Source organism: Pyrgilauda ruficollis, unplaced genomic scaffold, assembly GCF_017590135.1.
Source record: "Pyrgilauda ruficollis isolate IOZ18807 unplaced genomic scaffold, ASM1759013v1 scaffold4, whole genome shotgun sequence".
Taxonomy (NCBI): domain Eukaryota; kingdom Metazoa; phylum Chordata; class Aves; order Passeriformes; family Passeridae; genus Pyrgilauda; species Pyrgilauda ruficollis.
In genome coordinates, this window is record NW_024525489.1 from 3,279,988 (window position 1) to 3,352,076 (window position 72,089).

Consider the following 72,089-nt stretch of genomic DNA (forward strand, 5'->3'; position numbering starts at 1 on the left):
AACCTCCCCACCCAAATTCCCAAACTCAAACAAACAAGTGAACAAAAAAGAATAATAAAAGAAAACAAACAAACAAACAAGCACACCCCCACCCCCCCCACCCCCTCCCCCAACCAAAAAGAACCTAAAACACTGTGAGTTTTCCTGGGATTGAGAGGAGTACCATTAATTACTGGTGTTTTGGATGGTTTCACTTGACTGTAAGTGATAATCACATGGCAATAATATTTACTGTTCTGTTCAGGAGCTTTCTAGTGACTTATCACAATTTGTGAATCTTCATAAGGCTTGCTCAAAAGACCCAGCCTTCAAAAGTAAGGAATTTTATTTTCCTTGGGATGAAGAAAGGGTAGAAAAAATGGTATTGGTTATTGTCCTTGTCTTTCAGATGGAGGAATTGAGGCATTGGGTAGTTTGTGTATTTGTCACACAGCACGGCAGGAATGAAAATCTGATAATTAGAGTGTAATGACTCCTTAACACCACAGAAAATCTTGGAGTACCTGACAGACTCTAAGAGCTCCAAATGTGATTGAGGATGATGAAGACCCTATTGCAGGGGACATTCAGGAGATGGCACTTAGGTCAGAAGCCGTCAGAGAGAAGCTGGGGAAATAAAGTGGCTAAAGGAACTGAAAAGAGCACTGAATCACCCTTCAGATGTATTAGTAATAATTAACCTGTTAGAAAGTCCAGTGAGAACTGATGATCAGAGTACAAAGGGAACAGAGGGCTGAGAAGCTGAAGAAATAGAAATCATTCACCAGCCAGAACCCTCTCCAGGACAGGACAAAGTGAAGAACACAAGCAGAGGATCTGCCTGATGCAGAACTGACTATAGGTTGAGTTTTTGAGAGGAATCAGCACTAACCAAGTGAGTTTTTAGTAAAAAGCTCAAATGAAATGGAAAAAGAAAATTACCTAGATAAATATTTGAAGAGAGTCAGAATGAATTTTATAACATTTAATTCAGGCTTACAGGCACATCTGGAGTTCTTGGAAAGAGTTGACAGATATGTGGAACAGGGGAGATTCAGTAGGTGCGTTTTATGACACCTCTAAAGGGGTTTCAGTAAATTCACTCAACAAATAATTATTTCAAGAAACTGAATAGTTATGAGTAGGGAAAATGCATATCTCTGATTAAAAGGTAGAAAAGAGAGTAAAGCTAAGCTATGAGCTCTCCCCTGAAGGGCAGGTGATCCACTGATGTTCCACAGGAATCTTTACTGGGACCTGCAGAGCTCAACACTTCCACAAATGATCTGGTAGGAGCGTGAGTAAAGTAGAAAGAAGGTTGATGATGGTGCAACATAGGACAGACAGGAGAAAGGCAGTTTCAGAAGACTACAAGGAAGACTTCATAGCATTTGGAAATTAAAATGGCAGATAAAATTCAATGTAATATACGGGACAAATCAGTCCTAGCATCATATATGAAGAATTGGACTTGAGTTGCTACTCAGGACGGAGATCTTGGGATTATGATAGGTTGTTGCATTGTGTGGGACTTGATGCTGGGCAGTCATCAAAACTTCAAACCTCTTTTCTGGAGTTCTTAGGAAAGGGACAGTGAACATAAGATCCCTCTGTATCAATCCGTGGCTTGACTACAACTTGAATACTACATGTAGTTACAGTTCTTTTATGTTAAAGAGTGAAGAAATGGTTAGGGAAAGGGTTTCTTTTGTCTTAGGAAAAACCACAATTTTCCCAGAAAAAAAAAAACCAGCTGGGTAAGAGGAATAATCAAGGATGTAAAATGGCTGCCAAAAAAGAAAAACAAAAAAACCCACCCCAGGCCTGCTTAGGCTAGGCCAAACAGAGTTACTGGGAACAGGGTCAAACAAGAAGCTTCTTCTAGGTGGTGATAGCCCTATGGAACTTGCTGCCAGAAGTTACTGCAGATGCTGGTACTGTAGATGAGAAACTTGTCAAAATATTTGACAGGAAGGGTACTACCTAAAGAATTCATGGAAAGCTTGTGTGACTCACCAGCTGAAAATAGTTGGTGTGGGAAAGCACCCAGGGGAAGCATACTCGCCCTGTTCTTATTCTTCCTTGGACAGCTGCTTTTGATCAGAGCTGTAGGAAGAGAGCTGGGCTGGGTGGGCCCTGGCAGCGAGCTGCTGGGGCTGCCCAGCTGGAATGCAGCAGCTACGTGCCGTGCTAACCTGGGCAGCAGAACGAGAGCCCAGCCGGCCCCGGATGAGCCACCTCAGACGCCAGCAGCAGCCCAAGCTGCGGCTGCACGGAGAGCTCATCCTCCGGCTGGCACCAACCAGCCTGAGCTGGGATTCTTGCTGTCATCGCTGGGATGTCCCCAGCTCTGAGCTGGCTGATATAAAATATTGCTATTCCTCACTGCTATTTGCTGCGTGGGCATTCCCACCAAGTGGGCATGGTTGTGCACAACTTATTGAGGTGGAGTCTACAAATATAAAGATGCTAAATTCTCAAAGCAGGAGAAGTATTCCAGCTTTAACTATCTTGGTTTGTTTCCATTTTCTATTTATTCATTTCATAGATCTAATAATTTTTTTCTGTCAGCTCTAGTACACTTACACTGGGGTCTGAAAATCATTAGGTTGGGGTTTTTTTTTGGTTAATAGATCACTGTCAGCAATAGTAAATATTTGCAGCCAGAGCTGATGCTGTATTAAGAATAGATTCCAGTGCATTCTCTTTTTAACTGTGATGGCTTTGAAGATCTAATAGCACTGAAAATTACCAAATAACTATTTTTATCCCTAGAGTCAGCAGTTCTGACTCAGAGTGTCCATTAAGGAAATGAATTTTAAACAACAGAATTCTTAAAAATTATTGTCACTCATTATCTTAACTACACTTAAAAAGGAATGGCATCTATTATAGAAATGAAAATACTCTATTGGTGCAATTACAAACTAATGAAGACTGTTACAAAGTAGTTATGTTAATTAATATCATTGCACATTTAATCCCGGGATGATTCTCAAGGTCTCCAGCTGGGGGCACTGGGCAAACACGGAAACCTGGCGATGCCCAGCGTGAGTGAGACTTGCACCTAGACCAGAACTGTGCTGGAGGGGAGGAGGCGGGGAAACCAAACCACCAAGGAAAATGGATGTGAGATACAGTCATCACCCTGGATTTGAGAATTTCCTAAGACCAAGTAGATTTTACTTTCAAAACTCTTTTGCTAGTGACAAACAGCAATGTATTTTATTTTCGTTACCCATAAATAATCCAGATTCTTTAGGAAAACCGTCCCTTTAAGCTTTTATTTTCATTATCCATGAATCATCCAGATTCTTTAGAAAAAATATCCCTTTAATCAATAACTTCAAATTCTAATGGACCCAGGTAGAAAAGTTATTGTAAATTTAAATTTGTTGCCATTCAGTTTCATTAAACATTTCCAGCCTTGTATAAATCATTGTCTCTAACTACCTTTAATATTGCTATTTATTCATTTATATCAGGGAAAGAGCTAGAAAATAAATAGAAGATGCTCCTTGTCAAAATACATTGTAAAGCCTAGCATGCTTTGAGGTCTACATGGGCCTGGAAAGAGAGATTTAGCATCTAGAACAAGACCTGAGGAGACGGTGTGCCATGTAATTGCTCAAGGAATACCAACTATGCTATTAGGAATATGTCAGAGACCAATGGTGGTTTCATGCTTTCCACTCATACCATTTAAAAAAAAAAAATTCAAAATACCAGTTCAGGAAATTGTAGCCTTAATTTTGTTGGCAAGGTTTTCTAAACCAGGCCAGGCAGATGATTTTTAAGTTATCCAATTTAGTGTACTGGGTGGGTATTCAAAAGCAGAGTTTGATAGCCGCTATAGGAGAATGCATGAAAGGGTGAATATACTTATGGGGACTGCACAACTGTAAATGGATGGACCAAGAAGGAAAGTAAACATTTGACATTGCCAAGCTCAGAGTAACCTAGATCTTCCTTCCAGATGATATTTTTAACTGGATTTTGCAACAGAGCAATGGATTTCCTGATCCCTGGAGCTCCTGGCCTACTATCTGGCCTCTGCATTACAAGTTATGACTGCTTGCAATGGACTGAAGCCAAAAGTTTTTGTCCACACCACCGGCTGTCAAAACAGAGGGACTTCTGTCTGGGTGTGTAGATACTCAGTTGTGGAAAAGCAGGAGAGAACATTTTGTTCATCTTTCCTCATGTTTCTCCCCAGACACACCAATACACAGACAGAGAAAAAAACCAAAGCCCTAATCATGCCATACTTCCTTAGTATCTTCCATGTAATTATAGAAAGCAATCTAGAAATATTAAGGCTTCAGAGTAGCAAAAGCATTAGGGAATCAGAAAGTTGAAAAGACTATCAGCTTGTTGGTTGCAAAGTTAGGAAAGGTTCAGGAGTTCTGTTTTCCAGTCCTTTAATCTGAGCTCTAGGCCACAAATAAGTAGTTAGCCTGGAATTCACAATCAACCCTGCAAAGACAAAATTTTGTTTACACCTTGACAAGCAGTGAACAGTACCAGTTTGACTTTATATGATGCTCATTGTTGCAAACTTGTAAAGAGTGTTTGCTTTTTAATATCTCAGTGTTGTTTCAAGAGAATGAAGCTCTTGGACCTTGACACGTAGAATTGATTAAATGACACGTGAATAAATATATATTAATTCTTTTTTATTAAAGTATCAAAACAAACTTCAGAATAGAAAACAAACTGCTTTTTAATGCATTTTAAGGGTTCTCCTGAATAAAGTATACTTTGAGAAAACTCATGCAACATACTGTGTAGCTGTTTAAACACTCTTTTCCGGGGCACAGTCAAGTGACCCTGAGTACCATCATTTCCAGAGCAGCGTGCCAGAGCACGCACACACACACACATACAAAAGCAGTACAGAGCAGCTATGACTGCACATGTAAAGAAATAAAAATAGATTATCTTCTGACAATAGTAGTGGTACATATTAACATTTGGCATGCCGAGTAAATAAGATTAAGCAACAAAAGCATGACGCCTGCGTCACCGGTGATATGGTTAAAAGCAACCATACAAATTCCCTAAGGAAGACACATGAATTCTGTCATTACAGTCTCTCTGGCAACACTTTATAACCAACTATGAGACAAACAGCCCTGTCTGCTTGTATTTGAGAGGCGAAAAGCAAAGCCAAGGTGTACGATCCTGGGGCGATGCCTTGGTTTTGTATTTCCACATTACCGGAGTCAAATAATCATTTGACAGGTTTATTGTACACACTCCATGTATATCTGTTGTCTGGTAAACACTGGCCCAATTACATGTAGAACTTGCCCTTTAAACCAGAGAAGTTGCCACAGAGGCTCCAAACTCTGCTTACAGGACATGAAAAAAACTCTCACTGAAGTCAATAGAACCTCCTTCCAATATACAGAAAGATCATGGATTCTTAAGAGAGAATTGGACTTAGAATGTCATCTTTGTAATACATTCACTTTTCAGATACATGAAGTACATACCTTTCACATGTGATATAGGACATTACAATATATCCAGACCTTAGGAAATGGTACTAAGTAGTTCTGTTGCAGAATATAACAATCATATGAGGACCAGGTACAAGATGTGATGGACTCATGCGAGACTTGCAGGGTAAGAAGCTCATGGCTGAGGTATCTTCAAGTTTAGCCTTTAGAACAAACACACAATTTCAACACTGCATAACTGGTGTAAAATATTATGCACTGTAAGCTCCACTTGTATTCTGCTTTGTTTAAATTGTGACATTGAACAGTCAGACACCACTGATAGAGGTACAGAATCTTGGAAGGTACAATATCTGCACCCAATCATTCAAGACACTCAATCCCTCATCTTCAAAAAAGATGAAGGATAAATGTTTTCAATAGTGGTGTCTCAAATACAACTGGTGAAGTTTAGGAATATATAATATTAAACACCAAGAGATAAAAGTAAAAAGACAGCGCAACACTTGTGTTTTCAGTTTTATCTTGCTCGCAGTATTTATTAGCTCTATTCATTGTAATATTAGTGATAAATAAGGATAATATTTTCTTTTACAAAAAAAATTGTAAGGGCATATTTTATAGAAATAAACAATCTGAGAATTTCACAGAAACATCAGAATTTCAACACTCATAGCTCAAACTGTTTTGTCCAGCAGCTCTTCTACTAGTTCAAAAACATCCAAAGTTAGTATTTAATAAAAAAATTAAACAATTATTCACTGCATCAAAATTCTTGCCTCCTTTAGATTCTAAGTAACATTTTTGATTGACTGTAGTTGTCACTCAAATGTAAAACAAAAGTAGCTACAATCATAATTTTTCCCTCTGAGTCACTTGGCAAAAGGAAGTAATCCTGACCAGGATGGAAAAATCTTTGCCAAGCTCTTATGCCTGTAAGAGCTATCTGCATGAGCAGACCCACTGAAATCCATGGAACCTCTACTGTGACTGAGGGGTAATAGCATGAATTAAGGCTTGTAGGATTAGATCCTAGATGAATTTAAAAAAATATTTCTTTTTTTCAATGTTCAGGAGTCTGGGATTCACTCCTGCAGTTCTTTACTTGAGCAAAACCTCTATTAATATCCCTGCACAGTTAGTTTCCTTTTTCCAATTCAGTGGGTTCAATTCACCAAGTCAGTAAGTGATGATACAAACTGCTCTTTAGCAATTCAAGGAAAAATTGTAGTCCCCAGGGGGTAGTATCTGGGGTGATAGCTCATAAAATACAAGCTAGGCTACCTAGATATTTTGCAAGAAACAATTCTTTGTCACACTTACTAGACCCTTCAAAGTCAGTCACTGAGATGAGTCACAGAAAAAACCCACATGAGTGTTGTGAAAAAAATGACAAAGCTTGGTTGAAACTACAGGGTTGTTTTTTTGGGTTTTTTTTGTTTTTGTGTGTGTGTGTGTGTGTGTGTGTGTTAGGTTAGAATGCAACATTACACATCAGTACATTCTGCCAGAAACCATCCTCTTGGAAATTCAAAAATACTCAGTCTTCTTTCCCTACCAGCGGCAAGGAAGAGCAGTGTCCATCCAGCACAGCTGTCTGTGCCCCGTGCATCGCTGGAAGTCATAGTGTTCTAGCACAAACCTCGTGAGTGCAGATACTGTATACTAGCAGAGCTAAAACTTCAGAAGCTGTTGTCTGTAGCTCCTAGGAACAGCAAGTATGACAGGTGCAAACCCTACATTGGAGGCAGAAGGCTCTTCAATTTGATTGAGACCAGATCTTCCAAGGGCAAGAATCGCTGCCAAGCCAAAATGATTCTTTCCACTCATGAAAGCAATCTGCCCTTCCTAAAGGCTCTTGACTAATAGAATCCTACACATTATATCAGACTCCCCCACGGATTCTGGTAGCTGTTAAAAACATTTTAAATATTTCCACGTTTGCCGTATCACTTAACCTTGCAATGTGCCTTCTTTGATCTGTTGAATAAAAAGATTTCTTTCATCTTCAGGTGTCCTTCCGTTCTGTGCACGGACTATACACGTGGGCCTGTGCAGATTGAGCATGTATATCAAATGCTGCTTCTCATTCTTCAGCTCCTCGATCTGGGCTTTCAACTCTGCATTGATGGTTTCCAGCTTCTCGGATTCCTAACACAAAGGATACACACAATTTTACACTGAGAAGTTCAAATAGTAAGTCGCTGGGTTTTTTTTCTTATAGTTGTTGTCTTTTATGGGTGGGAAAGCGTATGGCTGGCAGAGAAAGGAATCACATGTACTTAGTGTGCTGTAATGATGAAACTTTGTATGTTGTATCTAATTCTACATTCCACAACCAGTAATGGCCTGAAAACCAGATTGAGAGTTATCTCCTTTGGCCTCTAGAGAACATAATGAAAGTTGGAAAGTGAAACTCAAACTGGTATTCACTCATGGTGACAGATACCCAAAGCATTATAGCTATCTTCTGCAAAATTATTCTGAGCTTTTTGGGTCAAAAATTGACTGAAAATTATCTATGCTGCTTCGTAACTCCCTGGAACATCAGGTCACATATCTATAAACCCATGTTAAGCTAGCAAAATGCAAACATAGCTTTTTTTTCCCTGCCCCTAGACATAGGAATACACAGGCCTGTATACCTAGATACAGGCTTGGTGCCACTGAAATACAGTATTGTATCACAGCACAGGAGGTGAAGATGTAACTGGGCTCCTAGGACAGAGAATTCAAGCTACCATACCACTCTGTTCATAAAGAAGTCAGAAATTACTTGTAGGTACTTGCGTGCTCTCCACAGTGAATATTTTATGAAATGTGATTTTACTTCTTTTTGTGTTCAGTGTACACATTCATATTAACATTATCCCCATAGACAATATTGGTCACTGAAGCAGTAATCTCTTTTCTCTCCTACCATGCTTTCATTTTAGGCCAGTTTCAACCAGGTCTGGATTTAATATACGGCATGCTTATTTTTCATAACTAATGATTTCAAAGGTTTACAGAGTCTTGGGGGACATCTTTGTGATTTCCTACTGTGACAGTACCCTATGCTATCTGTTTGGATCCTGGCAGGATGACAGATTGCAAACAATTCTAGCCAGTCACTTACTTTTTGCAAACATTCTGTTTTTTCCTTCTTTTTGTTTCGGCACTTCGCTGCAGCAATTTTATTCCTCTCCCTTCTTCTCTTTTTTCTTTCATCCTCTTCAGGAGAAAACTGTCCCACAAAAACAGATACACACAATCCATAAGATGCTCTAAACAGAAGAACTGTATTTTGATAACTTCTGGATTTTTAAAATCAACATGGAGAGTGCTGTTAGTGCTCACATCCTGAGTTACATACAAATGTGATTCTGACTTTGTTTGCCATACAGTAGAAGGGTAGGAACTTCGTTAGAATTGTCAATGAAAACCTGACTGGAGCAGGGTTGTGTGTAATCTATACGATGGCTCACTTAAAATCAGTGGTACTCAAAAAACTTACTGAGTCTCCCCAGGCTCCCACACCACCATCTCTGCTCCATTTTCCAGGGAGGAAAAGGAGGAAGGGCACAGGGACCAGAATGGAGAATGTGTCATGCGTGAGGCAGCGAGAAGTGAGTGAATTAAAGGCAGCACCAAAAAGGGAATACTGTCACACTTCTTCGGTTTCCTGCGGCAGCTCAGACCAAGGTGTAACTATTTCCTTAACCAAAGCTATTTCTCCACTCTCAAAGAGCAATGTTTTTCATGGATGGCGTCATCTTTAAGCAAAAACATAGTGTGGACATAGCAGATCCATGTCTTAATCCCCACGGGTTCTGCTGGACTGTCCTCAGGGAAACAGAACTTTAGCAGTGACTTATTCCAAGTTCAGCCACCACTGGGCAGGGAAACCAGATTAGCACTTGCTCTAATCACTGTAAAATATTGTCTGTAGTCCATAACTGAAAATCAAATATCCAACTATGAGAAATACCAGAGGGTTTGCCCGAAGTACTCAACAGAGAGACAAGCAGCGGGTTTAAGAGGAAACAAGTATGGTATAGAGGGTTGTTTATAGTTAATGCAATTACTGGTCTTGTGGCAAAACTTTGTTAGAGAATTAATCATTCACACCAAAATTCGGTTTAAAGAGCCCTACCTCTGTTTTCAGCATTGATGTTTCAACTGGCCTTTCAGAAACAGTCACTGTGTCCAAAGTGGAAGACATCCTGTGGAACTGACGCTTGTTCTGAATGGCAAACCTCAGTTCCTCCTTCACCAGGGGGGTTAAATTTGTGAAATCATCAAACCCCAGTGACCCTGCAGGGGACAAAGTGGGAACAATTGCGGAGGCGCTGACTTCTAATGCAGATACCTGGCCTGAGTGTTGGACCATCATTTTGCTGAAAGATAAAAAGAGATAATATTGATAGTCTTTCAACAACTTTAGAAAGGCAAATAATATATCTTAGAGGTATATTTCCTACTGTGAATAATACTGTAGTTACATTGCTTCAGTCCCCATTCCTAGTCTACCCCAATCTCTCAACAGAGACAAGCAGTTAAGAATTTGGACACTCGAAAAACCTTCAACTTTATGTTAAGTCAAAGTTAGTATTTAAAAGTAAGAATAGTATCAGCACATGACAAATTTCTAGGTCTTTCTGAAACTTAATATTTAAAAAATTGTGTGCAAGTGTATATACTATTGTTAAGATTTAAAGTGGTAGAGTGTGGCAAATGAGAATCGAGTGAATAGGAAGAGAAAGAAAATAGGAACAAAAATCAGAAAGCCAATAAGTAGTATTATTATTTAAAGCATAGAAGGAGAGTATCTTCATCTTCAGAGCTATACCACCACAAATTCCAGCTTCAAATGGACAGAGCCTACCTTGCTCTCACCTACACTTAGCTCAATGACTTCTACTAGGAGCTGAAACTTGATAACCACAACAGAATCTGTCACAAAGTTATCACACTCAATTTTGTACATAGTTGTAGATTTGGCTATAAACTTCTGAAAAATAGTTAACAATAAGAGCTGGCACAAAGGCAAAAGCCTCTACATGCTCTGTGGCTCCACAGCAGAGGCTGAGTTGGAGGGATTGACTCATGAAAAATGTGAAGCCGTTTTTTTCATTCCTTTGCTCTTGTAAAATTCGAAACTGTCCTTATGTGCCCCCTATGAGAGGCTTGAAATTCTTAAATATTTATGGTTGGATCTTCTGCTGACATAAAACAGTGTGACTGAAGAGTCTTTAGGAGAATTATGCAAATGTAAACCCATGGAGAAACCTAATTTCTAGTAGATTTCTGCAGAAAACAAACCTATCCAACAGCCTCTTTTTACAGTTCTCTTTTTAGTCATTCTTATTATTTACTTTTAGCCAGTTTTGAAGGGAGAGAGACCCCATGTGCCCTGTGAAAACTGGTGGCCCCACTGAGGGAGAAAGAGGCAAAACTCAGCAGTCAGTCATCCAAGCACAGTTGGTTAGCTGATGCACACATCCCTGCAAGTCACATCCCATCTCTCACCCAGCAGAGGTGAGATAAGAGGTCTGGAAGAAAACTGAGCACCTTTTGTGTGGGACAAAAGGTGCAAATCCACAGGAAAACAGATTGTAATACCTCCTTGGTTCACAAAGTGACTTGTGTTAAATTGGATTTTACTGTGTTGGTTTTCCAGCTATCTTTGGTGTGTAGATTTTTGGTCTTGTTGTTGTTTTGGGTTTTTTTTTAATAGCAGTATGGATAACTACAGTATGCAATTATCTACTCTGGATTAGAACCACAATAATTACAGGAAAGTCAATTGTAATTAACTTAGTGCAGGTAAGCAAACAGCTGCCTCAGGGCAGCAGTGTGGGTAAGCTAAATTTCCACATGGTCCACCCAGAACTGCACAGGTCCCTGTACATTACTTCTGGAACCCAGCAAGAAATGTTTGGGGTCATGTGCCTTGAGAAGAAGACAGAATTTGCTCAGAGATATCTAAAAATACACTGTAAATCCACACTGGTGCAAATGAGAATAGAACCTGGTTCAGTGCTGTGAGGCAAACATAAAAATCAGAGGAGTGTGAATTGCCTGTTGCTGGAAAATATCAGGTCCAACTGCAGTCTTCCTCACCCAGTCACCACAGAAGAGCTGAACATTTCCCAGTCTCAGGGTGAAATCCTGACCCCAGTGAAATCAAAAGGACTTTTTCGGTTGACCTCAATGGGGCCAGGATTTCACCCGTGGTTATTCAAGATGGGGAAATTATTTGGAACAATTTGTTATTCAGAAAGACCTTGGGAAATTTATGTAATTCTCTTCAGAAAGCCCCTGCTCATGAGTCACATTTAAAGTACTGATACAGTTTAATCCTATAATCTCAGAAAGCTAGCAGTTACTCTTTTCCAGCAAGTCAGAAATGGCCTTATTAATTTTCAGCTGAATTATTATTATTATTTACCATTTACCAACATTCAACCATTCAACTAATTTAAACGGCTAATTCCAGATGACACTGAACCCCTTACCCCAGCAGAAATTTCAGTTATTTTCACTGACTCAGTGTCCTTGAATGCTGGTGATGGCTTCATTCAACAAAGTTAATTCTGTATAATTCAATCCAACCAGGAGTCTTAAATAACAGTAAAACTGTTTTTCCAGCCTCCAAGATAATTAGTTGGGCTAATAATTTTCAAGCTCTGCTGGTTTATTCAATTATTTTTCAGTTTAGGAGAACTTTTAATTAAGGTCAGCAGCAGCACCAGAGGAAACCAAGAATGTGCCTGAGAAGTTGTGTTAATTGTGGATTTCTAGTAGCTAGTGCTAGTAGTAAATGTACCACAAACACCACCAAAACCCTACTGTAATGGCTCCAGGTCCTCTCACCCACCTGTCACTAGTGTGTAAAACAGGAGTGGTCAGGTGCCCAGAGCAGGAGAAAGTGTCCTTGGCTGTAGGAACTTGCTGCTCTCCAGCCCAGACAGCTCATTGCCCTCCCAATCATCCTGAAATGCACCTCTAATTGCTCCAACAAGGTAGATGTTTTGCAGTTTCTGAGGAACAAATCAGTTTTCAGAAATGTTTTACAAATAGGAAAATTAGATTTTACTATATTAAAAAATATGCAACAAGTTGCTCTTCCTTGTCCCAATTTTTGTACAAATTGTCCCTCTGTCTATAAGCCATGCAGAGCACTATCTCATTTCCTCTGGGTTTGTGAAGGGTGGGGAAACAGTAGGAACAAGAGTATTAAGCCTCAGAGCATGATTCCATCGTGGCCTTTCTGATACAATCTCTGTTTACTGTGTTAGACCACGCACATGTTCTGCAGTTACTGCCACTGGAGGTGCTGAACAGTTCTCAGCCCTGCACTGATACCGGCACAGCTTGTTCCCAGGCTGAGTTAATGCTTCATTGCCTTAGCCTTACTTTTGGAATTCCCAACAGTTTTACCCTCCCAATTCAGGTAGGTTCAAACAACTCTATTCATTCGTTCTCCCTCTGCTTTTTGTTTGTTGTTTTGAAGATGATTTTTTTCATCTACAATGAGCTTTTACATCTCCTCTGCCAAGACTTTAAAATCCAAACAGGCTTCCTAGCTGTGCACTTCCATTATTTAAGGATATTCTTGTTTAATTTTAATATTGAAAGTGACTACTTTCAGTTTTTTCTTACTTAACAGCAGATGGCTGACTGTGCTTCTTGGTTTTATTTCTTCATACAAATTCCTTTTCCTCTGGTGCTGATGCAATAAACCTTGATAACCACTGAGGTTAATCTTAAACGGCATTAAGAGCAATTACAGTTCACAACCTCTGTGCACGCTAGCTGACCTTAAGCTTTCTGACATCCCACATCGCTCCCGAAGCATTTTCTGCTGCCTTTCATTTTCCCAAATGCTGTTACTAGGAGGAAAATCGATTTCCAACAGGAAACTCGTTCTCTGAAAGAAGTTGTCCGTTGTGTCACGCCTGATTTGCTCAGCAACAGTTCAGCAACTGATCTACCTCGCGCCGAGACACCGGGACAGAAAGGAGAGAGGATATCCCTGGCTGTCACGAGAAGTTCCCGGTCGGTTTACGGGAATATCAGAGATAACTCTACGCGCGGCAGTGCGGGTTTGTCATCGCCTGGGCTGTCCCGCCACAGCTCCCCCGTCCCTGTGCCCGCGGTGCCGCCGCCGGCTGCCCGCAGCGCCGGGCGCGGCCGCTCCGCTCGGGCATCCCGCGGCTCCCGGGGTGCCGGGGCCGTGTCCCCGCCGCGGCCGCCACCGCGCGGTGCCGGGAGGCGCTGCCGGCCCGGGGACAGCCGGGGCCGGGCGGGCTCCCCCGGCGCTCACATCTGGCGGCAGCCCGGGCAGGGGGTTCCCCCAGATGTGAGCGCCGGCACGGGGCCGGCGCCGCCGGGCGGGCGAGGGGCTCCGGCGGAGCTCGGTGGGGCCGGGGGCTCTCCCGGAGCTCGCGGCAGGCGGCGGCACCGCCGCGCCAGACTTCGCCCGGCGCGGCGAAACTTTTGCCGGCGGCGCGGCGCGGGTCCCCCGGCGGGCATCCATCCCTCCGCGGCGGGACAGCCTCCCCGGAGCTCAGCTCCCCGTCCCGCCGGCACGGACAGTCCCGACAGCTCCTCTCCTGCTCCCACCTACCTTTCTCCCTCCGCCGCCGCTCTCCCGGCAGGAGGGAAGGGGCTCCGCAGCCTCGCCGCGCTGCGGTCCGCGCTGCTCCGCCGCCTCCTGCGGGAGAGCAGCTCCCTCGGCTCCCCGCTCCTCTGCCGCTCGCCCGGGTTGCATCACCCCCCTTTTATAGCCGAGCGGGCAGCGCTGGTATTTACTCTGGCGGCGAGTCCCTGGCTGATGTCATGCTATTAATAGCCTCCCCGAAAGAGAGGGAGGAGGGAAGCGGGCCGTGGCGGTGATGCAAGGCTTCCCCGCCGGCACGGCACGGCACCGCACGGCGCGGAACGGCACGGAACGACACCGCCGAACCGAGCCGGGCCGGGCCGAGCAGCATCCCTCGGCACCCCGACAGACCCCTTCGCCTTCCCTCTTCACCACTCTCCCCTTTATTTATTTATTTTTTTTTTTATTGAGACTCCGAGAGTTTCTCTCTCCGGGCCATTTTGCTTCTGACAATAAATCAAAGTCCCTCTAGCGACAAAACAACAAAAACCAAAACAAAAAGAAAAAAAAAAAGGAAAGAAAAAAAAAAGAAAAAAAAAAAAAAGGTTGCAATTGTGTATTTTTCGAAAGGACTGAAAAGTGTGATCTTTCTCTAGAGGAAAAAAATTGTTCATGCCCCCCCGTTTCCACCATTCTCTCTCCTCCTCCCCCTGCTACTTTAGATGACAGTGAAAAGTTCATTTCACATAAAGAAGAAAGCTCCGTTTTTGACTCTGAGGAGGAAAGACCCGTTTAATTAAATTATAGAAAGCTAAAAATAGCCCTGTTTGGCGTTTTTGTTTATTTTGTTAGGGTATTTTTAAAAACTTTTTCTAAAACACAGCAGCATGCGATTTCCTTATGATCTCATGAAAAAACAGGGGATTCCTACAGCAGAGAGGGAAATACGGTTGTGGCTGTGGTAAAGGGGTTTTTGTTTAGTTCTTTTTTTCCCCTCTGATTTGTTAACAGACAGAAATTACCTACTAACAGCCTCCAAAGTGCTAGAAAATATAATGTTAAAAAAAACCCAAAAAACAAAAACAAAACACCAAAAAAACAATTTAGCTGGGGGAGACACAGAAAGCTTACAAAGACAGATGCATAGGATTATCCAGTACAATAATAATTCATATTTAATACATGCAAACTTGTTATTAAGCAAGTCTTCAAGTGTCGTACTTGACTTGGAAAGACCAGGACATTTCATGCTTGAGTATATTGTAACTAAACCAACAAAAATTGTATACCTTAATATATAAAATGTATATCCCAATCAAGTGCCCCAAATGGTTGATTGAATTTATAATGTTCAATATGCCAGTTTTGATAATAGGTAATAAGTCTTGAGTGGTGTATTCTGGGATATTTTAATTACTTGGAGCATTTTGTCAAGAATACAGATTAGTAGTAGAATAGTAGTTTACAGAATTAGTAGAATAGAGAAATAGTAGTTTGGAAGTCCCTCTGTATCTCCCTTCTCTGTGCACGTGGTTTTCTGGATGTATATGTGTGTGTGTATGTATATATATAAATAGATAGATGATATAGATTAGATATAGATATAGATATAGATATAGATAGATATCATATTGGCCACACAGTCTGGAGTAGTAAACTTGGGTTTTTTTAATGTCCAAGTGCAAGTAACTTTGCAAAATTAACACTCCTATTTCACATTTAGTTGCCTGCTCTTGAAAGAAAAGTACTGATGTGGTGGGAAAGGAAGGAGTCTGGAGCAGTGACGTGGGCTTCCCTCCTGTGGAAGGTGCAGTCGCACCCTGTTCTCTGCAAACAAAGAAGTGCATTTTGTGAGGGCAGCAGCAAACTCCTCTGACCTACCTGGCAGCTCTCCATTTACAGCTCCTGTGAGCTGCAAGCTTTTTTCTTTTTCACTCACCTATAGATAAATCATTTTTAGCTCTATCACAACATAGTTATTGCTGCATTTTTATTAATCTAGCTAAATCAATGTCAAATATAATGCTAGGCAAAAATTTTGTTCTTACAGCATCTAGAGCAAGCTTTTTGTTTCTTCTTGGTACAGTCTAATAAGTTCTTTTTACTTCAGAGGCATAATTTTATAATTCATGCTGTGCTCAAGGACAGCTGGCACCGTTTTTCTCAAGCCTAGAAGAAAAAAAAATCCTCTCAAGCAGAAGCCAAATGTGGAAAATTTCTTCCCAAAAGATAGTCGGTTGGAAAATTTTAAGCACTGTGGAAATGTGTTAGCAACATCGGGTTTAGTGGCCAAGAACAGGTGCCTGCTGCAATTATGACAGAAATTTAGCAACTGTCTGTCCTTATTTATTTAGGTAGCTGTATCACAAGTGGGAATGTATTTAGAGTAGTTTCAGCTAAACAGAGCAGTGTTGCAGAATAATGGGAAAAAAAGCAGCTCTCTCCTTCCATGTGGGTAGAAGTACCTTGGAAATACAAATGTTGTTGTGGATGGTCACTGACATCTACTTGTCTGCTACACAATGCTGGTCCCATTACTGCCCAGGGGCTGCAGCCAGCACTAAAATCTGACAGCAAACCAGTTGTGTTCATTCTTGAACTTCTCCTGAAGTGAGCCAGCTCCTCCCTGCAAAGCAAACAGAGAAATTGTTCCTGTGCGCATTTGAGATTAGGCCACTAAAACATGTCCTTGCTTGAAACTCTTCAGTGAAAAAAGAAAATGAAACCACAGTGAAAAATAAACCCAGCTCCACTGTGTCATATAGGTTTTATCCGGATCCCTTTTGAAACCAAAGTTAAATTAATCTCAGTTGGATCACACCCCAGTTAAAAAAAAAATAAATAAAAAATTTAAGACTATCAGGAAGTTAAAGTAACACCCAGTACAGCCACCAGATGCTCTGATGTTCTTGCCAGTTTAATTTTCCATCTCATAAAATATCTTTCATTTGCCTCCCCCTGAACATTTACTAGTCCTTTCCCAATCCATGTCTCTCTTTCCTCACAAACTGCAGATCCCCTGCAACAGCATTTTTTTTTGACAGAGGTAACATCCATGTTCTTAACTTCTGTTTCCCTTAAGCCAGGTACACAGCTGAGCACTCAGGCTGATGTGTACTGGGTTCTTTTCGCTCTGCAGAGAAATCAGGCTGAATACCACCCCACGGTGTGGTCCTTGCAGCCCTCCAGCAGTCTCCAGTGTGGAGAAAAGAATTCTTTCCTTTACCTCTTCCTGACCAAGTCCTGCCTCCATGTCCCTTGACACTACTTCACACACTGTGGATATTTGATTAAAATGAAAATATGGCTGTCAGAGCTACAGACACCATTATACAGAGGAACAGACCCCCAGTCTTATACTACTGCAGGACATCAGTCAGAGCAACACAAATAAAGTCTTCATGTCCCATCCAGATCCTGTGTTGGTTTCTGGTTACACAGTTTCATTAAACCTGTTCAGTCTGATGAAAATATAATGAGATGTAAATAAATGAAATGTGTAGTGATAACATGAGTAAAACCTGCCTCTCTGTGTGTTTTGTGGTTTGACTTGTTTAAAGTTTTGAAATTACCGTAACCCTGACAAGACAAATCTTTCCCTGCACAGCACATATAAGAGAAATAGGTTTCCATAATTCAGAGTTATCATGTGGTAAAATCTGCACAGAATCAGGTTTTCTGACTCTGCCTGAAATATTCCTCTCTACTTCCGTGATGGAAACTGACCTTCATCATAATTTTTGCTATGTGGCACCTTCAGGTCTGAATCTATGCGGCAGGACTACCCTGTTTACCAAAACATGTACTAATTTTGAGATCATTTTCCCATCTGACTGGACTAACACCAGGGTGAAACTCGGGACTAGTTTTTCCAGCATGTGGGTTGCTGCTGCTTGAACTACGGGAGCAGGCAGCAGCAGAAGTAGCATCAGCCACCTCCACCCAGACCAGAGTTTTTCAGCAGCTGTCTGGGGACTCTTTGAGCATCTGTGGGCTGCTTCCAAGGGTTTCTCCAAAAAGTGAATAAAAAACCTCCAAGCCTACAGTAGCAAGGACAAAATTCGCTCTGGAAGGATTGGATCTATATGGACCTAAAAGGTCCAAAAATTGGAGTTAAAAATCACAGGGTTAGAGAGCTGACTCTTACTGAGACTGTATGGGAAACCCTGCCACTCTCTTATATTCAATACCTCTCAAGCAGATGAGCAGATGAATACATGTCTTGTGGAGGGAAATAGGTGCTCTATTTTAACAGCTTTTATTCTTTAACACTGAAGACAAAATTATTTTACTCTTTGTTTTTCTCTCCACAGCTTACCTTTCTTTCCTTACTGCCTTCTCCATCACAATCCCTCTAAATCCATTTACTCTTCATTTATTCTCTCCTTTAAAAATCCCATTCCCTGCTCTCTTTTGCTTTGTTTCCATAAGTTACATTTCCCATTTCTTTAAAACAGCAGCTTCTGCTTTTCTTTTGCAACTTCCCTGTTTCTATTCTTCTCACTTCTCTCTTTTCCCTCCCTGTATCCCTGGATTTCATCATTCTACTTTTTTCTGTTCCTTTTTTCCTAGAAATTTTTTTTCTCATTGATCCTTCAGGTTCTGCCTGGAAGCTTCTTAAATTTAAGTGAGTAATTTTTAGTTTCTCTTTTGCTTGCTGTCATTTTCATTTTTGCTTCTCCCTTAATGAGGTGAAGGCACTGATAACAAAATTACCACTGGGTGCAACACGTACATTTCAGGATCAGATTCTGGGGCACAACGTTATCACGAATTTTCGTGCAACTTTACTAAATTAAAGTTCCAGAAAGTTGTCAGTCATTGTTATAGGCAGTGTTTCAGAAGTGTGGGGTAGAGGTGCAAGTTATACAAACATCCATTCTCTCTAAATGAGAGACAGCTCTGACACTCGCCCAGTCAAGTATATCTTTAGCTCCCTTTTGCTGAAGATTTTCAAGGCTTTTTTTTTTATTAGATGGACTTTGTGCACCAGCTGACAAGCTAGCCAAGCACAATAACCTGCAATTAAAATTTGTTCTCTTTGGATATGTCCAGGCAATAAACAACAAGAAAAATAAATCCCACATATGGAAGAATCACGTCTTAAACCAGACTGAACATAGCAAACTCACTGGCTTCACTGAACAAGCAAAATGATAGGTCAGGTATATTAACTGCCCTCAGGGAAGTGCAAATTGTATTTCCTCAAAGTGCCTTTATAGTGCCTTCCATTTAATGGCAAGGAAACTACTTGTTCACAGATCCTGCACTTCATCTCCCTCTCCTCATCCTTTACACCTTGTGAAAGCATCCCAGATTTTGTTTGAGATCAGTTACAGACTCATTCTGAACTTCATCAATGTCTTCACACATAAAAAAATGATCACTGATGAAAGTACTAAGACCTGATCCAACTGCTAATTACATCAATGGAAAGATTCCCATTGACTTCAATGAGAGACAAATTTAGCCCTCAGGGAGTATGAAAAATCAGCATTTAGTTACACTGGTTCTCAACATACAAAACTCTCCTCCTGAAGAAACTTGGAAGAAAGGCTAGGAATTATTTGTTGAAGGTGTATGCTTCCCTTGGGTGGACTAATGTAATTATGGTTTGTGACCTTGTTGTCTTCCCGGTGAACACCAAGGATGAGAGGAAGTAAGAGAGAGAATATATCTATTTTTACTGTGCTAAGTTACAAGAATTTTGGACACATTATGGAATTAATCATGCTGCTGCTCACAAATACAAACACACACACACACACACACACACACACACACACACACACACGCCCCCTATAAAATCCAGCTCTTCCTATTGATTGTCCTTGGAACTGTGCACACATATAAAGAATACTCTGGAATTTAATATAACTTATGACACTTTAAACAGCTCTTCTCATCTGTCTGGTAAATATGTAAATTACAATTTGTCATAGTAATTACAAATGAACAGTTTTAATTATTAAACATTGATTCCTACATAAACACCATTTCAAATAAAAACACTGTATGGCACAGATTGCAACCTACAGAACATTAAAACAAGACTGCCATGGCAGCTTTCACTGTGCTTATCATTTGTCCTCTCACCTACTTCACATGTGCCTTGCCATGAAAGGAGCACATGAATGATCATAACATTCATTCAGTCTCTTATCTTCCTTGCTTTATTTTTTTGGCTTTGACTGTACAGTAACTTGCCCAGATAATGAGAACAAAGTGTAAATAAAATTAAACCAATAGAGCTGCACACAGCTTTAAAATGAGTCTGCCCTGATTGCAACCACAAAAGCAACCCTGAACCCAAGCCCTGACTGCTCTGTGGGCAAGTAAGGCTGCTGCTGAGGCAACCTCAGCAACAGGGGAAGATGTGGGGTGCCACTACACCCACCTGGGTTTCCCAAGTGATGCCAGCCCAGTGGAGAATGCTACCCATAGTGGGGAAGGGTCTATCTTCTCTGTGACTCTTAGAAGCAGAATGGTTGCAGAGAGAGAAAAGCAGACTGCAGGATGCCCCTTGTCCAGGGCATGTCCTCATCACAGGGCTGAAAAGTCAGGCACCATCTGGTTTCCTGTCTAATCGGCTCGAAACTTCAGGACAGGAGAGCCTGAGCGAGAGACACGCAGAGTAAGAGTCCCCAAACAGCACAGATGATCAGTGTGTGCTTAGATCCTTTCTCCTCAGAATGAGTAGGCACAAGTTTCACCCCACACAGCCAGATGTGAGAACCTAACTCAGGTCTTTCTCTCCAGACTCAGTGTTCTTGCTGATGGGATTTTTAAAAAATTTGTTTTAAAAACCAAGCCCAAATTTATAAGGGAAGTTTGGGGCCATGAATGTCCTGATTCACAGCAATGCTCAACACCACGTTGCAGGTTAGATGGTTAAGTGGGGAAGAAATGGGAATTTATTTTCACCATGCACAGCCTCGTTCCGTGGAGCTGGGCTTTAGTCCTACACTGGAAATAACATCAGGATAGCTGGGAAATGAGAGGGCTCCTTCTTCACCATCTTTGTGAAGATAACCTGATGATCCTCCTTATCCCAGTCTGCTGAAATGGACAATATTTTATGCTTTAGGGTAAAGTAGCTGAGATTCCCAAATGGATATAATGGATAAGGCTGCTGTATTTTATTTTCATTTCTAATTTTAATTAGCACTCTTATAGGCCATTTTTTTCTTTCTTGATCCATTATTATCTGTTCTTACTACTGAATGTGTGCATGGCAGTAGTATTTAGCAGCCCCAGTAAAGATTCTCTGTGTGCTTTTATTACATATACAAGAGTTTTATTATATATACAAGAGTTTTATACTGAGCTCTAAAAATGATGACAATATTTCAATTGCCAAACAGAAGCCCAGATTCAGCACAACAATTAAATACATGGCTAAATATTCTCTGTCCAAAAGCCTTGCCTAACTTAAGGCTTGCTATTAACAACATCTCATATAAATATTATTTCTTATAATCAGATTTAATAAATATTTATATAAATAAATATTTTATATTTATAATATAAATTTATATTTAATAAATATTATTATTTCTGTGGAATTATATTATTCTAACACATTTGGGATGAGAGCACCTGGCAAGGTCTAATATTGTGGTCTCTTGTTAGAGGGACATTTTCTTAAATGTATGGGCTGATTGATTATTTAATTGCAGATCTTTGAAGAAGAATAATTACTATTATTTTTCTAAAAAACCAAATGTTTAGAATTTTGGTAGATGCTGATTTTTTTTTCCCACAAAGGGAAAGTGTAGTTCAATACTGTTTAAATTTATTGGTTTTTTTCCCTCATAAATTCAAAGCTGATCCAAGGAAAATATGCTCTACAATCCCATTTTGAAGAGATGTTCTGAAGGGGAAGGTAGTTTCCTTGTAAGTGAAGAAATATTTCTTGCCCTTGCATAAGCCAAGATGTTCTATGTTGTATCAGAAAAAAAATGTCAGATAAATCATCAGCTTCATGGCTGGAACAGAAAGTACAGATATGACAGAGTACCCAAAACAAGCCACAAATTCCCCACAGATATAAAGTGGCATAACTAATTTAATTTCATCACCCAAAGATTTTACTTGGGATGGTCTAGCTTGATATTTTTTGTTGATTATTTGTTTTGTGATTGAAGAATCTGTATGACGTAGAGAGAACATGTAATCTAGCAGGCAACACTCCAGTTCACGGGGTCTTTTTCTACAGGGGATTTGTGCTTTGTGCAAAAGTGGATGTTTAGGCTCCAAAATCCTCTCCAAAATTTCCTTAGTGGTCTGTGCAATCTCTTGATCTCAGGCTGTAAATCAGCCATGTGTTATGCAGCAAGTACTTGCAGGAAAAAGGCTCTCACTGCAAGTGTGAGGTGCACACTGATTTCTTTGCAGAGCAGGGGCATTAAACTTAGACTTAAGTTGCTGGGGGTTGGTTTACAATTATTCAAGGTCACTAATATAATATAATATAATATAATATAACATACTTATGTTTTATTATGTTATAAATAATGTAATATATAAATTCATTTTTCCATAAATGTTCCGCATACTTAAAATATACAAGCAGATGTGTAAGCATTTGTAGGTTTTGTAGGTTTCATCATCACCTTGAACGTATGTTCAAAGAGCGGCCCTTTTCTTGTTCTAAAATGCCTGTAGTGCATATTTTTACAAATAAATAAGGTGCTGTAAAAGCAGCATTCCTGGCCACAGTCCTGCTCCTCAGGATGTCCCAGAACATGAATGCAGCTTCTCCCCCTTCATGGGTGCTCCTTCCACAGGCTATTGGTAGGACAGACCTCTAATGGACCTTCTCTCTAAACTCATTCCTGACTAACAGAGGGACTTCAGCATCCTTTGGTTCCTGACAAAATCCATTAATTGAGTCTTAGTTGTGCCCTAGAGGGACTCTTACCAAACCCAGGGGGTTGTGATCACCCTTCTATGATCTACCCTAGCCAAGACCCATCCGTGTTTCTCCCAGTGTCTGCTGCATGCCTCCCAGAGCTCCACAGGGGCTTGGTGGGTGAAATTCAGCAAACACGGAAGATGAGATGAGATGACATGAGATGAGATAATCACCAACTTTTATCATCATGGTGACTGTTAGCACCATGACTGCCTACCAGCAGAGTCATCACCTATTTTTCAAATTTTTGGTCAATATTAGCATCTTTGCCCTCAACTCCCAGTTCCAATTCATTTTGTCCCCAGTTCCCTTTTCACTTCCTTATGTGAATTCCCAGACTCCAGCTCAGCTGCAGTTCACCTGCAACCATGAAAAGAGTTGAGCTTTGAGTCCAAGTTCTCAAAGACCTTTGGCTAACATCTATATACACTTATATGATAAGACATCTAAATATCCTGCAAGGTAGGAGAGATAAGCATTTTTTCTCGAGGCTACACTTCCTTCTACTATGGCCTGGATTATTTCAGACTTTACATGTATACCTTCTTCTCTCTATGATCTGTGAGGCCACATTTCCATCGATGTAAGCATGAAATCAGTGGCAGGGTTAGAGCAAGCCCTAATTATATTACAGTTTAATAGGGAAACAGATCATGTCAAGTGGGAGGTCAGCAGCATATTTTTGGAGCACATCTCAAAGTTCACCCAGTACACAGCCTTTCCTTATACTGGAATATTTATAGTTTGTTTGTTTTACACTGGAAATATTCCTTCTGTGAGCTCCTCCTAAGAGACTCCTCCTCTTCCTTTTCAAACTCTCTTGCGATGGAGTAGAATGTGAGCTTTAGAATGGACTAGCTGTAGTAACCCAAGGCAAGCAAATCCCGAGGTCCTTTACACAAAACCCTTTCCCAGGGCTATCAAACACCCTGGCACCCAGACCCCAGATGTGCTGCAATGAGCAGCCTTCACGTTCCTATGCACTCAAAGCTCCATTTCTGCATCGGTGCTCAAATACATCTGCTACCCAGTTAGGAGCCTTCCTCAGGACCATGTCCAGTGGGTTCCTGATATTAAATCTTTCCCTAGGTCCTCCAAAGTGCGTGTTTTCGGGTGGTGCCTATCCTATGCAGGGGGAGTGAGCAAGTGCATGGTGTAATCATGCCTTTCAAAGACCAGGTGCCTTTTCAGGCACTTGCTTTAAAGGTCTGAAAACAGGGCTATGTTTCTGCTCCTAAAAAATGCTTGTGTAAAATCTTGGAGCAGCCCTGGGAGCGAGAATCAGAAAGAAGAGTCCCCTCCCCCTTAACCAACTGTCCTCTCCCTATTTTCTGTATGTCTCAGCAAGGAACATGGAGGATGCTCCTGTCCCCATTTTGAGCCTGATAATTCAGGTAACCTCTCAGATCAATGGAAGTAAGAGATTAAACCTTGTCAAGCAGACATTGGAATTGTACTTGGCTTTTACATATCTCTAAAGGAAGCAGCAACACCTCAGTCCTTCCTTCTTGCAAGCACTTACAAGAGAGGCGTGATGCCTTGCTAAACTAAAAAGAAGTGGCCAAGGCACAGACAGGGATCTCAGGTTTGTGTCTCAAGAGGACAGAGATGCCTCCCTACAACACGAGGGGCAAGCGGTCCCGCACCTCCTGCTGGGGAGCCTGAGCTGCTCCCTGCACACCTTGCTGGCTGATTTGGGAGCCGCTTCAAGGGGTTGAAGTCTTCCAGCTGTGAATCAAGTCATGTAAGGCAGGGATGTAGAGTCAGGTATTGCTGTGAGTGGATGTTGGGTGGCTGAGGTTTTAGGGGAACTCTATTGGCTCCTGAGCCCCTCCAGTTAGTTTCCTCTACACAGTTAAGAACAGCAATTATTAACAAGGTGTGAGAAGCCAGTTTGTTTTCCACAGTGGTGATCCGAGTGCACCATGACCAGGGACAATTCCCTTTTATAAAGAGGTGGGGAAATGTTCAGAGAGCAGAAAGTCTCAATACTTTCACAACCATCTATTTTGAACCTGTAATGTGACAGAGCTATCATGTGAACATTTTAATGAGTAATTTAGCAAAGCTCAGTACCACTTGTAAACAAAATGCATATTTCCATACCAAAATAACATACTGTTCAGAGTTTTTCTGAAAGCATTAAACTCATGTTGACAGAAGAATGAAATGTACACATTAAAAAAAAGTTCATCTCTTCTTAGAAACATGCCACCTTATTCTAAAATAACCATATTAATCTCAGCTGATACCCAAAGTGTTAAAGTATCAATTTATCTTTCCTACTAGAAAAGACAGCCAGTCAGGCAGGTAATCACAGTGTTGGAGAGTTTCATTTTGTTGAGTAAAAATTTGTTTTATAAGCTACTTTGCCCATCAAATGACAGTAAGTCCCTTGACATAAATAACCACTGCAATTTTATTACATAAATGAGTGGTTACTGGTTTGGGTTTTCTTTTTACTCTAAACTAGTGAAAGAATTTGGAAATCCTGACCTGAAATGGTTTCACTTGTGCTTAATTTTAACTGTGCATGTAATCACAGTGAGTTTGGTACTACTCATATGCTTAAATTTAAGCGTGCGCATAGGTGTCAGTAGGATGGGGCTTTAATATAGCACAAAATCTAATGTCTGGTTTTTCAGTGTTAAAACTTGCACCTCAATAAATTTGTTTTTCCAAGAGAAGTTGTTCTGTGAAACAAATTATAAAAACAAATCTGTATATAACATAAATTTTAATGGAGACATATATTAATATATTTAACATTTCTAAGCATAACTATTACAATATATAATATTTCTAAAAAGTACTGAGTCACACAAGGGACCTGACATGTGACATCATAGAATAAAACCTTGGATAGAGGGTTACTGAGAGCCAGGTAAGAATGGGATGAAATTATTTTCATTGCTGTTGGCAACTGTTTTCTGCTGCTGCTTCAGAGTAACACATTATCAGTTATCACCAGAATAGTTATTTTCATTACAGAAACATTGGGCCTTGTTACAATGCCGATATACTCTGAAAAGTCATAAAAAATTATCAGTTAATTTTCTTATACTTTAGAAAATAAGCCAAGTCTTGATAGACCTGTTTACTTTCACATGCTCTATACAACCATAACAACTTTCTGTACTGAATAATTGTCTGTGAACTTATGTTTTGGGAGCTCAGCTTGAACAACTAGCTAACAACAACAAAATCCAACCAACCAGTAAGGGCAAGCAGTACTTGCAAGATGTTATCAGTTACTTCCAGAAAATGCCCCTTGGTGTGCTTATTTCACTCTGCTATTTTAAGTTAATTTGCAAAGCTTTGACAAGGAACAAAGGTTAAATACATGGAATTTGCACAGGTTGTATGTTCACCGCAAAATGCAAAATAAATGTTACAAATAAATGGTAGTTTCCCCAAGAAGAAAAAATGTGGGGCATGGGTACAGCTGCTCTGAACATCATTAAAATAAGACTATTCTTCTAGAGCCAAGTGGGAAAGAAAGAGGTAGAAATGCGGAGTATTGCAAAGGTGTTTCTGTAGTAGGGGACTCCAGGTAGGTACAGAGTTGAGCAGAACTGTGTTACAAACATCTCCTGTTGTGTTACTCTAAGGAATAACACCTGAAGTACAGGAACCTGCTCTGGTAATACTGCAATACATTTTAGCAACCTGAGCTGAGGGCTGAGCTTTGGTAGTTAGGGATATTGCTAATTAAAAGTGGCAAAACCAGATGAAAATCCAGTGGCACCACATGCTATAGAGGTGGAGGTTTGTAGTTATAAAACTGCAGTCCTGGATGCGTTTATAGCAAATCAGATTAAATTTAAGACTGCTAAATTTTGCTGTGAGAATTTATTTCTGTTGATAGGGCATGGCTTGTTAATGTTTTGTTTAGGTTCTGCTGGCTGATTTTATGAACATTGATAAATACATTCATGCTGGTCATTGTAGTAGCAGCTGGAATGCGATCTCCACCAAGCCATCCCTCAGTAAGTAATAGGTGGTCAAATTGAAGGAAACAGAATTAGAGTTTCCCCATTGTCAGGCAGCATGAAAACCATAGCAGAGAAAACAGAAAACCTCCAAGTCCTGACTCTCCTGGCAAATGGGGAATGTTGTAAGTACAAGGCACTGTGGCAAACTTTTCCTCCTCCAGCCTTCCTCAGCCATAAAATTTTTTTTGCCCATTTCTGGTCCTCATCCAGCTCTGAGAGTCAGTGACGATAATCAGAGCATGCCAAGCATCTGACCTCAGCAGATTTGTGAAATAAAGCATGCAGTGTGATGTGCAATTTTCTTCTGAATTCTTCAGATATGTCCCCTGGAATACATTCTTTCTGCTAACAGTTCTGCTATCAGCACTGTTTTCTGCATTTGACCCTCTCCCCTACTTGTATTACTGTGGCATTTTATAAGGAAGTTGTTAACGGGTTATTTTCCACTCTAGCACTCTAGCAAATTGTAGTGGGTTTGAGCTGGTATTTCAAAATTAGCTTTCCACCTTCACAGCTAATCCACATGGGACGTATGAAACCAGGGATGTTCTGGGTGCTCAGCACATTACTGAATTAGGCCTCATCAAAAGGATATGCAGCCAAACTTAACAAACATATAAACACAAACTTAACAAACATATAAATACAGAGTGACCCAGTTTCAATCAATCAAGAATCTACTCGTATGTAAACAAACAAACCAAGTCAGAAAAAATTAACCTTTTTCTCAAATTACTTTTAAAAATCCTGAGAAGTCAGTAATTTCTAAAAATTTCAGGAAACACTTGAAACAAGTCTTGACCGCTAAGATTTTTAGTTTTTTTCACATAACTAATACATTCTGTAGTTACTGTTTCTGCTATTTATCCAGAACATATTCATTGTAATTCTTCTCTGTACTTTTTATCACTAGCCTGCACAGATACTTTATTACAGAGAAAAGATATCTCATTGTGGTAACAGCACTCAATTTTGCCTTACTGATTTTCTTCTTTTGTGCTATTCCATACACATGGTTCAAAGCACTTGTGAGATGATCTCATTTTTTGTTGTTGTTGTTTCATTTTGATCTTGTTTTCCTGGCTGAGAGGATGTGTGTCACTTGTGTTTTGAAATGAACTCTGGTAAATACAGCCGCTTCTTGAAAAGATCACTGCTCCCCTTTGAGCACCACTCTGCCATAAATATGCAAGTGGGAAGAAAACTATGAAGAACTTGTTTTGTGAACTGCCCACGGGCTCACTCTTCTCCTCATCACAGCCCTGCTTCTGGATCCTTCCCCGCGGGGCACACGACACCTCCCAGCCCTGCGTGACACCGAGTGCCAAAGAAGGATAATTGTGTTATAAGACTTTTTAATTCCCCAACTTACTTCAGCTGTTATCAGCAGCTGGTTACTTCAGCTGGCTGATATGCCTCGGTGTCCTGTAAACATTCGGTCTAGTGCTGTGCATTACTCATAGTTGGAAAATCACTTTGACTCCTGTAGCATAATTATGTTAATGTCAAATGAGTCACAGGGAAACAGAAAACTTTTATCAGAGCTGCACCACAGTGCCAGTTTCTGAATGCTCCTGTTGGCATGACAGAAATAGGTTAGGGGATTTAGGGGTAAAAACAACTTTCATTTAAGAGTGATATGAAACTATGATAGTAATTACTCACAAGAAGCTTAAGTGACAACCAAACTTAGATTCACTGAAACATAAAATTGGTAAGAAAATAGCTTGCCTGATTACTTATAAGAACAAAAATGAAAAATACTGAATTTTTAAACAATTACTTTTTCAAAAAAACTCTGGATCTCTTTCACACATAAACACTTTTTCACATTCATTATTTAGTTTCAATGGCAGTGATTTATTTCAATTGACATCTTAATTAGATTGCATTTCAGAGCCAACCTCCTCTGATATTTTATTATTTTTACCTCTTTCTTGGTTTAGTTAATGCTAGCGATCAGCTAGAAAAAAAACCCCACAAAAATAACACCCTTTCAGCTCATGTTTGGATCATAATGCAAAAAGCCAAAGTCCTTCAACAAGCTAAAAGTTTTGTAACATATCTTGTCCCAGCTTAAAGCAGACAAACAGCCAATGAGAGCAGAATTTGTTCCAGAGTTTAAAGACAAGAAGACAAAACATCTGTGACACACAGGCTATCTCAGGGCTAAGCTACAGCATTTATTATTTTTTTTTTCTGGAACATACCAGTTCCTCTGGTATTTGCCTACCAGGATTTTACATGCTCAAACATATATCAATATTTACATGTGCCATCCTGATGAATAGGATATACCATCTGAATGTAAAGAGAAAACTTTCTTTTCACAGATGGCTGAAACATCATTCTCAGAACACAGGAGTTCAAGCATTCTGACAGGTTCCACTGTGCTATTCAACAAAAAGGCCCAAAAGTAAGCAAAAGCCAAAAGCTGAACTGAAAATCATAACCATATAATTTTAGTCAGGAAAAAAAATCACCTAAGGCAACGGAATAAAAATCTCTTATTGATAAGTATCCGCATTTCCATTAATGCTCTATTTGAGAGGGAGACAAGACTTACATTTCTCTGGGAGCTCCATCCCTCTGAGCATTTCCCCTTCATCTGCTGACTTCTCATCTCATGCCTTTTCTGAGTTCCCTCCACTTATCCTAGAAACTGTTAATAAATTAAATCTCACATGTCCTATAAGAAACCAACTGTTGTTACTAAATTGAGTGGGGAATAAAAGGTCATGCCATAGGTGACTAAGTACCCCCCAGATTTCCCTACGAGCCATGATCTAAATATGATGGTACAGCATCATCTCGACCTTAGAATGAGTGAGGGGCTTTATTTTGGAGCATATCCCCGACCCAGAGATAACCTACTATGGACAACACCCGTAGTTTGAAGCCCTCGGCTCCTGGCTGAGTTGAAATTGTGTTTTATTATGCAAAACAGTTCGTGCCTAACACATCACCAGAAAGCCTTTACTTGTAGTATTGGTTCTCTCGCGTTTCGCGTGGGAACGTACAGGAAATACAACAAGGCGTTCTTTCTTTGTAAACTAGCATCGTTTTATTTGCGATGCGCTCCGTGTTTTGCCCCACGGAGGCCACCAGACGCTGTCCGCGCGCTGCTGCTGCAGCTGCTGCTGCCACCCCGGGGCAGGACCCGGCGTTTCCCTTCTCCCCGTGCCCGCCGGGGGAAGCGCGGGAGCGGTGATGGAGAGAACCGCTCCGGACCACACGCAGGAGCATCACCGGGCCCGGGGCTGCGGGAGGCGCACGGCGCGGCCGCCCCGCGCCCCCCCGGCGCCGCAGCTGCGCCCGTCCGTCAGCGCCGCCCCCCGGGCGGGGCCGCACAGCGCTGCCCCTTTAAGGCAGCGCAGCCCCGCGCGCATTCCAGCGGCCGCGTCACCGTTCCGGGAAGCGGGTGGCGTCACCCCGCCATCCCTGCCTGCCTCCCGCCCGCCCTCCGTGCCGCTGTCCGTCCCGCGGCGGGGCGGGCCCGGGAACAAAGGCGGGATAAAAATAGAAGGTGAGCGAGCGCGGGGAGTGCCGTGCCCGCCGGGCGGGGCGGGGCCGCGCCCGCGTCGGCTGTGACGTCACGGCGCAGGCGCGCGCCTGCGCGGCTATTTATAGGCGCCGCCGGTGGGAAGCCGGCCGTGGTGACGTCATGCGGCGCCGGGCGTGTGGCGTCACGTCACGTGCGGGGCTCCGCGTTCCCCTCAGGACGGTGGGGATGGGGAGCGGCGCTCCGAGCCCTGCCCGTGCGCCCGCCTCGGGGCACGGCGGGCGGCAGCGCCCGGGGACTGGCGCCTCTTGAAACTGCGAGGGCGTTCAGTGCGTCCTGCCGGGGATTCGCCTTCACTTGGCACGAGCAAGCGAGCCGCTGCCAGACCTCCCCTAGCGGGGTGCTGAGTGAAAGGATAACTGTGTCGCGCTGCGAGCGAGGGCAAACAGCACCGCGTGCTGCTCTTGTCCGTGCTGTGCTCTCCCTGTAAAGAAAAGCAAAAGTGAAGAAAATCACCCCGGGGGATGGTTTCTGCGCCCGCTGGGACACGACATTCCCCACAATTAATTATTACATAAGTGCCGTGTCAAGGATGCCATTGATATTACGGTGGCTCTCTCAAGAACAGCAATGACAGCAGTAGCTTCTATCTAGAATGTTGAAAGGATGCTGCCTCATTTCTGTGCCGCTTGCCAAGTCGGTCTCTCAAGAGTAGCCCGAGGGTGTTCCGTAGCCTTTGTGGTCACGGACTCTGTGAAAGGCTGAAGCCTGGGATTGCTTACAGGCCTCTGCTGAAGCTGGCCTCGTCTTTTTTCTAAGAATCAGATAATGTCTAAGGGTACTAGGCCACATGTGTAAGCTTTTAATAGTAGTATTTGGTAGGCAAGGCTTACACACTCTTTACTACTGGAACTCTTTGTATTTCACTACTGGGTATTAAAAAGCTTCTGGGTCCTCTTTGATCCCTTCTGAATGGGGGTGGGGGATCGTGGTTTGTTGGTTTGGTTGGGTTTTTTTTTTGTGAAATTGTTCATAAAAGTCAGTGACTGTCAGTCTGTCTCCCAAAGCTGTTGCTTTCTGTAGACAGACCAGACTTCAAATAGGTCTCTAATTTGAGATGGCAGCTTCCCAGACTGTTCATGTTAAAGGAAAATGTGGTGGACCATGTGAAACAGGGAACTATATCATCAACAAGTGACTTCTGATGCACTAGTCACTGTGAGCATGTGAAAGATCTAGAAGAAGTTCACGAAGAGTTACACAATAAGCACCAAATAAAGGTCCTTGTAGAGGAGCTGTAAATTCGGTTGAAATTTCCAGAAGGCAAAACTGAGCCAAGTTCTGTCCCCATAGGGCTGATGCGTCTGCATCAGTGTGCTCTCACCCTTAAGTTTGGGTTTTTTTTAATTTGAAAAATAAGTGTTGAACTAAATATAGACTAAATTTATGTGAACTAAATCTAAACCAGGGATATTTTCATTCCAAAGTTTAACCAAATAGTTAATTTGCGATTCCCGAGTGATTTTGAGTAGGCTTAGCTGGAAAATTGAAGGAAGTAGAGGTTCAGCCCTTTTTGTGTGCCAGTGCACTGTTCAGTGCTAGCAGTCCTTCTTTTTCAGCCTTTCTTTGTGATACAGTGGCATCTGTTTGTGAAGGTTGAATGTGGCCTTTGGAGGGCTTTGTTATGCAGAGTAGTGATGTCTGGTGCAGTGCAAACCTGAGCCGAATTGTGCTGGTCCAGAGCATTCCAAGGGAGGATAGTGTGGTTATTAGAGAGTGGCTGTGTCTTTTATTAGATTGACTCATACAGAGGAAGAGAGAAGTGGGCAAGCTTTCAGGAACACAAGCCTTTCTCCTTCAGCTGCCTTAAAGAAATTCTGGAAAATGGTATCAGTAAATATGTGCTGTTCTTAAAATAGTGTTCTCCATCAAAACCCTGGATTACTCATTAGCTTCTAGAAATGTAATAGCTGCTAGTTTTCCACTAAGGTGTTCCTGGTTACATGCTGCTAGGGACACACCTGTCAAACAGAACTGTGTTTGGACCCATAAATGAGTAGTTGCACAGATAACTGCTTGAAGTGCAGCAAAGCAGCCCTGGGATATGTTGTCTGGAGATTACACTGCATCTCCCCTGAAGAGGGAATTTGCAATGCTTACTTCACTGTTTAGTCACCTGGATGACTGTATGCTGACAATAAAACAGGCTTCTGAATGAGCCACCAGAATATCATTGCAAAGCTTACTGTAATCTGAAGAGAAAATCTGTACTGACTGTACATCTCTGCAGTAGTGTACTAGCCTGTGCTAGAACCTCCCTGCAAAATAGTTAAATAATCTTCTTAACCTAGAAAAAAAAAAAAAAAAAGTCCTGTGATTTGAAGTGAACATTTCCTGGAATTTTCCATGTGCCCTTCATGGGTTTGAGATGGTGCCTCCTATTAGAAACAACCTTCCAGGAAGTCTGTGAGCACTGAGCAGTATCAGTCTGCGTCTGAGTCTTGCATAATAAATGCCCTCGACTGCAGAGCTGTGGATTCTACTCATTCTCATCCCAGAATGTGAGGGATTTGCTCAATGTACTGAGTGTCCTCATGGAGGTTATTGGGATGAACCTAAACAGCTACCAGGCAGGGAGTGGCTCCCACAGGCTGAAGGACAGAAATGGCCTGTTACCAGCTGGAGAATATAAAGTGGACTAATAGAGTACCTCCAAAACATAAGCTCAGAGCTTAACTTTTTTAACCCAGGTGACACTTTAAAACTGTGGTTTCAGCAGAAACATGAATTTGGCACCTAATTTTGTCTTCCTGTAAGCCCTTTGCTTTCTGACAGGTAATAATTAACAACTGTTCAACTTCCATGATGGCCCCTCTTCACTTCTAAGCGTCAGTTACCCTTTTATCTGAAAACATCTAGCTTTTCAGCATAATCAAGGCATTCTAATCCTTATGAGACTTATGAGGGTCCATATACATTTAACAGATTTATTATTATTTTTTAAAAGGCACATATATTTTCTGTGGCCTTCTATGTTTGGAAACCATTTTTCAGAGCAGACTAGAAGAAGTTTCTGGTGGAAGCTGGATTCCCTGACTCAACAGGGCTCTTTGTTTTCAAGGAATAGAAATAAAGAGGATCTCTTTTGAGTTTCCTTTAATTATAAGCCTGAGGGCAGAGGGAAAGGAGTAGTGATTTCTGTTTCTCAGTATGATGTTTGTGATTTAGTTCTGCCTGGAGGAGTTGCTGTTTTGTTGCTAAATGATAATTGTACCTTTCCTGTGGCTGTAGAGGAGATCTGGCAGTGTTGCACTCCTGGTTTGTGGGAGTTCTCCAAAAAGCTAATTAGGAGTTTCTTCTGTGACTTGAACATGCTACTCTCCTTCACAGTCCTGAGGATTTCCTTGTGGTATGATCCAGGGCTGAATGTCAAGTCGGTTCTTGCAGTCTGACTTTTTCATTCTGGAGGAAATGTGATGCATTTGAAATGTATTTGAGATCCCATTTTCTCATTAGATGGTTACGTTATGCAAGGTGGGGAATGGCAGTTACCCTTAGAGCTATTTATTACACTCGTGGCTCTGGAGCTAATGAGGGAAGATGGGAGTCAAGAAGGGACATGACAGAAGTTTTTGTAGAAGTGGGGATAACCTGGATGGTGAAGGTATATGAGAACATTGATGTTTAAAAAAGATTTTAAAAAGTGTGCGCAGTTCTGCTGTTACTTATGAGCAGCCCTTGATCAGGCATAGGCACTAAGTCAGTATCCTGTCACTTTCTTCCTCGGACTCTCCTGTGTTTCTAGCAGCACCAAAGTAAAGAGTTCATGGCTTTTTGAGAAATAAAGGAATTACTTTATCTCATTCCTTGGATGATAACTTCCTTTCTCTGAGGAAAGCAGAATTGTCAGTGATGATGATGACTCCTCTTTTCAGGTAGAAAAGAAAAGTAAGATGTGAGCAAGAAATTTAGGATATGTGCAGTCTGCCATGGGGTGTTTTAGGTAAGTTGTTCAATGCTTTCTGACAAAGACAAGGAGGTGTATCATGCCCATCAGGGCAACGTGGTGAGCATAATGTTAAAGCTGTTAATCATGTAAGTACCTGAGAGAATTAGAAATTGCACATTAAAGGTGTTGCCTGTTTCTTTTGACCATTGACTCCTTTCTGCAGAACAGCCACTGCAGCATCTTTATGAACTGAAACAAGGTAGCTTTTCACAGATTCTACTGTGGCCTAATAGTCTCACAAATGTATTTATTCTGTTTGTGGCATTTGTTACATGATTGAGAATTTGGATAACTTAGCAAAAAAGGTGCCTTTTTATTTCTTTCTTAAATCTTGGTAAGAGTTCAAGGTATTGAGCTCTATAAAATTTTCTGGTGGTTTACTGTGAGTTAATCAAAGTTTAATTCATATAATAAGGCCATTGTAGCTTTTTATGTAATATGAAACTCTTTTAAAAGTATGTTAATTTCTGATTGACGTTTTGTCACTTGACCTAGCCTGTGCTCAAGGTCAGTGAAGGATTGTTACCTGCTAATGTTTTTCATGACCGGATGAATTACAGAATTTATGAACTTTTTGTTGTTGCCACTGCTGAGTACCAACCTGAAAACCTACATTAAATATGGCTTTCAAAATTCAGAAATAGATTAAGCTCTTTTCTCTGTTCTCCCTTCTAATCCTTCCTGTCCTCACTCACCTCACTCTCCACCCTTAGATCAAAGTTTACAAGAGGGTAAAGTCAAAATGTTTCACGTAAATCTCCTTGCTGCAGCTCAGGCTCTTTGAAACTTTTGTTCTCTTCTGTTTGTTTTTTCCAAAACTTCTTGTTGCTTCCTCTGTATCCACTGGGTCTTTTTTTTTTTTTCCTTTCCTCTGGAGTGTTACTTGCCTTTATCTAGGACTGTCAGTGTACTGGAACTCTGGTGTTCAACTGTTATTTAAAAATGTGGATAACTTTGTTAAGTTCACAAAGAAACATCTGTGGTATACTGTAAATCACAATCAGAAATACATTTTGCAAAGCAGGCACAGTTGTGTAAAGAAGTTTAAAACAAGTGAAGACCTCATTGTTTTCCCCAAAGGCTCCTGTTTTTGTAACTGTTTAGGTTAGTAAATTCTTTGGAATTTGTATTTTGCCTTGGAATGCCTAAATAAATGTGAGATGTTGAAAATGAACTCAGTAGATCATGACTACCATTTTGAAACTTCCATAAACAACGGGGCACTGTGCACTGTGGAACGTTTCTCTAGTGAACACAATGCTTAGCAGAAATCCTAAATCTGTTGCTCATTCAGTTGAAAGTACAGCAGAGGCAAAACCAATGCATGAACACATCATGAACTTAAATAAACTTAAGTGTTATCAGAATTTGCCCTAGGAGAATTTAATCTTTAATTTTGTTGACTTTTCTGCATGTTTAGATCTTAATATTTTTTAATTGAATAGTTCTGAGATGGTGTCTTCTTTCTGCCCTACATTTAGCAGCAATGAAGGTAAGGTAAAGTTGTTTTGCAAGTGGGGCATGACCCTGTCCCTGTGGAGTTCAGTGACATTTCTTGCTAACTGAAGTGATGCACGACTGGGTGTGGACGTTTTTGGGTGGCAGAGTTTGCTCCTTCTTGGTTTCCTTTCTTCACACAGATTGATTGTTATGTCTGTGTTGTTGTAAAAACAAGGTGTTCTAAGGCTTTCTAATTAGCTTCTGTCTAATGTGGCATACTTTCTGGAACGGAGAGATTTCCTACAAAAGCTTGGTTCCTCCCAGTAACATCACTAAATTACTTTTGAAAAAGCATTTCTATGCTGCCACATGCCTAATTATAAGTTGATTTATTTAGGCTTTATATTAGATTTGTGTTACAAAAATGAAATTATTTTTAAGGATTGAGTTGCATACTGCTTGAATGTTACTCAAAATGCTACAAAGAACTTCCTTTGATTTAATTTTCATATAATCTATCATTTTATTAGCATTTTAGAAAGATTAATTGCAATAATTTGTTGTGGTAGCTTATGTCCTAAAAACTCTTTGTAATCTGGAAAAAAACCTGATTTTTTTTAACCTTTCTAGTACACTAAACAGAATACTTAAAACTAACCCTGATTTTGCTTTAACTTCTCTGATTCAGATTGTTTTTAATAGCTGTGGTTACAGTGTAGTACTCTTCTACCTCCTGGGTAGTTATGCTGTCTTTGCTGCAGTCTTTGTAAGGGCTTGAAAATGCAGATGAAGAAAGCCAGATTTTATTATTTTGCTTCTTGAGAACTGCTGCAGAGTTTTGTTGTTTCATGATTGCTGTTCTGTTGAAATGCTAAGTTATTTTGCACTGAGAAGAAATAGTTTTCAGCTGTTGAAAGTAAGAGTGCATCTGTAATAAGGGTTATTATGATTAATTTTTATGCTTGTTGTTGTTCTCTGAAAAATGTAATTTCAAATCTAAAAAGGCACAGGCTTGTTTACTTAATGATCTCTTAGAATATATTCCTGTGTCGCTGAGATCAGTGATAGCAAGATGAGGTAAGAATAGAATATTCAAGGTGAAATTTGGAAGTTCATTGAGAGTTTTAGCACTAGGGGATGATTTTCTGCACCAAATAAAGTAGAACTTATCACTTATTTCAAAATGAATTCGGGTGAGGCTGAATTTGCTAAAAAAGTCTGTTTTCACTTGACGTGGAATATGAGGATTATCTGTTGACATACGTATTTAAACCAAACTGGTGTCAATACAAACCAGATGTTTCTTGGGAACATTTTTATAGTACATTTGAACCATAAACTGAGGTGACACATTTTTTTAATCAGTGTTCCTGATTGTGCAGTGAGGAAATGTGTGTTCTAAGTGTCATTTTGCTATTTCTAAGTGGACAAGAATCTGCAATCTTATACAGCATGAAGTGCTGCAGTGAAAATCTAGATACAGAATAGAATGACCCTCTGTATAAAAGTAAATAAATCATGTTTTATTTAGTTCTTTAACACAGATAAGGACTCTTTTAAAATTACTTTCAGCAATCGTTTTAAAGGCTTGGTTAAATCTTGATTTCCATATCCATTCTCACTGAGCACACAAGAGGCTGTCAGCAAGTAGTGGTGACGTGTAACCAGCCATGATTCTAGGACTGAAAAACACATTAGTGTTGTGGAAGTGTTCCACACTTAGTTGCATTGATTCAGGAGTACCTTCATGTTATAAAATGTTCACTGTCCCATTAATTTCTTCCTGCAAACCCTCCAAGTGGAGAGAACCTGTGTCCCCAGTCTTAGTCTCTTCTCACCTTGTGAACGTGCTACACAAGGCCAGGGCAGAGGTGGGACATAATGGTATTGGAATGTGTTAAAAGCCATAAGTGTAGATTTATACAATTTCTAATAACAGCAGCAAGGAACGTTATTTGGAGTTGTTTTTACTTTTTTATTTCACACACATACGCACAGACACACACATACACACAGAGTCATTGTTTCTCAAAGATGAGCTTGGCAGTTTCTGGTTAATTGTGTTCTCTAGTGTTTTGTAACTAATATTTTATTATGATGATATTCTTAATAAGACCTACAATTTGGACAGTTCATTCCTGTAAACTGTCCCTTTAATGTGTTGTATCATTAACTCTTGAATCATTCAGTCACAGGAGTTTTGGTGTTTACGGGATTGGGAAGATTACTTGCATGGTCTTTGCCTGGTTTTGCTAAATACTTCGATTCATCAAAGAGCATATCTTTCAGAATTGAAGTAAATGAAAGGAGAGAAGTCACACAGAGGAAGAAATACTTTCTACCCCTTCTTCAGGTCTTCTTTGTTTTCATTGTATGAAACAACATACAGAGAATATGTTGAAAGCCACCTGTACCCTTTTTGGGTATCTTTAGATAGTTTTTCTCAAAAAGCTTTGTGGTCTATGAAGAGCCCTTATTACATCTGACACTGGAAATCCAATCAGTCCTTTTCTGAAGTGTGCTGTGGATGCCTATTCCATCTCATTGTGTGCATAGGAAGATCCCAAAGTTATAAAGAAGTTAATGGTAGCCATGTGCCATGACAGTATGTCTGGTTTGGGCCTTTGGGGCACAATTGGAATATACAGACAATATAAAAGCTCATGTTGCATTGTATAAATGTAAACATTTTTGAAAATGGCAAGTGCTGGTTCTTTGCCTCCATCATTTTCTGAACATGTACCATAGTCTCACCCTATTCCATTTAGCTAAAATTTGGTAAGAATATAAACTGACCGTGAAAATGTAATTACAGCTTGATTCTGTACACTGAACTAGAGATAACGTAATTCAAAATGTAGTTTGCATTTAGGTGCTTGTATAGCTTTGTCAGCGCAGTTCAGCTGCACAGAGGGTGTGATCATTTAGCAGAGGGTTCAGGCTGCTTCTTGTTTAGGTTTGTTCATACATTTTTTTTGCCTCTATTTGATGGTGTTAACCCTTTGTAGAAAGGCAAGAGTGTGTTAAACATCATCAATAGACCATAGGTGTTAGTAGATGCACTAACAGGTCTCTAACCATGACAAGGGTTTCTAGCACTGTTTGCAAAGCCCGGCTCTATAAACTCTGACATACAAAGCTGAAGCAGCTGCCAGATTTACTGGCAATTAACTCTGTTTGTGAGTGCTCACAAGTCTGGGTATCTGGCAGTTCGCAGATGATGTGTCAGTTTGGCAGCTTCAGTTACACTCATTTAGCACGCACTCAAGGGTTTGATATCAATTGTTTTGGGGTTGGGTTGTTTTTGCTTTGTGGCTTGTTTGATCCAAGTGCTATTGAAAGCAACACAAATCTCTCCATTGACTTGGATTAGTTGGTCACTGTATGACATAACAAGCCTGTGTTGATTAATTCCCTGCTGTTCCTACTATGAGCCCACACATAATAATGGAGAACCATTAGTGGCCATTGTCACTGTTAGTCAGTTCCCAATAATACCCCATTTTTATTTTCAGGCTGAACCTCCCAGTCCTACACAGTGTTATAAATAAACCCTGTAAACAAGACCTCCTTGTCATATTATTAGAATAGTAGATGCAACATTTGCTAAACTTAGAACTTTCTCAAAGTCATGGTCACAGGTTCGTGTGACCATGTTACGAAAGTTGCTGATTTCATTGTTTGGTTTCTCAACACGACTTTCGACTTGCAACCTGCTGAAGGTTGCTGCAGTGGGAGGGCACAAAGGGCGGGGCCTTTGTTGCTTAAAGGTTTGTAACTGTGACTGCGTTTTTGCAGAAAGTAGCACTCATTTCGCTTCTTCTGCTTCCTCCTGCTTATCAGGAAGTGCCCTACAGCATGCTGTAAGAGAGCACTGCCTGTTCAAAGAACACCTTCAAAACCTACTCGAAATGGTGAACTGTAGCAAAGCGAATCAGTAACGTGTAGTGTTCCTTTCTTAGTTGTGAAATTTAGGGGAAGTACCCGTGCTACAGTGTTACTTCTTTTTTTGGGAGCAAAATGTCTGTCACTTCTTGTATATAAATGTCATATAACATTGGACAAAATTGAAAATGTCTAACAAATATTTGCTGAACAGTATTGTCTTACTGAGGAGATAAAGTGTCAGCTTGTCATGTGTTTTTAGGCTACCTTACATTATCTACATTACCTAACAATACATTACCTAACTTACCTTAAAATTTATGAATAACATGTACAATATAGTCAGGAAGTCACCCTTTTTTGTAATTCTGCAACTAATTACTGGGTCACCCACTTCTATCATTGCAAAGCACTGTCACTTTGAGGGTTGGTGCAGGTTTGGTAATATTTGTATCTCCTAAATAGTCTGTGATTCTCAGGATAGATAATGTTTTGAAAGTAGTATAAAGAAGAATTATGAACATGATCAGAGTACCATTTTTTTTCCTTTTTAGAGTTTCTCTCTCTGTGAGGTGTCTTCTGCCTTTTCTTACATTTCGCTATGTGCATCCCTCAGTAATTTCACATGATGGAATAGACAACAGGTCAGAATAGTGTACAGATAAAAATCAGTAAAAGGAATCATTATACCTCTTAGGGAAGATGAGCTACTTTTTCTGTAGCAGAACTACTTACTATCTCTTTGATTAATGTTGCTGTTGTCTTTAAGCCTAGGAAAAGTATTAAAGTAGATTGTAGAGTGCATTTTTGTTCTGTGCAGTAATGTCACTTTAATTCTTTACAAGAGGCAATTAGATAACAAAGCATGTCTTAGAATATTGTATTGATGTCTCTACTCACAGATTAAGTTTCTAGAAGGAAAATTTTCTAATGGATCTTCTTTTACCTTAAGTATCAGTGCTTTTCTTGCTTAAAGTCTCATTTCCTACCTGAGGAAAAAAGAAATAGCTAATAACCATAATAGAGGGGAAAATGTTTTGGTTTGTTTGGGTTTTTTGTTTGTTTTTATTAACATGGAAGCATAATGCTGTACCAATTCTATGTTTAGGAGTGGTTTTTTTTTGTCTGCTTTGTCCCCTGATATCTGCACACGAGGCAACAGAGCAAAAAGGTTTTGTCTTCCTCTCTGTGCACTGTTCCTCCTTTTTTCATAGCCACTACAGCATCTCTGCATTCCTGGCCCCTGTACATGGCCTGAGCACAGGAATCATTTGAGCAGTCAGAATGCTTTTATGTGCAGACAGCCTGGAATGGCTTTATGGCCAGCTCTCCTGGAATAATTTATAAGGGCTGCATCAGGAGCAACATTGGGGAATTTGGAGGGCTGCCCTGAGTTGTGCTGATGGTTGTACATGACCCTGACCCTCACTGAGGGAGGCACAGGCCACTTCCCTTACATTGTTCTACCACTGCTGGCATGGAAGAGCAGTGGATCTGAGTTGATGTGGGCAGTCTGTAGGTGTTGAGAGAAATCACACAGTAAGGAAAACTACTGTGACTCCAGAGCATGGTACTGGGGATTTTTTCTGCTGTGTAACTCATGTCCTCCTGTTAGCCCACAGAGTCACCACAACGCAAAGTGGTGGTGAGATAATGTGTCTGTACAAGAAATTCACTCATTTTTGTGTGGCAGGGTGGACTCAGGTGCACATTTCCTGGTTCTTTTTATTACAGTGGATTTTGCTGCTGTCTTAGTTATTATTAGTGGATTCTTAGAATTATTCTTAGTGGATTGTTTATTCTGGAGAGGTGGAAGTAATTGTGAATATCTGTGAAACTTTAATAGCATGTGAGTGTTGTAAGCAGGAATTTATGGTGTGAGCAACTCAGAAGTTGTGTAAATTGATCTTTACCTGTCCTTAAATTTTCCAGTGCCATATCAAACTATGCTCTTGGGGGTTTTTTAATGCATAGATAGGATTTTAATTAATGGCAATATTTAACTTGCAACTTGAGCTAAGATTACAACAAAATAAAATCTAATACTGAATTTCAAAGGAGCCTGAAGGAGATTGTGTGTCTTGGATCAAGTAGTAATGGTTGATTGGAAATTCCAGTCTCATCCATGTATGGGCCTTTTGAAGAATGAAAGTATTAATTCCAGTAAACATAAAGGCAAAATTTAGGGAAGTGAGGGCACTGATCATCCAAGCATGTTGAAGACTAAGAGGAAGTGTAGTTGTACATTTGATTTGTTAATCTTGTGTAAGGATTAAAATTGTATTTTTGTTGTAAAGTACTGTTGTTATAAAGCTTTCAATTCCATTGAGCTTCCGACTGCCTAAAATAGACCATTTTGCCAGTCATCTCTGAGCTCTGTGCTGCCCCACCTAGATCTCTGCAAGTATCCCAGGAAATTATTCCAAAGCTAGAACAGGCATGTCTAGATTATATTGCAGCCAGTGTTATGACTGCATTTATAATTACTGTGAGTTAACATAATTCTTTCCTTTATGAGGACAGCTCTTGGAGAAACTTCTGCTTCTCTTTGATTTTATTGTTTCTGTTGGTGTAAGATAAAAGCCACTCAGGCTGAAGGAGTATAAAAGCTTTTTCTTATGAAAAAAAAAAAAGGTATGCCAGTATGAGCACATCTTGCATGAAACCAGAAAGTCAGTTGCAATCTACGCTTCTAAAATTCTAAATGATGATGTACACAAGAGGTTGTAAAGTAACTTTAAAAAGGACCTTATGATGCATACATCTTGTGTAATTCTGGACATTCTAATTACATAATTATTTTTGCACATACCCAGATTTAGTCATGTATGGCTCAACCATAGATAGCTCTGTAGATGTTTTTTGGTAGGGAAGTGATATACCAAGCAGTATAGGATGTAAAACAGAATGGGCCATATTGAATTAATTTTTAGTGTTTGAATTAAATTCATAAGGGATTTAGTTACACTCTTAAATTCACTCATTCTCAACAGGTAAGAATTTGGACATCACTATTTATAGTAGAAAAGAGATGCTTGTTAGAATACGAAGTGACCTGAAGTTTTCTAGTGTAGATATAATTTAATCTAAATATACCTATCAATGGCTCAAAAAAAGTCAAATGCACACAGCAGTTTGGCTTCATGAGAATGCTCTTCTGGGAGGTAATGGAGTGCAGAGTTTCCCATGTGAAAGTGGTCTCTCTCTTCATTGCTGAGTATCTATATCCATGGCCATCCTCAAGAATCTTATTTTACCTCTTGGCTCCATGCACTCTGAGGTCCTGTTGGCATGAGCGTAACTATGCCCTGGGAAAATAGGATTTATGGATTCTTATAGTTCCCTGTGCTGGATGTACAGTGCCACTTCTTTTATTCCTCTGAATGCTGAGCAGACATTTTCTTCAAATATAAATCCCGCCCAGATAAATCTTCCTTCTAGAGTTCTGAACCTTTCCTTTTATTTACTGTTCAAATGGCCGTCTCTTTTAGCTGACAATGTTAATTTTTCCCATTAAATTAGGCAGTTCTGTTCCTCTGATGATATCAGTTCAGGATTTAAATATTTTTCTTAACACAATGCGTTATACCTTAATTATAAAGTCTAGCTATTGAGTCAAATACCTCTCAAAATATGTACAGAACTGCTCAGGGTAACCATCCAGTAATGCACCTTGTGTGCCTATGCTAATCTAAAACCTTCTGCCAGGTTTTTCACAAAATAATGTCAAAGTCACTGTATTTTGCTTGGCAAGTTATTTGGGTTTTTTAAAAACCACTATATTGATATCCATTCTTTACTATGCTGGTGCTCTAGATAAGTACCAATCATACAGTTTAGTAACAAGTATTTTATACATATGTATGAATACATATAAAAATATAACTTAACTTTGTCTATAACTTACTGCTATTCCAATGGATTTGATTTTCCTATTGGTTGCAAATTAGATTTATTTCCCAGTTTAATATTTTCTATATGACTTTCTAATCAAAAGTTCTATAATGAAGAAAAAGAATACAGGGAAGTTATTAAAAACTACCTGGCACAGATAATGGATTTATTTCCTTGTAGCTGGTGTTGCCCCATATTGTCACGTGCAAATGAAACATTTTTTATAAATGATTGATTTATAGAATGGCAAAGCATGTTACAAAAACAACAGTCATTTACAGTTTAGTTTTTGGTCTTGTGTTCTAGTAAGGCTGTTTGGAAAGAGAACAAGTATTGGGATTTTGTGTGACTCGCTGTGGTAGGTGATCCTTAATCTCTGAAGAATATACATTCTACAGTCCTTGGAAAGTACACTGTTGATTGTATAGGAATTGCTTAATGCATTCCCAAACTCTTGATTAGTAAATAATGCTCTGCCTGAGCGAATGTTTCTTATGGAGAGATTCCATCCGAGGTATGGTATACCACAGACTGAAATGTAAATGAGAGCATGTTTTATTTTTCTCATATCTGTGATCTGGAATGACAGCATAGAATGGAGTTATGTTGTGCCAGAAGCTCTTGGTAAAATCCAAAACCCCGACAAAATACATTTAGTTTCATGTTTTGTTATGCACTCTTTATGTGAGCAATGCTCATCCATGCTTGCAAATCTTTTAAGAAGATGTCAGTGTAATTGCTGATGAGGATGTCTGGGAAATGTGTGCTAACTAACATATACAAACAAGCAGACTATGTATTTCTGATGTTGAAATAGTACTGTTAATGAAATTGCATGATTTTGTGGCAAGGCTAGCATAAATGTGGTTATTCAGATGCAGGGTTGTGAATTATTTTGGTGGGTTTTGGCATTAAACTTGAAATTTCACGAAGCAGAAAGTCTGCTTTTGGAATGAGATATATGTAACCTTGTTCACAGTATTTCCTGTCACTACCAGTCATCCTTATACCATGTGTTCTAAACTAAACAGTCCAGATTCCAAATGAATGCTGATGTCTACAGTCTAAACATCTGCTTTATCATCCTTTAGTATTGGTGAATTATTTCCTCGGTTCAGCTCTGGGCTGCTTGTGGAAAAATGTTCTGTCTGTGAATTGATCAGCTCCTGTTACCCTCAGTAACTCTGGCTGCAGCCAGTACTTCACCATTTAAGATGCAATGTGGGAATTTTAAATCAGGCCTTGCTCCATTAATAGCATATGAAGTTGCCACTGCTCTTGACAGAACTTTTTCAGTTTCTCATAGGTGAATGTACTAAATAGGTTTTTAGGTTTTTATACCCTGCTTTACCTAATTGTATGACACATTAAATATATTTTTCCCTTCTCTGGGTTATTCCTCCTCCTCTAATCCTGTATGTCTGAAAGTTGGCTGTAGAAACCTCTGCTAAACTTCCCCTTAGAGTGACTTTCTTCACATCTCATATTTAGTTGCTTATTTCATCAGGCTTACTTGCTTAAATGCTCTGCTCTGTCAGTGCTTAACAATTTAATCCTTTACAACACTTAAGTATTGCATCACCCATATAAGATTTAAAAAGCCAGTGGCCAGGCTGGATAAGTCTAGGAACCCAATTTCTGTATTGATCTGATGAAAACTGTGAGTTAATGGAAGTTCTCTCAGATAAGTTAATTTTCCCTCCTCGTTTCATTTCTGGTTAGAGCCTTTGAGAGTTTGGAATTTTCTGAAAAGAAATGGAAATGGGTTGTTCTCTGATAAACATGAAGAAGTCAGGACCAAAGTCTGTAAATAAGAATTCTGAACAGAATCAGATCCAAAAATTTTATTGGACTGCTTTTTGAGGTTTTGTGTTACAATTGTGAGACTAAATTCACTCTATCAAATAAGAAATAAATTACAGTCTCTTTCATATAAGAATCTGTCATCCATATATAAGCATACATCATGTCCTTCTCTGAGCTGAAATCCAGTGGGTTTTCTGTCACACTTTTTGTTTCCTGCCCTGATTATATATTGAGGAGGGTACCATTACACAGGCTTTCCAAAGGATTTCCTTTTTGCAATGAACTTGCTGCCAGGCTTCTGACAAAATTCAATAAATATATTCAGCTATATTTATTAATCCAACAGAATGATATCAGTGATATCATTCCAGCATTCAAGACAGGAGCATTTCTGACTGCAATGCCTTAATATTTTAATGAAGCCACACTGTTTATTCCAAAACTCCAAGGAATATCCTCAGTATAATTTTGAATTTTTCAACTGTCTTTATGCATGACAGATCTAGTTTCTGTTAAGTTTATTTAATTTTATGTTTATTTTATATTTTATTTCTGTTAAGTTTATTTAATTTTAACTCCTTGGAGCATTTCAGGATGGTCAAGCAAAGAAAGTTAGAAGCCACCACATAAAACAGAAAGACAGGGACTTGTGATTTGGGGTAAAGAACAATGAAAGACAAGAGAAGTAACAGTTGGTGAAATGGATGAAATTAGGATTGGTGAAATGAGGATTCTGACAGGATTTTTTGGATGTCAGAAAACGTCATATTTCAAATGTAAAATGTTTTCTTAGAATGAAAAGAATTCGTGTCATCTTGTTGCGAACCAGATGAGCTGCTTCATTTATTTTTGTTTTCCAGCCAAACAAGCGAGAGCCTGAGGACAGTATGGAGGTACACAGTGAGTTCATTTACAAAAGTGCAGCTATTATGTCTTTATTTTCAAGGCCTCCTTGTGCAGGAAGCTTCTGGGTTTAAAGATCAACATTCACTAAACATTCAATAAAAACTTGGATTAGAAGCATCCACTGACTCTGTCTGTGTTTTAGGAATTGGTGTTAGAAATTCAGTATTTGGGGAAGGTGCAGTGGAAAGCTGTGATACAAAGGTGTTTTGGAAAGAAGCCATTTGTGGTGAGCAAAGATTCTTTTCAAGGTTGTTAACCTCTGTATCCCTGAATTGTGTTTACATAGCTGCCTAAAGGATTCTGCAGTTTCAATTGGAATATCTTCCCTGACCAAAACACTTGTGTGACACAGCTGTTACCATTTGCCCCATGCATACTCACCTTTCAGTTAGGGCTGAAGTAACCTCTGGCTAACTTCTAAGATAGCTGCACTGCTTAAAATTCTTCATACTCGTGTGTTTCAATATTATTTAGGTTTTTAGGCTTATTAACGTTATGGTTACTGCATTTTGTCAAGACATAGGGCTGTCACCCGGGAAGTCTTATTTGTTGGCTTGCAGTTTTGCCTAAGGCATGTTAGCCTGACAATTGTATTGCTAGAATTTGGAAAATTTATTGTAATCAACTATTGTTGCTAAAATGTTCAATTCTGTAATGTAAATGCAGAGGAAGGCTATGAAAGATGCATAGTTTTCTATTAGAAAAAACCTGATTTCAGTATTTTAAAAAATCAGTACATGTTATATGCGGCTAAAGATACATAATCGTATATTGTCTTTTTTCATTTTCTCTTGGAAGTGCTCATGTATTTTCCTCCTCTTGTAGGAGTCTCAGTTTTTTCCATAGGAATGGCGTGGTCACCTTTGAGAAGTTTTTCAGCAGTGCTTTTTTTTTTTTTTTTTTTTTTTTTTTTATCCATTGTACTTGTATCTTATGAAAATTTGTCTGGTAGCTCCAGAGAGCAGGAGTGCATGAACTAAAACAGCCCATTACAGTTCAAATCTTTCCAAGGTTCATGTTCCTCACTGAAGAACCTCAACATGATGAAATATTTCAGGTTAGTGAAGGCTGATTTTTTGATGATAAATACCAAGTCCAGATTTGTACAGTGAATCTGCCTCTTACAAAAATCTGTGTCAGCTCACTTTGCCAGTTTTTGCTGTTATCACAACCCAGGTGTGTGAGACTAGGGACTGATTTTTATCATGCAAAATCTTATGAGTATGTAATATGAATTAGGGCAGTGTTATTTTCGTTCTCCAAATTGTGTGCTTGGCTGGAGGGACTTGAGAGAGCAATGATAGATGTTCCCTGCTGAACATAAGAGGAGATAAAAACTAAGTGCCCAAGTCAACAGCATAATAAAAAAGGAGGCACTTCAGATTCCTAAAGCTCAAATTACCTTTCAAGAGCAAATTCCAAACTCTGAACCACTGGAATTTGTGTGGTAAGTGAGACACTGACATTTTGTACTGCCCACGATGAGATGAACCCACCGCTTAGAGCATTTGGCCACACTTACCTGTCCTGTATTTTACCTGAATCTACCTATTTGGATGTCTTTTCATGTGGGAAAAGATGTTAATCTTAATTTTGATACTCTGTGTAGGCTGCCAGTCCTTTCACAGCCATACTGATGGTGGACAGCTCTTGGGCTTGCCAGGGGTGTGGCCATATGTGGTGTTTGTAGGAGGTGTAACATCTGTGGGACAAGAAGGATTCACCACCTTGCCTGAGGCAATAGTGACGTGGTTGCATTATGTCCAGATGTGCTGTGCATGCCACTTTTCCATATCTCTGATCAAATCAATGTGATTTAGCCAGAATCATTTTTAAACTGCATGAGTAAGAACATTTTTAAAGACCTTATGGGTTTTTAAGTTCTCTTCAAATAGGGAGTTATTTTGCCCTTTGCTAGGCCTTTTTATTTTAATGGTTTCTGAGGTTAATGGGTCTTGTGTTCAGATTTTAATGCTGCTTTTATATGGCTGCAGAAAATAGCTTAGACACACAACCCTTACACTTGTAAACGTGAGGAAGTACAGGATCTGTGGATTTATAGGCCAGTTGCAGAATGTAAAGGATCTATAGGCCAGTAGCAGTATGTAAAGGATCTTCACTCAGAGGCACTAAAATGTTAATCTTTTCAATATTTGCGTGTATTGTTAGAGGTGCACAATTTCCAACTTTTTCCCCTCCCAACTTTGTTATGATGTGCTGTTGAGCTGAAAATAAGAACTGATATTCCCTCTTGGGCTCAGTTCCAGCAGTGCTTAGGTCCTTGGGAACAGACACATCTTTCTCCTGCTGTTTGCCTGCAGTTGTTTCCCAGGTCTTTAAATCACAGCACTGAGATGCCAGCAATCCAGATACCAGAGGTTCTCCCAGGCAGAAATGTAATTTGGCAGTTACCTACCTATACTTTGACTGGAACTTTTTAGGACACCTTAATTTGATGTATTTGGGCTTTCTGTAAAAAGCTTCATATGCTGTAAATGAAGATGTATCATCTCAGAAATGAGGGTCACATGTTTAATTGCAAGTGACTTGGGTTTACTGCATTCTGGTGTAATTTTGTGATGTCCTCACCCAAGAAACAGCACATGATTATTTGTAAGCTTGCCATCCCTGGGAGGAAATTTGATAAGGCTTTCAGGATCTGTGTTGTAAGGCCAGTAATTGCTGTGATCCAATAAGGGAGAGCTCTGTGGTGGCATCACTCGAGAGAGTAAGCGTGGTGTGACTGCTGCTGCTTCTCGGATCCTGCTGCCTAATGAAAGATTAATGATGAGATGATGCTCTGTAACAAACATCTAATACTGCCACCAGGTCACAGGTTTGATTTGAGCCAATCAATACAGTTCATTCTCCTAAAGGTAGCTAATGATAGCATGCTTATGAGAAATGAAATGGCCTGCAATCTAAGATAAGCCTGCTCCTTCTCACTGTGTCAGCTTTAAAGAAACAGCATTCCTTTTATAATGTCATCTAAACCTTGAGAAGAAAGGAGAGTTTAAATTCTGGGGGAAAATGTAAAGAAAACTTCTATTAAAAAATGGAACTCAAGAAGGGAATCCTTGATATTAAAAATAAATCAGAATTAAAACTCAGTGAAACCTAAGTTAGAAAGAAAAATGTCTCATATTCTCAAAGTTAACAGTATCTAAAAGAGAAAAGAGTTTGATTTGACCTTGGTGTTTAAAGATCAGATGTACATTTATGTGTGTGTTCTTAATCCTTGGAGTGACTCATTTGCCTGTGAAAGGCAGGGGTCAAGTCCCCTCTGTGTCACATTGACCCATCTGAGGAGAAGAGGAAAGAAATTGGAATATCATTCTTCTTCAGGGCCAGATAAATACAGATGTAACCTATTGAATACTTTTTTAAAGATCATACCAGCTATATGAATTCCAGAAGGCAAGTTTAGGATGCAGAGGAGGGTCTGTATTCAAGTAATTCCCTCAAAGACAATCCTGTGAGAGGCTGAACAGTCTTAGAATTAGAAGGCAGAATGAGGAAGCTCAAAAAGTTTTTCAAAAAGATTTTCAAGATTTTTTCCTGAGCCTTTTTCTGAGCCCTCTGAAGACTTTCTAAGACCTCTGAACCTTTTTCTAAGCCTTTTGAAGGAGACTTTGCATTCTTGCTTTTGTCTAAATAATAATGTGCTGTGAAAGTGCTAGCAGTAAGATACTGTAAAGCATGAGCAAGGGAGCTTGACTTTTGAGCTCTTGATTATGATACTTCAGCTTTCCAAGTTGCAGAATGGGAACTCCCTGCCTGTCTTTAAAAAAAAAATACAAACCAAACTCCAAAAAAACCCTGAACTGAAGCTCAAATTCTTTAATGAAATATTCTGATTTTCATAGCAAAGTAGAATTGCTGTCCTTTAGGTATGAACAGAACCATACTGACCTGGCTTCAGTTACTTCTTAGGTACAAAACAATATTCTAAAAAATCATGGTAATTTATTTTCTAGATGAAAATAGTATTTGCTTAGTACTTAGGATACTTGCCTGTGTGGTACTTTCATCCTAGATTGGTAATATCATAAGCTTTGTAAGTGTTAGCATTATTATAATTAACAATGTTACATTCCTAATACCTGGAACAAATTGAAATTGTCACCAAAAATATCAATTTGTCATCAAAATATCAGTACTAGAAAGTACATTAAATGTACATAGAATTTTCATGCTAACATCATTTCCCAGGAGCACAGATGCACTGAAACACTCCCTTGCAGTGACTAAGCAGTGTTTGGTGAGTAAGGCACTTCCTGAGACCTGAAGAGCAATTCTAATAGCAATTTCAGACTTGAATTTTGCCACTCTTACACAGTTGTAAGAAAGATATATATTTATATTAGATGGCATATCTTAATGTTTACCTTTCTAGTTTTCATCATACAGCAGGAGTGAGCTCAAATTATTCACCCCTAGCTGCAATCTCAGCATCTGTGCCTCAGTCACTGGAGCTGTAGCTGTTTTATTTGATTTCTTCCCCTCTATTGATTACATTTTCTTTCCAGACTGCACTGTGATCAATTGCCATTGTGTTTCTTGGATTAACTTGGATTTCTCATATTTTCTATTCCCATTTCCTTTTTTCTGTTCCAGTAAGTGCTTTAAAGTTTTAAATGTTTAAATAGAGCCTCTTTCCCATAAATCCTGGAATTTGCCAGGATCCCCTCTTGCAAGAGGAGCACGGTCTAATGGTGAACAACCTGAGAGATGGACATTGCTGTGTTTTTATTCCAGCTGATTTTCTTTTGTGGCCTTAGGCAGGTCTTTAAAATACCTGCCAGGAGAGCTGTGAGGATTAATTGAGCAGACAAAGTGCTGTGTAATGCTTAACATTGTCTGACTTTAACAATCAGTGTACATTCAGTGCCACTCCTAAAGTCTGTGATGTTAGTGGGTGAAATTGTTAGGTTTGGGGTTTTTTGAGTGATCTTGCCCATAGAATAACAATAGGATTCTTGACTCCAGCCATGCAAATTCATAATTGCATATACTTCAGGGAAAAAACTGTCATTTCTGTTTGTCCTTGGTAACTGGTATTTTTTCTAAAATTTCCTGTCAGATCAGTCTTAGAGAAAAATACAAGTCTGTCTGTCTTTGTGAGGATTCACATTGAAATTAATTTCAAACTTGTTGCTATCCATAGTTCTGGAACAGAAGATGGAAAAAAAACAGTTTCCACAAGAAAAATATGCCAAAACTGATGTCTAGAGAAACAAAATAGTATATAATGCTGTTAATTTTGAATTGTAATCATTTCCAAATAAAGGATATTGTAAAAGAAATATTCAAAGTATTGAATTTTGTCAGCTTGTTAATAGTTAGATCAGATTTTTCTTTCTTAAGAGTCAATTTATCTATATCCTTAGTGTTTATCTTATTTTTATTACTGTGTCTAACTTCTCTGTAAATGCACTATTTTGACTTCTTTTTTCTTGAATATGAGTGGCAAGATCTTGCATTGTTTCATTCTGATTAGCACTTTGTATCCTGACACTGCCTTTCCTGGCAACATCTCACCCAGAATATCCCACTGTTCTTTGTGCCACATCACAGTGATTGCTCACAGTCATCCTCTGATGCACAAAATACGCCCTCTTCTTTCTCCTCATTTGTAATTTCCAGCTTGTCACAGGAATTCTTACTCCTATATGGATGACCATACAGTTCATCTAATTTCTTTCTGTTTCTGTTATTGCAGAGTACTCTGCTCCCCCTTTTTGTGGAATACAGTCTTTCTTTGTACTAAGAGCTTATCACAAAGCTAGTTTCTCTGCCAAGATCACAAGGGAAAATATTAAATATGTCTCAAGGCAGCTACTTGAGGAATTACCCTTACAGTTTCTCTCTAGCCTGATATTGGAATTGTTGGAATGGCTTTCTCTTTAACCACAATGTAGAAATATAAGTGCATATATTCCAAATTTTCCTGTTAGGTGTATGCTGGGTCTTAGATTTTATAAATCATACTGAAACATAAAAATTAATTGCCCTACAGTAATTAGAGAAGTCTCTGAGATGTTCTAGATGGTCTTCAGGTATTTGTAAAACAGCTCCACTCAGTCCACTGTGCCAGCACAAAGATTTCCAAGCCAAGCATCACATTTAAGAAAGCATCTCTGCAATTGTTACTTGCTTCCAGTCTGCCCCCTGTGTAACCAGGGCTGTGATTTGGGGCTGCCAGGGCTGGCATGTGTTTTTAAGCACCTTTCAGTAGCTGAACAAGCCAGTGTTACTAGCTGAAGTTCAGGTTGTGGTGTCCGTATCCAATTTGAGCTTTATCTAGTCAGGTCTGGAGTACTGCCAAGGATGAAGCATATCCAACCTCTCTGGACAACTTGCTCCAAAGCTTGGCTGGTGAACCATGTTCATTCTGAACTCAGGCTTGCCTGAGAATCATTATAATCGTATTGGTGTGTTGTTGCTTGGGCCTGATGTACTTCAGCTAGTATGCACATTGTTATTTTAAGTACCTGTGCCCATGTCCTGATTTGCATGTAAAATGGGTAGCCCACCCAGAAATTTGACCAAGTTACTGGCTGGACTGACAGTGGGGCCTTTTAGTGACTGGATGTTTGAGTCTGAGCAAAACTTCAGTTCATATTTTCCAAGCCAACCTCCTGCTTCTATTTGGCATGCGATTTGGGAAATATAAATCAAATCATTTGGCAAACTGTTTTTCTGATGTCATTCACAAATGAAACAGATGTTTAAATGATCCTGTTTACCTTAATTGTGGTATAAAAGGTGAAGAACGAACCCCTTTAAAACTAGGCCCTGAATATTTTGTTCTTGAGTTTCAGTTGAAGCTGAAACTTTTGGAAAATTTGTCTCTGATGTCTATGGGAATGAGATGGGGCATGTTTATAGAATAAAGGCATTATGTTGGCTGTTAGTGGTACAGTGTGTATGAATAAAAAGGGTTTATCTCACTAAATGTTCTGAGGTTTGCCTGAAATCACTTTCAATATCCTTTCTTGTTCTCTATACAGTAAACTATGTAATTAGGGAACATGTTATACAGCAAACTCAGTTTAAAAAATTGATTTTTAAAGCATAAAAGAGGCAGTGACTGAAGTCCTGCCAGGCTCTATTGAATACTCACATGTATTATATTGTAAACATAATATGGTTATACTGTATGTTGTCATAATAATTGGCAATGATACTGGAGGCAGTCATTGAGTGCTTTGTTCATGTGGTAATAGATGACAAGGGCTACAACATTTGTTGGCAGTAAAGTTGTTTTCCTATCTCTTCCTCTTCGTAAATTGGTTTCAGAATAGTTTTGTTGGAGTTTTTTCAAACTGACTGTCTTAGGATCCAGATGGCTTTATCTCTTTTTAATGAGATTTGGGATATTTTCCTTACAAGTGGTGTTCACTCAGTGCTGCCATCTTCATTTTTCTTAAAGCATTCTTCATTTTTCTTAAAGCATGGCACTGTGATGAGAGAAGGAAGGCTCAGCAGTGACCCACAGCACAGAGGGGTGGATTGAGATTCAGTAGGATCCAGGGCTGAAAGGTAGCCTGAGTCAGGAAAGAACATAAAATACTAGTCTGGAGGTCAGCAAATGGTTTTAGGTTTGTGGATAGGAACAGCGTAGTTGGTCTCTGTAGGCTTGATTCCATGATCCTAACTCATGCTAGCCATGTTACTGGTGTCCAGCAGGCTGACATGGGATGGGACCTGTTCTTTGTGAGTAACTAGGAAAACTGCCCTATCCATTTGCAAAGGTTCTGAAGGGGCAGTCACAACGAAGAACAGTTGGGAAATGGCCATTTTCCCTGCAGAAACTCCCAGAGGGGTTTTTTTTTCTGTTAATTGCTGGACTTTCATGGGACATAACTCTTCAAATTATTTTTTTAAGATCCAGACCACACGTAAGACAGGGCTCTGCAGGATCCTGAAAGACAATTTGTGGTGGCTTCAGGCATTCACATTCAGTAGGAATTTATTTCAATTCTAAGGGAGCGAATTTCACTTAACACAGGTTTAACATCTGAAAAAGGTTGTCTGCACCAACATTTCACCTTCCAAATTCAGACTATAAGCCTCAACTTTCTTAGCTTCAGATTCTTGTCAAATCTGCACCAACACACAACCTGTGCATCACCATGCTCTTACCTCTATGTATATCTTTCACTTTTTGCCAGTTTGAGTCAGCTCTTCCTGACTTTGGTTACACGTGATGTAGTCATGTGCTTCTACCCTTTTCAGGCTCCCATGCCTTCCGTTGTACTGTTTAGGTCCCTGTCCTGTGTCATTGTTTTCTGTCTCATTTCACGTTGTGCACCATTCGCTGTCTCAAAGCCCTTATGTGTCTTGTCTCCACACTCAGTGTCTTCGGACTTCCAGCTGCAGAGCGTTCCACCTGCATGTATATCTACTTGTGCCGGCAGGACAAGAGTTGCAAAACAATCAGTTCTACAAGGATGTCTTGTTCCTACAAAGCAGACATAACTTGATTATGTCTTGCACTGATGTGCAGGATTTGGCTTTCTCTGTTGTCTACACGGGCATTCTGGATCTGTAAAGCTGCTGCCAAAAATCTGAACCTAAGGCAAGGATTGTCTAAAGCTCTCACTCGATCCATAGCAATATCTCAACAATTTCCACTTGGAAAGCACACAAATTAACACTGTAAAATTTTTTCAAAATTGCAAAGATTTTGTTTAGTGGGGTCTGATGAAATTGTAGCTTTTTTTTTTCTTACTGATGTGTAGCAACAAGTGCATGTGTAAATTCTATTGCACAGTGGATTTTCATGTCAGGTATAATCATTGCAAGCTGCAGTTGCCCCAAGTGCTTTTCTCATCAATATTCTGATTGTTTGTTTTGTGACTAATCTGTATTTAAAACCAATATTTGCTCATAAAGAATTATTGATTAGGACATGCTAAAAGGTCCTCTGCCTACACCAGTGCTCTGCACAGTAAAAGACGTGCATTGGCTGCATGGGATCAGAACAGAATCAGAACAGGAGAGTTTTCACAGGACACGAGGGAGCTGAAAATTGTTTTTCAAAACTGCAATGAATTTTTCTTAGTGTACTTTACACCTTGTGAGGAGAAATCTTCATGCAACAGTGCTTAGTACTGTAATTTGGACTGATTTAGTTTGTACTTTAACCAACAAAAAAGTCCTGATATCTGCACAATTTTTTTCTTTTACTCTTGCCCAGTCTGCTGTTTTAGCGGTTAAGCTTTACAAACCATGAAAAATCTCACAGGTAGGGCTGTACTTACCCACACCTCTTACTCTGGGGGAAATGGCAGAATCTGATAGAAAGGTTTCTGTGCTGGAGTAACCAGAAGTTGGGTCTTTTTATATCCTCTGCACTGGAAAATTCAGAAAAGGGTAGTTTTGCCATTCCTGAGATTCTAAGGTGATACGCTTGAAAGCACACACAACCTAGCCATAGGAAAATTGCCTCTCCAGCCTTATCAAACCTTGTAGCACGGAAGGAAAGGAGTGCAAAGACATAACTTTTCCTTGATGAGTCATCTTATTTATTACAATTCTCCCTTTGATAAAATTATTTGCATAGAGGCTTGAAGCTCTTGTTTTCTTCAAAGTGGCAGTGTTTATTAGAAAACTGAAAGATCATGTATTGTCCTGTACGCGTATATGTACATCTTACATGAGAGATCATGTAAGCTGCTGCTTCTTGCACGTTGATAAATTCACAACTGTCTTGCTCTGAAGGCTGCCCAAAGAAAAGTTCAGGGTTTGTGAGCATGAATTAGGTGCTGCAGCACTTTGGAGTCATGCTAAACTCTTTGTCCTTCGTAGTACCCTGCGCTTTCAACGAGTGCTGTGGAAAACGTTGGCTGTCATCCTTTAAACAGCACAATGTTTGCATTTCCCTTGATCGTCATCTCAGAGCAAAGTTCAGTAGGTTGAGGAAGTGTTGTTTAAGTGCAATTGGTCTAAAAATATACCAAAAGGAAGGCTACTGTATATGAACAAATTGTGGAGAGGCTTTATATAGGCTTCTTGATATCTGTAAATACATAAAACAAGGAAGCAGCAGCCTGTGACATGGTTATTTCTGGAAAAGCAGAAGGTCTGACTGTTGTTATTATTATTATACCATGCACAGAGCAAAGCAGTTGCTCCTGAAGAAATTTGTGTGTGGAATTAAGAACCCCAAAATTAGAACCATTTCCATAGGGTTGTGAACACTCTGCTCCAGATCTTGCTGCTGCAAATCAATGGCAAATCACATATCAACAGGACCAGGCTTAGGATTTCCACTTCCCTCTACCTGCACCCTTTTAACAAAACCTTTACCGTTCCAGGGAATACCTGTTCTGAAAGGAGCCTGAGGATCTGATAATCTTTAGTGACTTGTGACAGAGCTCAACATAGAATATTCCAAAATCAGTAAAGTGGTGTGTTAGTGTAAGCTCAATTCTCAACTCAGATGAAGAGATAAAAATATATTTACAGTATCTGCATGGGGAAAAAAAGCTGGAAGAAACTACTAGGTCAGTTAGTTTGCTCTCTGTGTCACAGGTCATTATTACCCAGTTACCTCTGTATAGATTATTTTATGTTCAACTGTGGTGCTAAGCAGGAAAATACATGCTGACCTACAACACTCGAAAATGTATCCAGCCTTGAACTGAAGATGCCATTGAGATTTCCCATGGTAATTTCAGCTATAAATAACTTGTTGTTTAATAGGCCATGTTTCTACATGAACTTTGTGTTTACACTAAGTAACCATTAGGAACCAGCATTTTCTGTTCTATTAAGTCAAGCTAGTTAATAATATTAACACATGAGTCTTTTCTTCAAATATGTCACTGTAAGAGATACAAATAATTTTATCTGTTTTTTTATGTTTAAATTCTGTTTTGAAAGCATTCTTTCTTAACTGTGTAACTTGGTGTGGTGATTCACAGCACACTTCACCAGTGAAAAAGCTGGTATTGCTTTTTGTCTATACATACGAGGAATGTATTAAGACTGGTTTTTAGTTTGGATTTTTTAGCTACAGTGTCATCTGTTTGTCACCTGTAATTCTTGGTACTTTTCAGACCATGGGTTTTCCAAGGAAAAGACTTGGCTAGGAACACGCCCTGATCCAAGAGACTGGTGGAGCTCCTATTTTTCTCCCCTTGCAGTTTGCCGTATTAAGACATGTTTAATTAGAACTGGCTTTGTTTATGAAGTGCTTCAAATTGTTCTCCAATAATATCTTCATCTTTCATCCCCAAAGTCTTATTGATCTCACAAATCTTGTTATCATGGATGCATATATTTATTTTCTTCTCATAAAAGCCCTAAAGTTTGCAAGTCTCCATTCATTATTACTTTGTTTGATCTTTAAGTTTTCAGTTCATTTAATACATTTTACTGATAGTATTGTGCCAGTGTTCATAATGAGAATGTCATACACTATTAAGTCAGGTGCTCTCCACATATATATTGCAAATATACAATTACTTTCATCATCCAAATACTTGTCTCATCAAACAATGCAAAGACTTGTTTTACAAGATCTGTTTGCCACAAAACTGGGTTCACTGGGATGATATTAATTATATTCCATCACTTCCATTCTTCATTAGATTTGTAGCAGCTTTATTACCTGGAAGGAAGGTCAGACTCACTGTCCATTAGCTCTGAGTCATCCTCCTGGCCTCTGTTATTATTGGCACAACATTAGCACTTTTTCAGTCAAATGGGATTTCCCTGGAATGCCTTAATTTAGTAAAATAAACATGATTAGCTCTCAAGTCTTCTCTGTCTTAATTCTTAGGTGTGAGGTAGATGAATTGGCTGACTTTAAAATGTTGATTTCTAATGCGTGTTGTATAACATCCTGCTTGGTTACCAGGGGACTGGAAAATAGTTCAACTTCATCATGTGACATAAGAACAGCTGTCCAAATATGGAATAAAAATATTTCTAAATATGTCTGTCTCTTCTTCACTACTCTTAAAAGTTTTATCATTTCCGTCTGGCAAAGGGCTTCTATAGCTGCTAGGGTATTGTAGTCTTGATAAGTTTGAGGGTTTTTTAATTCTTCATGTTACGTTGGTGATGTCAGCTGTGGACTTTCTGCTGGTGTTTCTAACTTATTGATATTTTTCCCTTTGTAACTTCTAACTCATAGGGATTATTACTGTTTATCTTCATTATTATGTAGCACTTTGTATTATGAACTTCTGTTTGTGCTTGAATTGTGAAAGAAAACAGCATTTTTAGGCAAAACCATCCTTCCCTCAACCATGGAATTACAAATTGATGACCATCCTAAGATTTCTTTAAAAAACTTCTCACTTCTGACTTTCAATTCAATTTCAACCATAATTTTAATTACTGTGATAGGATTCTGAACTTGCAGGTTACTGACAACTGCAGCACATATGTCACACTCATGTCTTTATGCAACAGTGTCTCTCTCATCTCACCTACTCATTATACATTGTTAGTGTAGTTTGTTGGGTTTTTTAGCATTTAAATCACATTTTAGCATTTAAGTCACATTTTACATCGTTGTGCAGTGTTCATTGATAATAATGGCAACATTCTCTTGCATTGGTAGTAATTTCATGATCTCTGGTTCATTACCTCTTCCAATCTCAGTATGTAAAGGACTGAAAAAGTCATATTTTAACACTCTGCCATGCTAGTTCAAGTTTGTCAGAGACTGAGCATGTACTGGGTTTGCTTTCTTGCCAACTTCCTCAGGTGTTGCTGCTGTAACATCCTCCTGCCTACTCCAACTTATCTCCAATCAAACAGAGGTAAACACTTGCACTGTCCACTTTTCGAGTTTTGCTGAGAGGTAAGGTTACCACAGGGAATGTATTTTCCTCAAAGCCCTGTTAAAGAGGTCTTCCCAAGTCATGCACTTATTTGTCTGTTATCCACATGATCATATTTACTCTGAGGATAATGTCATCTGTTCCAGAAGTGATGCTGCAAGAGTGAGATTTCAGATACATTTCATCACAACATTATGTGCTCTATGCAAAATTTTCACCAGCATGTCTCCCACAGTAGTATACCATGAATGTAGAATCTCTGGTTCTACCAGCAGAAGGCAAAACTAATTGTTGGGGTTTTTTCTTATGGTTTTGTACAGCAGACCCTCATTTTAGTTTAGTGCATTTTGCTTCTGTGGCTCAGAGTCCCACATATCTGGAGGATGTGTCAGCATTTTGTTGTAAACCAGTGTATATTTTTCTTCTTTTAGAATAGTGTGTTGTAAATTAAAAGGGATGATATCAAGGGTGTTGAGGGAGCTATAGCATCCAGCTGGTTTGTAAGTGATGTTAAATGCTGCTCCCAGGAGTAGAGCACATTGCATGTTTTACAGTGAGAATTCAAATTTAGTCAGCATCCTGAAACAATAGCTGTTCAGAGGTGATAAAGCAAAAATGTGGCTTGGGCATGCCTCCTTACTGTAGTATTTTAAATCAAATCTTTCCCAGAGCACGGCCCTTAGCAGAGTTCTCCCCTCTGACTTTCTCTTTCCTTCCTGAAATATAATAATCACTGCAGGTTCTCCTGTACTCCCAGGAAAAACTGTTTCCTTAATGCACATACATTGCAATTAAACCTCTTAAACATCATCTTAGTAATAATTATTTTAGGAATATTTCTGATTAAACCTGCCAATTAGCACAGAATAGGAGGAAACTAGAAGTAAATAATGACTTCTTTCAGTATGCTTTCTTATCCAGAATACTCATAGATAATGAGCAGAGCAAAAGACATTTGGCAAAATTGAACTGTACCTCTTCTTTCATGGGCTTTCCATCTGGTTTCTAGCTAAGGGAGGAGAGGAACAAAAACCAAGCAGAATTAGGATATACAAAGGCTTTTAAATGCAGGCTTTTATTTTTCTAAATCTTGTCTATTTTATACTCTGTTAAAGTGATCACCTTACACATACTTAATCTTGTGTTCTCCAGTGATAGAGACAAAAAACTTAATGATGCCTGAGTGTCACACGTTTAACCTGTGACCTTGATGTCGTTTGTCCAGATCATGGTGCTAAGGAAATCCTTAGGGTCTTGTCAGTACATAAGGACACTTCCTTCTGAATGAAGATCACAGAAGGAGTTTCTGTGACAAACCAGTACAGTCCTACTGTAGTAGCAGTGTTAAGTTTGACATGATAAATGCAGAAAAAGTCCTAAGAATCACAGTGGCTGAGCCACAGAGTCTTTCTGAATCCAGACTTGTTTGGATGTTTTGAAAGGGAAAATGAAATTGTCACATGGTTGCTGATTACATAGTGACTGAATTGTTTGAAACTCGTGTGCTTTGGGAGTCTGCAGCTGGGAAATCCCCAGCATGTGACTGGTACAGCTGTGTTTGATAGTGTGGTTAAACTTCACTGCAGGCCTGAGTATTTCACCACACTGCATCTTCTACCTGCCTGTTGCAGCATTCCAATAACTGCCAAACTTTCCTTATCTTTCAGAATTTGCATCAGGGTTTGAACATCTGAGCTGCCAGAACTGTGCTAATCTTGTTTTGGTAAAGCAGTGGGGAAACAGAGTCCCAAGTGAGGCAAAGGCAGATTTCTCATTAAGGGTGAGCACATTCTCTTTCAGTCACCTGCATTTGTGCCACACTGCCAGAAGATACAAATCAACCATTAGGAAAAGGAGAACTTCTGGACTTCTGCTTTTCTGCAAGCTATTTTTGTGCTTATCCATGCCCATCTTGTTCCTGTGTTTCATCCTCCTGTGGCATCTTGTCAGCAGTGGATGTGGTGTGTTGTTTGTGATGGAAGCTCTTTGTTACTTATGGTACAGTGCCAAGAATAAAGAGACAAAATTCCTTATAGGTTTCAGAACACTTTTAAAAATACAAATCCAATATCCACTCTTGGTTCTCTGGTTGACTTGTTTTGACCTGCTGTGTTGTGGCACTGGGTGGTGCAAACTGCCACCACATTCCCATGGGAAAAGAGATGCTGCACTGTGGCTCTGAAGTGACCCCTCAGAGGCCTGCAAGACAGGGTTCTAGCTACTTCCTTGGAAATTTGGATCATTAACCACTGCAAACCATTCCTGTGGTGACTTCACCTGACAAGTAGTCAGCCTTTTCCACAATTCTGCCACTCCCTGGAGGTTTCCTAACACTCCGTGGGCTCCACTGTCTCTCCCAGAGAGGAACTCATAGCATAACCTGGTAGCAACCAGCAAGGAACCACCTCTTCTGGAGCTTGGGGTATCAATTATGTGGTCCCTAGAACACTGTGACCCTGACCAGAGGAAGCTACTAAGAAATAACTGATCTGATTTAGGAGGAAAAAAAAATTTAAAAAATCAATGAAGCACCAGGTAACAAAGCACCAGGTCTCTACATACTGTGAGAAAAAAACTTTCCACTGTTTGCAGACTATTTGCAGGATGGTGTCCCTTGAAAATATATTTAGCCTTTGCTTCTCAGATTTACCACATACTTCTTTCACATGTGTGATGTCCAGGCAGAATCCAGTGGAGCTCTGATATTTCTGCTCTATCTCAACTCTGCTGGTTTGGGGTTTGGAGGATGGTGCCACTTTAATCTTTTTGCCAAAGCTTTACATAACATTTAAAATACGTTTTCCTCTTGGTGTGTATCACCTCATGTTTCTAGAGACCAGGGCTTTTTCTCTGATATGAATGATTTCAAAATGCCTAATAGAATGAGATATTGGCAGTAGTTTCCTGAAAGGATTTTGCTCGTGTTTAATTATATGCCTGAGATTTTTCATATGTGGTGGCAAAAACATCTGTGGTGCAATACTGTAGCACGTTAACTTTGCCTTCTCTGTTTCTCAGCATAAGTTGTGTTTGTTGACAAAGTTCAATCTTGGTGTTCAGGGTTGCTTTTTACCAGCTTTACACTGTAAGGGGCAGAAAGGAATGTTGTGCATATATGTGTTGTTACCTTTAAAATATAAAACAAGATTATCTGCAGACTGGTATATTATTCATATGATATTGTTTCTTTTATAATATTTTTCCAAAAACTTATCCCTTTGCGAGGCCTTTAGGTATTCTCTGCCTTCACTTCTTTCATAACAAAGAGCAACCTCTGCTTTAGTGGATCTGGTTAAGTAGTCAAAGGGTAGCAAGAGATGACAGAAACATTTAAGAACTGCAGAGCATGGAGTAAGGATTAGCACAATAGCAAAAAAAATCATGAGATGAGCTATTATTATTCCCCCCAGTTTGTTGGTTCCTGGTTTCCATATGTTATTAATATTCCTCTGTATTTTGTTTGAGGAAGTAGTCAGATGAAAGGTCACAACTGTTTTATGAAAGCGGGTGAATCATTTACTGAGTCACTGTGTACAGGCAGTGAATGCTCCATATATTTGTGACTGTGCATTCCTCTATTAGTTTGCCATCTGTTCTGTGGAAACCTAAATTACTAGAGAAGAAGAGGGCTGCAAATCACTTAAACAGAAATGGTATTGCAATATAACTTGATGGACTTGGACAGGAAATTGCATAGTTCATTTAAATTGCACGCTCAGTGCAAATTTAGGCTGCATCCTCCCATGAATATTTGAGATAAAAGTGAGATGAGCAGGTACCTCCTAGGCAGAAGTAGGATGCACAGTCATGCCCAGTGCTTTGGTCATGAGGTGGAGAATGTGTTCGCTTCAGACTTTGGTGATCATATGCAAGGGCTGTAGCTTAAACATGTGTTGCCTCCCCAGATTCACACTAAAAACCCCAGCTGGGGTTGGAGTGAGGGTCTCTCTGACAGATCATGTCACCCAGAACAGCAGTTTTGCTCTTGCTTTCCCATCACTGGCACTGGAGATGGGGAAATTCCCACAGCTGAGGTCAGACAAAGACAGAGAAGGAAAAATCACGTTGCAGACAAAAATTCAGAGAAAAATAATCACCAAAGATTGTAATCAGAATGATGGAAGGGTCTGGGTTAGTTTTGTTTGCTTTTTCTCTAAGATTGTCCAGGGGCAAAGTTGACACATTTTTAAATGCCACATCTGCTCAGTCATTTAGCAAATGTGCCTACTTCTGTTACCACCAAATTATATAACGTGGTGGGATGGAGGCAGCCTCACGTGCTTCGCCACAGCCTGGTGGGTCACTTGACCGGATGAGGAACATAATATGATAATCAGGGTATCTTGTCTTTCTTTCTTTTTTCCCCCTCCAACAGAGACAGTTTCATGCTTGTGGGAAGGTGCTGTGCTGGCAGTTCTGGGAAGTGATGCGCTGTCCCCTGAGCAGGCACCGCACACGTGGTCACACCGCACGCTGATCCCGTGCGTGTCGCGACACTGCACGCTTCCCTCATCCTGATGGACAGCAGCCTCATTGCCACGTGGAAAAAACAACCTTTAGGGCTGAAAAAGTACATCAGGCCAGCTCAGGTGTTTGGCCTTTGTTACTACACCTTCTTGCCAAGACTGGCAAAACTTGAAAACTGGAGAATTCCCTATCATTTGAGCCAGAGCAGACAAGAGTCCATCTTGTCGATACTGATGGAAATGCGAAGGCCCGTCTGCTGGAGGTACTACCTTTTACTTGAGGCAACAACTATAATTCTCACAAATCATGTAGTCCAAAGCATTAAAACTGCCTAATATGACTGCAGGTGCAGCTGAGATATGGGCAGGGGGCTGCATGGGCATTAAGCAATCCATGGCTGAGTACTGCTGCATGGAGTGAAGTAAAGGGAGAAACAGCCCTGCTAGAAATGCAGGTGAATCTGCTGTAAACTACTTGGAATCCCAAGGAAAATTCAGGATCCTGTCTAGGAAAGTACTGCTGACCTTCTGTATAGGACTCAAGCAGTTGAAAGCTAAGCAATTTCATTGATACATTTCTGGAGTGAGGCCTGAGTTTCTTCTAAATGACAAGTTTAAGTACAGCTCCTCTGCTCTGACCTTTAGTTGGCTTTATGTAGGCATCCAGGCTTGCAAGTTGTACATTGTACAAAGGGACTTCGAGTTTGGTTTTCTCTTACTACACCTACAAGTGGAATGCCAGTCTGATGCACTCAGAAATGAAAATAAACACTGAGCAGAGCAAGCAGAAGCACTGTGGCACATGAGGGTTCAGTAGAACTTCACTTGACTAATGCCATCCTGAAGATTGACTTCTTTTTTTTAACAGAAATAAGTCTAAATAAATGTTTTTTTCAGACTTTTCAGGTGATATAGAAGTAATTTATGTGGTACTGAGCAAATTTTGTAAGTTTTACAACGCACATCTTTGGAATTACCTTACAACATGTATTGGGTATTGCTGCATTCTAGCAGCCACTGTGTTTTCTGCAGCTAAATGAAGGCTTTAAAGCCTGATTTGAAATATGAACTGACAAAACTGTGAAGAGAGAGAATGTCTCTGTAAAATATCTGTAACTACTTACCTTCAAATGTGCAGGTATTATGCAGTATAGGATCATAAATGTTTTATCCCCTCTTGATAGCCATGGAGCTTATATCTTTTTGAGATCAAAATGTACAACATGCAAGGGGGAAAACTAGAACTGCTGATTCTCCCTCTTTTTTTTTTTTTTTTTTTTTTTTTTTTTTTTTTTCAATTATTTGTATAAAATCTCCTTTCCTATGACCATTTTAAGCTGTTTCATGTGTATGCAAGGGAAAGAAGCAGCTGGGCTAAAGAGATGTGTTTGTGTGTGATTAAATATTCCATTATTAACTAGCTCCTAGTGAGATGCTTTCCTGAAATCAGGAGGTTTTACTGATGCCCTTTATTTCTTGTAATTGTATGTTAAAGAAATGGTACTGTGTTTTAAAAGATACTTGAGCAAGTCATCAGTTCTGGGAAAAATTAGCAGAGGCTACTTGAATATATTAACAAATTGTACTAATGGGCAATATTAAGTCATCTTGCCAGGGAAGCACGTATGCAGAAGGAGCTGGGTTTGGGAACTTAAACAGAAAAACCACAGAGTGAGTAGGAAGCTTATCTTGGGTAAGAGTAAAGAAAAGCTGAGCAAGAGCTCTCAGAGCAGCATCCTGCTTTACCCACTGGGGGCACGTTCAGCTGTCTGATTTGTTTGATTCTTGCACAGCTGGGAAAGATCTGACCCTGTGAAAAGGCTTGTTAGTTTTATCTTGAAAGTAGAGCTGATAAATAAATTGGGGGAGGGGTGGGGTGGAAAGAGTAAAATCAAAGAGTAAAAGCAAAGAGTAAAATCAGTTGTTATTTCTATTGCCTTTTCTCAATGTGTGGGAGGTTTCTCACCCTTCAGCTGGAGTGCAAGTGCTCAAGGAGGCTCAGTACCTGGAGCTGGCACAGCTAAGAGGCTGAAACTGTGGTGCGGAGCGCAGCCTGGAAACAGTGTCAGACACCTCCTGAGAGCAGTCTGGCACTGAGGAAAGTCCCTGTGCTTTCAGCAGCAGAGCTGCTACAGGAAAGTCCCACTCCTTCCCATTCCTCTGCTGTGGCAAAGGCTGATCCAGGAACCCTTGCAGCTGTGCTGTGAGTGATGGGCTGAAAAGCCCAGTGAGCAAGGTGGAAGTGGAATGCTTTTGAAATTAAAAATTAATACGAGTTATTAGAAGTAACAGTTCAAACTAATTATTATTTGGGAACTTAATTAAAGCAGCACTATTTCAGAGTTCAATTCTGTACCAGTATCTTTTAGCTGGAAAAACCGCCTGAGTTTTGGCGAGGCGCTTAGGTTAAAATGTTAACAGCTGAGTAGTTTGACTGGTGCCAAAGTTAAATGTATTTCCTCAGTGATTAATGATCAGGCTCAGCCTCCATGAGAATGTGGTTTCACAAGCCCTTCTTTCTCACTGTAATGTCCTCTGCGTGTCGCTCATTCCTATCTGCTGCCACCATCACCTACATATTCACTTGTGCCAGTGTAACAGCTGGTGGGACTGCACAGTGAGTTAGATGGGGAAGCTAATTAAGTCTTTCTAAAAACCTTTTTTGGGGGGAGAAGAGTGGTTTTTTGGGGGAGGAGAGAGGTTAATTTTCCTCAATACAGTTCAACATGTGCCTGTACCAGCAGTTGTCCTGGCACAGGTAAGGTTGTGATGTAAGGTGAGAGTAAATTGGAGGGACCAAGTTATTGAAGTCAACACTGTTACTGAGAAGTTTGTGAAAATACACCTTGTTTTCGTGCAGAGCAGCAGGAAAGAAGAGGTAACCAACTCTTCTGGGAATTTCTGGGTTACATGTGGTTATGTTGCTCAGAAAAGAGACTTAGCTCGGAGTGCCTATGGATCCCCATTCAGATCTCTTTTTTTCTGTAGCAGACTGAACAGAAATCACCTTGCTTCTACATTCTGGAAGAGCAGGCTGTGCTGGAATGGAATGGTGTTACTTTTTTCACTAGTAGAGAAGAAAAAAAACCTTAACCAACCTGAATTTTTCTATATGGTACTGTTGCTCTTCGGTGCAGTCATCTCATGTCCTTTCCTCCCTTTCCCTGGGCACTGCTGCCACAGGAGAGGGTGCCAGTGGCTTGTGGTGCTGTACAGATGTGTGTCCCTTCCAGGCACTGGCCTCAAATCTGCTTTTTTTTGTGCTGTAAAGTAGCCCTCCTGGACTGTCTTCCTCACTGCACAGCCTGTGCACTCCTTGCCTGGGTATCTCACAACTTTCCCTAAACTTTAGCTCCCTCTGGTACAGAGGTTCAGGTGTAGTATAGTAAGATTTTGCTCTTTATCCAGTGCTTTCTACTTAGGGTTCTTGCAACTAAGTGTGCATCTCCTCATTTCTTAAACAGAAAAGTAGATATAGATGACAGTAGCAGTGGAATACAATCACAGCCTACTCTGCATCAGGGTGTGCAATAGTAAAATAGCTGTTCGGCTTCGGGCCACTGCTCCAGTAATCTGCATTTTAACCATTCCTTTTGGCAGCTTGATTTGCTTATTTTTTTTTTTGTTTATATGTCATGTTTGTGTGGTATGTGAATCCAACCAAATCCTGCTGTATGCCTGCAGGCATCTTGCATTGCATACCTGAGACCACACTCGCCCATATCGCTTCTATTTTTCCAGTCCCAAGTTCTTCCTGTGCTGTTGCTGCCCAAGCACACAGTGCTGTCCCTGTGCAATGTAGATTGATCCTGCTCAAGCCCTGTGATGCTGTGAAGCTCCCTTCACCTAGGATCTTAGGAAACAGGCTCATCTCAGAGTCAGAAGTCAAGAGGAACCTGCCCGTTCAGTGATGTGGTTCAGAAACCTAAGTGGGATCAGGGTTGTGTCATGTGACACAATGAGAAGCTAACAATATTAAAGAATAAAGAACAATAATTATGCCCTGCTGTTGTAATTTTATTTTAAAAAACTCATTGATCCCTTTAGTTCTGTGTATGATCTGTTAACTGGTCAATTGTCAGAAGCCTTTCTCCAGATTTTATTCCGTTCTCAGGTAGGCAATTTTCCCATCTAAGTTGATACAATTTGGCCTGAGAAAGGACCGGGAGAGAGCGCTTTGGAGTCTGTGCCATGCAGCAGTGGCAGGAGCCTCTAGGACTCCTCTGTAAGCTCCAGGCTGACCGAGCAGCCAATCCACCGCAGCAGCTCTGCCTGCCAAGGTGGCTGTGCTTCATGTGCTTCATGTGGATGCGGCGGTCCACGTCCCAGTAAATCAGCAGTGCGCCGTGCTCTCTGCTCCGCACTTGGCATCAGGAAGCCCTTTATCTGGAGCTTGCCAGATCCGGGTGTCCCGGGGTGTCCCGGCCGGCAGGGCAGCATTCCCGGAGGTTATTCCTAGGCCGGGCTGCAGCCGGGGTGTCCCGGCCGGCAGGGCGGCATTCCCGAGGTTGTGTTCTGCCGCCTTCTCGCGGTCAGCGTTCTGCTTGCATCCTTCGCTCCAAGGTGGGCGCTGCCGGGCGCTGCCCTCCGAACGCCGTCCCTGGAGAGCCGTGCTGCTGTTCCGGCCCTGGAAATGTTGCTAAAAGTAACAAAAACATTTAGGAAGAAAGTCTGGAGGAGAACGGCAAAGATGCTCAGAGGGCTGGAGCGCCTTTCCCGTGCAGACGGGCTGGGAGAGATGTGGCTGTTCAGCCTGGAGAAGAGAAGGCTCCAGGGAAATTTCATTGTGCCCTCCGGAGCTTAGAGGGAGCCGGCACAAAACAGGGAGAGCAACGTTTTACTCGGGCAGCTAGTGATAGGGCAAGGATGAACAATTTATACTGAGAGGAGGGACTTAGATATTAGGACAAAATTCTTTAGTGAGACATTGGCACAGACTGCCCAGAGAAGGGATGCTCCATCCCTGGAAGTGTTCAAACCAGGTTGGATGGGGCTCCGAGCAGCCTGGGATAGTGGGTGGCATCCCTACCTGTGACAGGGGATTTGGCACTAGATGATCTCAAAGGTCCTATCCCAAACCATTTTATGATTCTATGATAAGTTCTTAACAGAGGAACTTTGTAACAAAGCTGATTTGAACTGGGACTTTGCTAAAATAATTCACTTCCAGGTTTTTTTGTGATAAACAAGTACTGGGTCTTTGCTAAAATAATTCAGTTTCAGGTTTAGTTGGCTATCTCAGCAATCATTTAGTTGTTCTTTGAAGTCATATGAGGAAAATTTGTTGGAAAAGTACAAAACATTAGGTCAAGGAATCTGAGTTATTGCTCTGTTTCAACTGTAAAGTGTTGATGAAACCTTGGATGTAGTTTTTTTCCTGCCATTTTCTGTATGGAGAATGGAGGGACAATAACAGGTACTTTATCACAGTGTTTGATTGAAACACGGTCCTCAGTGCAAATATTATGTGGTGTAAAAACCAGTAGGACATTTCCTAAAAGAATAGGATCCAAGTTCTTTCAGAGAATCCTGTCTCAGAAGTTGTGTTTTTAAAATGCTTGTACAAAATCAGGGTGACCTCATGCCAAATATAGATCACTGTTTTAAAGTTTGTTGGTAAATTCTTACTGCAAAGCAGAAGAAAACTAAGGAAAAATACTTACTTTTCATGTAGACATATAAGAATATGTTTTTCAATATGTTTACATAAGTGATTAAATAATTGATTGTTAATCAGTTGTTGATTTAACTTTTAAATTAAAAAAATCTTTTGCAATAACTAGAAAGTAATAATAATAATTTCATTACTGTCTGGTATCCATCCACCTGTAGTAATGAACAGGTGAAAATTCTACCAAGTACCCTCCTGATAATTAATAACTTTTCTAATAGAAGAAAATTCACATGCTTTTTTTTGGTACTCCTCCAAAGGAGTAAGTATAGAAATAAAGAACTTCATAAGTATTGTTTCCAGTCAGTGTAATTTTTTTCTGCAACAGAGCAGTAATCTGAGGGACTTATATCTCCAGAGTACAGCAATTAGGGAAGACTTAATGATTTTGATGAGTAAAGACAGATGAGGAGGTGTCTCTGGTTTTGTCTCTCTTTTCAGAGGCCGTTCAGGACTCAGCAGATGGACAACCTTAGGTCGTTTGGGTGTAACGACTGGGCAGCAAATTTGGCACTGATCAAAGCCAATCAAGGGGTGGCAGATTTATGCTAAATGGGCTGGAGCTCAGGGTGTTGCAAAGTGTTGTTATAAACTCATCCGTGATGGATTTGCTGTGGAGGAAAAGGCAGGAATGCAATGGCTGCGGCTGCTCAGACAAAGCACGTCCGTCTGTGCCTGTGCCCCCGGCAAACAGCTGCTGGCTTGGGGTGGGACTGCCCCCTGACATCCAGGGGTTTCACTCACTGAAGAGTTGCTTGGACTTCAGTACACATGTGGTGCCCCAACTGGTTGTGGTGTACCACCCGTGAGAGTAAGGAAGCACCCAAAATTCGTAAATGCTCCTGGACGAAAGGATCTACGAAAGTCAGAGGGTCTGCAAACAACCAGAAAGTTTCAATAGTGAATTGCACACTTGGCAGGGAAATTGGCATGTTGGTCCCTGACTTACTGTATCAGCACATGGTGTGGGGTTGGGATAAAGGGCTGGGGTGAAAGGGAAGACAGGAAGGAAGAATTAATTAAAGAGATAAAAGGAGACAGAGATCACCAGTCCTGGTTTCAGCATTGGCTCCTCTCTGCTATTAATTACTAATAATTATTGAGTATGTCACTTTATTCATAAGCAGCATATCATGATAATTTTGGCTCATTCCATCATATTATCTGGTTTTACCCCATTGACTGATGCACTTTTCCCTTTAAAAGCTCTTTAAACATGTCCCTTAACTGTATTCCTAACTCCTCATCCTGCATTGTTGTCAGTGAAGTCAGCAATTGCCTGCCTTTAATTCTTATCTAAATATGGAAGACCTAACCCATTTCCTACTCTTTTAATATAGATCTTTCAAGTTTGTAAGGGTCAAGCCTTTTAATAAATAATTACTTAACATGTAGCAGTGACAAAGTTGATGTTTCCAAATAAATTACTTCTAAATTAATATTGTTAATACTTACTAAAAAAAATTAACCCTGTGTTTCCCTTCTTTTTCTTCATCTTGTCTTCAGATTTTTGAGCTTATAAGCCCTTTTGTGGTGATTCATATTTCCAAATAACCTATATTTTTATGGACAAGAAATAGTTTAGATATGGCAGGAAAGACATGGAATTTTTAATGACAAATAGTGTAGATACTATAATTTCTACTAATGAAGTTAATAATTTGTTTCTCCTTGCTCTTGCATGAAGATCAAACCGCTTAATACTAGGATTTACAACTGATTCTCTGGAATTTTTATCAGTATTAACTGGGAGCTCTATTTACTATGCAGATAAAAATAAGTAGTACAAATAGAGTTAAGGTTAAAGAAAATATTTGAATAGAAGATAGTAGATGTGAGAAATACATGTCTGAATGGCAAAGCACTGAAATGAGATCCTGGGTTGGCACAGAACATTGTAGCTTCATGGAAGCTAATAGGCGTATCCCAATTCACATGTAGAGTTCAGAAACAAAATAATGAAGTTAAGCCTCAGAGAAAAAGGGAGAACCAGGGGTGGGACTTGGGGAATGCAGTGAGGAAGTCTGTAGGTTGCATGAAAAATGCACAGCAGAGATTAAAGTAGCGCTTCAGCCACTGGAATATTTTTTTCTGTTTCTATATGTCTGATAGTTGGCTCATAAGTGTTTTCTCATGCACGCAGGGTCAAGGACTAGCTAAGAAGGCAGCGGGGTTTGTCTCCAGTTGTGTTTAGAAGTGCATGGAGATGCTGCAGCCGCTGGATGTCTCTCTTGCTCCGCTTTCCTGGACAAGGACCAGCCTTCCAGAGGGATGAACCTACAGCTGGGCAGGACAAATGGGTCAGTGTGAGAGGCCAAGCTGCTCGCTGCTGCCCAGCTGACTGCGATGATGTGACACAACTCTCAACACAAGAGATGGTGAGGTATCAGCATGACTGACAGATGAGAAATGCGTTTTTCTTCCCTTACAAGAGCACTTTTTTTTCCTGCTCAGTTCTTCTCAGCTGTGCTCTGTGCCACTGTACTAAACCTACTGCCAATAACTGAAAATTATTTGAAAAACAAAATTTATAATGCCTTTCTCAATAGTTACCATATGTAACAAGTACTCTGTTAGGCTGGATAGAAGAAATGCACCAGGTAAATATTCTTTTTTCATGCCAGAGGTTTCTGGCCCTGATCAGTTAAACTGGGAGCACCTTCATATAAACAAGAACCAGATTTCCCCTTTCTGGAAGAGTCTGCACTCTCTGCTTTCTCTGTTCTGAAATAGAATTGAGAGAGACATACCTTCAGAACTT

At 40.1% G+C, this 72,089-nt stretch overlaps 1 protein-coding gene across 7 annotated transcripts; it reads right to left on the minus strand.

The window, feature by feature from the left end:
- Positions 1–4,640: 4,640 nt before the first annotated feature.
- ATF3 (activating transcription factor 3) lies at positions 4,641–29,639 on the minus strand. 7 transcript variants are annotated; one of them, XM_041476885.1, is made up of 5 exons: positions 29,510–29,639; positions 16,497–16,657; positions 9,580–9,740; positions 8,563–8,670; positions 4,641–7,595 (listed from the first exon to the last, which is right to left on the minus strand). In XM_041476885.1, coding segments are annotated over exons 1-5 (630 nt in total). In that variant the 5' UTR covers positions 29,512–29,639; the 3' UTR covers positions 4,641–7,397. The 7 variants fall into 7 exon arrangements, with proteins under 7 accessions (XP_041332819.1, XP_041332820.1, XP_041332824.1 ...); XM_041476886.1 differs by lacking the exon at positions 29,510–29,639 and adding an exon at positions 20,429–20,620; XM_041476890.1 differs by lacking the exons at positions 16,497–16,657; positions 29,510–29,639 and adding exons at positions 12,307–12,469; positions 14,059–14,201 and having other exon boundaries at positions 9,580–9,823.
- Positions 29,640–72,089: the final 42,450 nt, after the last annotated feature.

Coding starts and splice junctions, on each gene's coding strand:
- ATF3 (XM_041476885.1), bottom strand. Junction 9,741..16,496: donor ACAACATTTGTATTTCCAAG/GTACTTCTACCC, acceptor TGTCCCCTGCAG/GGTCACTGGGGTTTGATGAT. Junction 7,596..8,562: donor AAACAGAATGTTTGCAAAAA/GTAAGTGACTGG, acceptor CCTTTGTGTTAG/GAATCCGAGAAGCTGGAAAC.